The sequence below is a fragment of the Monodon monoceros genome, unplaced genomic scaffold (genome assembly GCF_005190385.1).
Source record: "Monodon monoceros isolate NGI ecotype Baffin Bay Population unplaced genomic scaffold, NGI_Narwhal_1 Super_Scaffold_9, whole genome shotgun sequence".
Classification (NCBI taxonomy): domain Eukaryota; kingdom Metazoa; phylum Chordata; class Mammalia; order Artiodactyla; family Monodontidae; genus Monodon; species Monodon monoceros.
This window is the reverse complement of record NW_021703786.1, coordinates 24,393,173-24,463,184: the sequence shown is the minus strand read 5'-3', so window position 1 is coordinate 24,463,184 and position 70,012 is coordinate 24,393,173. Positions and strand designations below refer to the sequence as shown.

General features: G+C 55.0%; 2 protein-coding genes across 7 annotated transcripts in view; one reads left to right on the top strand and one right to left on the bottom strand.

Moving 5' to 3' along the window:
- Nucleotides 1-7,086, bottom strand: part of B3GNTL1 (UDP-GlcNAc:betaGal beta-1,3-N-acetylglucosaminyltransferase like 1) — a 108,224-nt gene extending 101,138 nt beyond the window's left edge. For all 6 annotated transcript variants that reach the window (XM_029210937.1, XM_029210939.1, XM_029210938.1 and 3 more), the window contains exons 1-3: nucleotides 6,880-7,086; nucleotides 5,269-5,385; nucleotides 5,069-5,168 (exon numbers count right to left, since the gene is read on the bottom strand). In XM_029210937.1, coding sequence (XP_029066770.1) covers nucleotides 5,069-5,168; nucleotides 5,269-5,385; nucleotides 6,880-6,942 — 280 coding nt within the window. In that variant the 5' untranslated portion in view covers nucleotides 6,943-7,086. The remainder of the gene's footprint in view (nucleotides 1-5,068; nucleotides 5,169-5,268; nucleotides 5,386-6,879) is intronic.
- A 20,693-nt stretch (nucleotides 7,087-27,779) lies between these two features.
- On the top strand, nucleotides 27,780-42,367 carry METRNL (meteorin like, glial cell differentiation regulator). Its single transcript, XM_029213385.1, has 4 exons — nucleotides 27,780-28,036; nucleotides 33,094-33,479; nucleotides 40,511-40,570; nucleotides 41,564-42,367. Exons 1-4 carry the CDS (start codon nucleotides 27,876-27,878, stop codon nucleotides 41,884-41,886), a joined length of 930 nt encoding a protein of 309 aa, XP_029069218.1. The 5' UTR covers nucleotides 27,780-27,875; the 3' UTR covers nucleotides 41,887-42,367.
- Nucleotides 42,368-70,012: the final 27,645 nt, after the last annotated feature.

Genomic DNA, 70,012 nt, shown 5'->3' with positions numbered 1-70,012 from the left:
ACAGGGGGTGCAGGTTCGACCCCTGGTCAGGGAACTAAGATCCCACAAGCCGTGAGGCACAGCCAAAAAAAAAAAAAAAAAAGAAAAGAAAAGAAAAAGAAAGTGGGTTCATTACTACTAAACTTAACAGAAACCTAAACAGATTATAATTGAATATTATGAACTGTATGCCAACAAATTAGATAACCTAGACGAAATGGACAATTTCTAGAAACACACTAACTCTCAAAACTAACTCAAGAAGAAGTAAAAAATCTGAACATACCTATAACAAATACAGAGATTGAATCAGTAATCAAAATCTCCCAACAACAGCAAAAAAGCCTAGGATCAGACGGTTCCACTAATGAATTCTACCAAACATTTAGATAATTAACAACAATCCTTCTCAAACCCTTCAAAAAAAAAAAATAGAAGAAAAGGAAACACTTCTTAACTCATTCTACAAAGCCAGCATTACTCTGATACTACAGTCAGACGGAGACATCAGACGAAAGGAAAACTACCTACCAATATCCCTTATGAATATCTATGTAGAAATCCTCAACAAAATACTGGCAAACTAAATCCAGCAGCATATTAGAAAGATTATACACCATGACCAAGTGGGATGTATCCCAGTAATGCAAGGGTGGTTCAACATATGAAATCAATCAGTACAATATACCACCTTAATAGAACTGAAGGAAAAAAACCTACATGATTATCTCAGTTGATGCAGAGAAAAGATTGGACAAAATCCTCTTTCATGATAAAGAAAAACACAGTCAACAAACTAGGAATTGAAGGGAACTTCCTCAGCATGATAAAGGGTATTTATAAAAATCCACAGCTAACATTATACTCAATGGTGAAACACCATACGCTTTCCCCCTAAGATCAGGATCAAGACAAGGGTGTCTCCTTTCTCCACTCCTACTAAACACTGGAAGTTCTAGCTGAAGCAATTAGGCAAGAAAAAGAAATAAGGCATCCAGTTAAAAAGGGATAAGTAAAACTATCTCAGTTGCAGATGACATGATCTTAAATATAGGAAATCCTAAAAACTCACAAAAAAACTACTAGAGCTAATAAACAAGCTCAACAAAGTTGCAGGATACAAGATCAATACACAGGAAAATCAGTTTTCCTATACACTAACAATGAACAATCTGAGAAGGAAATTAAGAAAACAATTCCATTCACACTACCATAAAAAATAATAAAGTGCTGAGGAGTTAATTTAACCAAAGAGGCAAAAGCCTTGAACATTGAAAGTTATAAAACATTGATAAAAGAAACTGAAGAAGACCTAAGACCTAAGGAAAGATATTCTGTGTTCATGAATTGGAAGACTTAATATTATTAAAGTGACAACACAACCCAGATATACAGATTCAATGCCATCCCCATCAAAATCCCAATGGTCTTTATTGCAGAAATGAAAAAACTGATCCTAAAATTCATATGAAATTGCAAAACAATTTTGAAAAAGGAAAACGAAGTTGGAAGACTCATACTTCCCGATATCAAAACCTACCACAAAGCTATGGTAATCAAAGCAGTGTGGTACTGGCATAAGAATAGAGTCCAGAAATGAACCCATTCATTTACGGTCAACTGATTTTCACAAGGGTACCGAAACTTTCAATGGAGAAAGAATAGTCTTAAACAAATGGTGTTGGAACAACTCAATATCCACATGCAAAAGAATGAAGTTATATTCTTACTTCACACCATATACAAAAATGAACTCAAAATGGAACAAAGACCTACATAAAGAGCTCAAATTATAAAACTCTTTGAAGAAAACAAAGGAGTAAATTCATGACCTTGATTAAGCAATGATTTCTTAGATAGGACACCAAAAGCACATAAAATGACAACAAAAATCAATTGGATTTTATCAAAATTACAATTTTTGTGCATCAAAGATTATTCTCAGGAGAGTGAAAAGACAATCCAAAGTATGGGAGAAAATATTTGCAAATCATATATCTGATAAGGGTCTAGTATCCAGAATATAAAAAGAACTCTTACAGCTCAACAACAAAAACGCAAACAATCCAATTTTAAAATGGTCAAAGGACTTGGATAGACATTTCTCCAAAGAAGATATACAAATGGACAACAAGCACACAAAAAGAGGCTCAATATCATTAGTCACTAGAGAAATGCAAATGAAAACCACAATGAAGGGCTTCCCTGGTGGTGCAGTGGTTGAGAGTCCGCCTGACGATACAGGGGACATGGGTTCGTGCCCTGGTCCGGGAAGATCCCACATGCCGCGGAGCGGCTAGGCCCGTGAGCCATGGCCACTGAGCCTGTGCGTCCGGAGCCTGTGCTCAGCAACAGGAGAGGCCACAACGGTGAGAGGCCCGTGTACCACAAAAAAAAAAAAAAAAAAAAAAAAAAAACACAATGAAAAACCATTTCACACTCACTAGGATGGCTATAATTAAAAAGAACACAGAAAATAAGAAGTGTTGGTAAGGATGTAGAGAAACTGGAGTCCTCATACATGGTTGGTGGCAATGTAAAATGGTGCAACTGATGTGGAAAATAGTTTGGCAGTTCCTCAATATGCTGAACATAGAATTACAATATGACCCAGCAATTCAACTACGAGGTATATACCCAAAGGAACTGAAAACCTATGTTGAAACAAAAATTTGTACACAAATGTTTATACTAGCGCTCTTCACAACAGCCAAAAGGTAGAACAACCCAAATGTCCCTCAGCTGATGAATGGATAAACAAAATATGGTACATCTATACAATTAAATATTGGGTTGGCCAAAAAGTTCGTTTGGTTAATGAATACATTGTTCAATAAAGTTCTCGGTGCAAATGAAAAATGTCTTTCATTTTTACTTAAAACCAAATGAACTTTTTGGCCAACCCAATATTATTCTCTCGTGAAAAGGAATGAAGTACTAATATACGCCTCAACATGAACCTTAAAAACATCTTGCTACGTGAAAGAAGCCAGTCACAAAAGAACACATATTATATGACTCCATTTATACAAAATGTCTACAACAGGCAAATCTACAGACAGAAAGTAAATCAGTGGTTGCGTAGGGCTGGGGGGGGATGGGGGATGGAGGGTGATAACTAAAGGATACAGGGTTCCTTTCTGAGGTGATGAAAATGTTCTAAAATTGACTGCGGTGGTGGCTGCACACATCTGTGATCATACTACAAAACACTTGATTGTATACTTTGATGGGTGGATTGTATGGTATATAAATTGTATTTTAATAAAGCTGTTATAAAAGATATTTAATTAATCCAAAAGAAGGCAGAGGAAGAGGAAAATGGAATGAAGAATAGATGCGACTAATATAAGATAATAGCAAGAAGAGAGACTCAAACCTAACCACATCAAGAATCATATTACATGTAACTAATGTAAACATCCCAGTTAAAAGGCAGAGATTGTCAGATTGGATTTAAAAAGCACCACCATATGTTGTCTACAAGAATCTATAAGGGAGGGGGCATCCTTTAAATATAAAGACAGGAATGGGTTAAAAGACAAAATGATGGAAAAGATACACTATGCTAACACTAGTCAAAATAAAGCCAGAGCAGTTATATTAATATCAAACAATGTATATTACCAGAGGTCAGGAGGGTTATTCGTAATGATGAAGGGGTCAATTCTTCACAACAATCTCAAATATTAACAGAGTTTCAAAATACACAAAGCCAAAAATGATAGAACTACAAGGAAGAATAATAAATCTACAATTAGAGTTGGAGATTTCAATACCCTGCCTCAGTAACTGAGAACAAGTAGACCTTGTATCAGCAAGGATGCAGTAGATTTAAACAAGACTGTGCCCAACTGGACTTAATTTACATTTACAGAAAACTCCACCAACACCAGCAGATACACAACCTTCTCAAGTGCACATGGAACATTTGCCAAGATAGGCCTTATCCTGGGCTATAAAGTAAATCTTACTAAATTTAAAAGATTCAAGTCAAAAAAGTATGTTCTCTTACTTCAGAGGAATTAAATCAGAAATGAATAATAGAAAGATATCTGGGAAATCCCTCAAATATTTGGAAACTAAATACTAAATACTTCAAATAATCCATAAATCAAATAAGAAATCAATGGGGAAATTAGAAGGTATTTTGAAGCTGAATGAAAATTAAAACATAACATAGAATTCGTGGGATGTTGCTAATGCAATAGTTAGAGGGGAATTTATATCACTAAATGCCTATGCTAGAAAATGAGAAAGGTCTCAAACCAATGACTTCAGCTTTCACCTTAAGAATTACAAAAAGAGGGGCTTCCCTGGTGGCGCAGTGGTTAAGAATCTGTCTGCCAATGCAGGGGACATGGGTTTGAGCCCTAGTACAGGAAGATCCCACAGGCCACGGAGCAACTAAGCCCGTGCGCCACAACTACTGAGCCTGCGCTCTAGAGCCTGCGAGCCACAGCTACTGAGCCCGCATGCCTAGAGCCCGTGCTCCACAACAAGAGAAGCCACTGCAATGAGAAGCCCGGGCACCACAATGAAGAGTAGCCTCCACTCGCTGCAACTAGAAAAAGCCCGTGCGCAGCAACGAAGACAAAACACAGCCAAAAATAAATAAATAAATTTTAAAAATAAGAATTACAGTAAGAACCAATTAAACCCAAAGTGAGCAGAAAGAAGATAATACAATTCCGAGTCGAAATAGAAAACAGACAAAATAGGAAAAAGAAAAGCAATATAGAAAATCAATGAAACCAAAAGCTGCTTCTTTAAGAAGATTTTTTTTTAATGGACAAAAACAAATCTAATGTCACAAGAAAAGAATTTTAAAAGTTAGAGGTGACCAATAATGACCAATCACACCAGGAATGAAAACACCCAGTGGCTTTCTGTTGGGCTGAATAAGTAAAGAATGAGCAGTAGATGTACACAAATCCTTACTGAAGCATAAGAAAGCCAGGCTTACCGTGTCCTTAGTAAGTGGTATACTCAAGTATTACTCAGGATAATTTTCACCAGGATTTGAACAACAGGAAACTATTTAAGTACATAAGTCGATAAGAATAATAAACTAAACACGGTTACTGACCTCCTCGGGGAGAAGGAGAATCATGCCCTCCAATGACCACGAGGATGCCGGAACCTTCCAGCTTCTCTTTCCATTTTTCAATGATAGTCATAGACTTGTCCTGAAAGCACAAGGACGTTGGCAGGTCAGGAAACTTTCCTCCAAACAGTCAGAGGTGACTTACACTAGGGCTAAATCACCAACAGGAAGATCATAAATACCTTACTGGCATCATTAAAAATGGAAAGCTCCATGGAGCCTTCGAAGTCCTGCTGCAAAACAGACCCCAAGCACTCGTCCAGCCACGGTTCAGCATCATGGACCGGGAGGATAACAGACTGGAATTCAAAACAAAACGATTGAGAAACAAGTGTGGAAACTGAATACTCTTTCCATGGCTCTAATTTACTTCCCCATTACCATCCGCACAATGCTTATTTCCAAAGGGCAAGCACCTGACTTACAGAGTAACCCAGAATAAGGCTTCCAGGGAAAGAATATGTCCTGACAAAAAAAAAAAGGTGTCTATGCCTCCTCTCAAGATTTATTGTCTTAGATTTCCCAGAATTGGTCTTCTGGATGCTTTTGAAAAGGAAACAAAAATCTGAAAGGCATCAAAAATGTTCCCAATTCAACGGCAAATTCATGTGTTTCCCAATCAGTGGTCAGAAACATCATCGTTTTGGTTGAAACAAGCATCTGTGTATCTTGAACCCACTCATGAAATAAGTATTTTCAGTAAACCATGATGTTAGAGAAACTGCAACAAAGAAACCCTTTTAAGTACCCCCTACACTTGCTTTAACAAAGTAATGGGGGCGGGGCTGGGAAAAGGGGAGGTGACCTCCCTCCAGCTCTCTCTTCCTTTGCTCTACTCAGTTTAGGATCGTTTGGCACTGTCCTCTTCTCATAGGGCCCACATAAAACAAAAATTTATGAAGTGTACGGAGTAAAACCAGTGAATCTTGACTGCCAACAAAACAACTGATTACAGGATTTGTCTTAATTCTGTATATTACCACATTGAGCAATACAGAATACCCAAAGATAGAAGTTACAGTCGGTCTTCACCCTTGAGTTTATACCCTAACGAAGAGTGGACACATTCCCAAGTAAGACAGAAACACAGGTCATCCAGGTGTGAGCGTGTGTCTACACATGCATACACGTGCAAACATACATACATGCATATATGTACGAATTATATATCTATACAGAATACAGATATTTTAAATGCTAAATCTGAATATGGTTATGAAAAGCTCACAGATATAAGCACTGAAAATACAGCTCTGTCAAGTTCTTTACTCTGAGGATCTGATTCAACAGTGGTATCCCTTCCTGCATTTATGTTATCCACATAAATAGTTCCCTAATTTACTTACATATTTACTTTACTTTGGAATTATTTTTTAAAGGAAAGAATATTTTTACTGTTTTAAAGATCTACAATACAAAACATAATGTGAATTTCTGCCAAAGATGAGCCTTGATTAATCTCTGTTCGCACTCTTGCTGGTGCTTTAACGTTGATTTGGGCAGAGACCCTTATAGGCTGCCCAAGAGAAGAGGCGGTGGTGGTGTGGGAAATGGAGACCCAGGATGGGGAGAGGAGGGAGGGAGGGATGGAGGGGAGCGGAGCGGGGAGGAGGAGGACGGAGGAGAGAGGGACGGAGTTGAAAGGAGAGGAGAGGAGGGGACAGGAGACGACCGCAGAGTCGGGGAGACAGAGAGTCAGGGAGGGGTACTAGAGCTGAGGGGCGGGGAGGGGCGAGGAGGGACGGGGCGCCACCCCCATCCCCACCTCCCACCCCCGCCAGCCCAGCACCTACCACTTGGACGGGGGCGCGGGCCTGGCCGAGGGCGGCGACAGCCGTGTACCCGCTGGCCTGCATGGAGCGCGCTCCTCGGGCCGCCCCGCCCACTTCGGCCTACGGCGCGTGCGCGGGCGGCTCGCCGGGAGGCGGGGCCGAGGCCGGGCGCCTCCGATTGGCGCAGAGGGACGTCGATCCAGCGGGGACCTGAAGGCAGTGGAGAAGCGCGGCCTAGAGCGGCGGAAAGACAGTCCAGCCACAGCCACAGGCACAGCCCCCCCCACCCTTCACCCCGCCACAGCCACACGCACAGGCACACGCCCTCCCCCCACCCGCGCCCTGAGGGAGCTCATCTGATCTGCTTCGAGGTCCGCAGTGAAGCAAGTGTTACAGGAGTTCCTGGGTTGTGCAGAAGGTGGGGTTTGTGGGAAGACGCTGCGCTGTCCCGGTGGCTACGCCTTCCCACGTGTGTCCCTTCTCTGACCAGGAAAGGTTCTGTGTGAAGAGCAGGTGATGGTCCCCTGCACTGGCGACGGGACGCCTGAGCGGCCCCCTGTGGAGCACCGGGCCCCGGGGCCCGCGCCGCCCGGGGGCCGAGGGGACCGCCTGTCACGCGGGTGCCCCGACCCATCTGGGTCAGTGAGCACGTCATAGCCTTTACCGCCCCAAACTAATGTTAAATGCAAATCATTCTGCAAAGTAGCAATTATGATAAAGCCGAACTTCTGTTTCATGTCTTGTAAGCATCACTTCAAATGTCATTTTTCCTTAAACTGCATCAACATTTTCAAAGCCTGTTGCACAGATTGAAACGCTTAGGTCAGATGAGTAAAAATGCATCCTATCTACAAAGGATAAGGCACAAAAACAATCTGAGAATGTGTTTCCAAGGACTTGATGTGCTCCAGGGGTTGGTGTATTAGGAATAGTTTCATTTTAAGGGACTAGGTAAAAAGTCGCTTGATAGCTTCCAGAATGTGCTGTGGGCTTTGGAGCTGGACTGCCTCAGTAATCAGTGGGAGGAAGAGATAAGGGGTCCCCACGGCGTCTGGCACCTCCACAGCACATGCTATCGGAATTGGGCTTGGCTACTCCTGTCTTGCTTCCTGTACATCTCCTGCTGCCAGAAGTTTGCTTTTCACTGCCTTCCCCCTAATAAAAATTTGGCTAGAGTCTGCTTTTTGCAAACATTCAGAGTGCCAAGAGGCACTTCAGAAGTGCAGGGTTTGCTGAGATTCTTCTCTTCATGGTAGGAACATTCTCAACAGAGGGACCAGACTATGGGGCCTGACACCACCACTCCAGAGAGACACAGACATAGGGAGGATGTGGGGTAGGATGAGGAGGTGACAAAGTCATGGGCCCCTGGAGAGGAAGTGATGCAGGTCTCCCACAGCTCTTGGCTCACCCAGTGACTGACATTTTTCTTTATTTTTAAATGTTGTTTCTGCAGACTGTTGGCGTATCCTGGTTGTATTCAGAAAGCTCAGTGCCAACCGCCAGGGCCTTCAAATTTTAAAATGCCAACAGCCCTCTTACAATGTGGGTATAGGAAGCAAAGATGGGCATAGGTCTGGACTCGGCCACACTGGGCCCAAAGTCAGAATGAGTCTGCCCTGGGTGCACCCGTGAAGGGTGAGGTCAAGCTTGAATGCCAGCAGCTGGACGTTCCCCTACAGCCCACACTGCAAGACCTCCAAGCAAGTGTCCCGTCCAAGTTTCCTGAAGGGATGAACCCCAACACAGCTGCAGCTGGACCTCCACTGGGCAGTGATGCTGCTGGGAGGTCAGGAGCCACCCAGCACCATGGACGACAGTGCACTTGGACTGTCGGAGATGGGCTGCCTGTGGAGGCCGTAGTGCCCTGATAGTAAATCCATTCACGAGGGAGCAACCAGCTGTGTGACTGTGTGATGTGCACCAGTGTCCTCTTTTCTACGTTCTCATTTTTGTAAAGGCTAGTTGAGACTCACTGTGTTGAGAAGAAGCTGGAGCTGGGCTTCTTACCAGCCTTGGGAAATAATGAGGTTCCCATCACAGGAAGCATTCAGTTAACAGCTGGGCAAACATTTGGTGTGGATTTGATGGGACCATTCAAGTATCACATAGAATGTTTGTCCTGGCCTGGGTGCCGACCCCCTTAGCCCAGAAAGCAGAGACTGAGTCGGGGTCTTTGCAGTGAGGGTTTTTGTTCCCAGGAAGCTGGGGCAGGGGAGTGAGGTAGGGGAGGAGCGAGTCTGGGACCAGCATGATGCCTTGTGGGGGCCTCCATCATGGGCAATTGGAGCTGAACCCTTGGACCTTCCCAGAGCCCTGGAGAGTTGTCCACCTGAGTGTGAGGGACAGAAGCCTTACCTCCCCTGCACTTCAGGGTGGTGACTTCAGGATCCCACAGGTGGTCCCCAGCACGGGGGTGCACAGCACATTGCAGGCCAGGTGTGCAGCGGCCCTGGCTCGACTCAGAGTCAGGACCAAGAGGGTGGGAAGGGCTGATCAAAGGGCCAGAGGAGCCTGATGCGTGATCAGGAAGGCAAATGGAAACTCAAAATAGCATCACCTCCAACCACCACATTGTACAGTTAGCACACGTGGATCATTCTGAAGTGATTTAAGCAACTGCTCTTCAAATTTGGGATGACTCACAGGTGGGTGCCAGGTGCCTATGGGAGCTGCGTGCACAGCACAGGGTGTTAGCACCTGAACCCCTGTCTGTGAGTCGGACAGTGTCTGGTGAAAGGCCAGGAGAGGCCAGTCAGACATCTTCCTCCAAGATATTAACAGGAAGATGTCATCTGTGGGAGAAAGGGCTTGGATAAATTCACATCTGATAGGACTTGGAGGAGGAGTGGGGACACCAGAGGTTTTAGGGGCCACCAGCCAGTGCTGCTGGTGTCACTGTCAAAGCCGGGGCCACTGGGGCCTGGCCAGATGGTTAGTGAGGAAGCTGCCTCAGGCTGCCTTAGAAGCGGGGTGCATCGTGGGGCGGGGTCCAGCACTGGCTTTCCCCTTTTATGGGGCACAGTGAGAGTCTGGAAGATGCAAGGAGGGAAACGCCAGCCATCCCTCCCCATGAGGAGCCATCCACTCCCTCAGCCCGTGCCTGGCCTTCTGCCTCCTAGGACTGGCCCACACGGAGATGCTGCCCACTCACAGGTCACCAGGCCCAAGAGGCAGACTGGATCCTGACCCACTGATGAGGGAACAGCATCCAGCAGCCACCAAGGAATCAGTGGCCTGTATGTGAATTGGGGACAGCCATTGCCTGGCCCTCAGCACTGCCTCCCTGACCCTGAGACCTGAGGCTGGATCTCAAAGCTTCCTTAACTGGACTTTGTCGCGAGACACCCCTGCGTGGGTCTCCCATGCTCTTCCACACTCAGCTGGGCACCCTGTTACCTGGGCTGTTTTGTGAGCAGCCTTGAGGAATGAGGTCATGGTGCCCTCCAGGAGGAAGGGCGGACGTGCAGCATCTGTCTGGGCCCTGTCGTGTCACCCCCAGGGAATGGGGACTCTGGGAACCCATGCACACACGCTGATCCTGACTTCTACTGAGCTATAAACTGCTTCACTCTACCCCAGGAGCCTGTGTTTTCGGTCAGCACCTGGAGAATGTGGCCGGCCAGCCATCCTGTTAGCTTGAAATGAAGGGAAACCTCTGACCCCTTCATGGTTCTGGGCAGCGTCCTGCCCTCACAACCCCCCCTCCCCTCCAAGGACCTGGCCCTGGACCCACCAGCTTGAGGAGTCGCAGGCTATGAAAGGCAGTGAGGAAAATCAATGCATAAAGCCCCAGCATGAGGGGGCGAGTACAAACACTGACACACTTTTATCTTTTCACATTCTACTGCCTTCCCCACGGCTCACTTCCTCAGAGACCCCACTGCCCCGCTGGCCCCATCTGCACGGGATCCTCCCGCTAAGTGCTCACGGCACTGTCTCCCCCTAAGTTGTCGCCTCAGTGGGGGCAGGGACAGTCTTTTTGTCCACTGCCAACTCCCTGCGGCTGGCAGAGTCCAGAGGCCACGTGAGCCGGCTGCCGATGCAGGGCCAGGACGCGGAGGCTGAGAAGTGAGGGAGCTGGTTCCCAAGAGGGCCCAAGGGGGGCCTGAGGGAGGCCCTGGCTGGCTCTGCACACCTGCATCCAGGGCACGTCGGCCCTCAGCCCAGTGGGGAAGCAGAGTGCCCATCCCGGGCAGAGCGCACAGCCCTGCGCCCCTCTCACCAGAATCCCTGAAATCCCCGTGTTGCTTCGCTCACTCTGGGAAGGTAGGTCCGTGAAGACACTGCTCAGCTGTTCACAGGAGCCTCTGACCCAGAATAGCACAGAGGAGGGTACATGCTCAGGAAAGAAGGAAGGAAGGAAAGAATGAATGAATGCGTGCGGGACAGTCTACCAGTAATGAAATCTAGAACAGGAGACGGTGTCTACACTGGATCTAGTTAGAGTCCTAATAATGTTATCAAATAACTCAAAATTTCACATGGTCAGTGTAGAAATTGCCAAACACCAGGTGTGGTGTATTCTGTCTGGATAAACGGCAGGTTATTTTGATCAGGATGGACAGTAAAGTCAGGCGATAATTCAGGCTCTCCCGGAATTCACGTGGTGCAGTTCCAAGTCTGTGGACGTGGCTGCAAACCCCCCACCCCCACCCAGCCACATCCAGCTTCTCAGGAGTCCCACAGTGTCTGGATTCCAGCTCCTCTTAGAACTGGACTATATGACAACTCTGGGGTCATGCGGTCCCCTCCTGGGACCCACATTGGCAGCTGGGTAGGGGCTCTTCTCTCACATCCCTGCCTTGGTTCCACTGCCCAGGACAAGTGAGTGGAACATCATCAAAGCCACAGTTTGTGTGGACCCCCTCCCCGAACTGAGCCCTCTCACTGGTCACCGATGTCCGTGACTCTTTCGTCTTTCCCGAGCGGGGAGATCTCTCTGTAAGGGGACTTGGCATCGCTTTGGTACATACTGCAAAGTTTTAAAAATCTGTTAAAATGGACGAAGCCCTAAGCAAATAGGAGCGGGTTTAATTTTTTTTAAACAAACACTCAAATGCAAGAGTATTTTAGGGCAAATCTTGTCTTTTGAGGACACGTCTGGCATTTTTACACTGCCCATTGTGCTTGTTGGCATGACTGTTGAGCTTCCTGAACTAACGATACAGAAAAACAAGAAATAATAACCAGCAACACTGAGTATTGCCAGACTTGGGAGGAAAGGAGAATTGGCCCTGAAACACTGGCTCTGGCCAGTCTGTCCCAGTCTAACAATTGGTGCTCCAACCAGTGATTCAACAAATCGCAAGTTTGCAACCAGCCCACTGAGGGAGCTCCGTCTGTCCTCTGCTTGCCCACCGCAGATTGGCTGAAAGACAGTTTCTCCTGAGAAGATCCACGAATGTGCGGAGATCTGTTAAATGGGGTTAGAGGCACTGCTGATAAACTCTGTGCTGGTGGCAGGAAACCTGAGTTTCAGGTTTCCTGGCACTGGGGTCCGGCTGTAGGCTGTTGGCTGGGCTGGTGAGACTCAGTGATTTGCAGAGGGCCAAGTGAAGGAAGTTGCATGGGGTCTTTATGGAGCTGTGCAGGGCCCAAACCACAAAGCCTTGAACAGGTGAAGGGTTTTTGGCCTCACCTCTCAGCCAGTGGGCCCTTCACTCCCCCTGGAGCCGAGGGAGGCACCGGCAGCCACTGCAGTGCCTCTGAGATGCCTTTGGCTGCCCCCTGGTGAGCTGGGAGCTGCCCGGCTTCTGCGTGGCCTTCTAGGTCCTGCCTCAGACCTACCACCCTGGAGTAGCCTGGAGTAGCCTGGCTGTGGAGAAAGGCCTTCTCTGACCGCTGGGCACCCGTGTATCATCTTGCCCCAGGGCAGCGGCAGCCAGTTCCTGGCCCACATGGAGTGCTGTGGGGACACCAGGGTGTAATGCAGATCCCAGGGCATCACAGCCTCCCTTCAGCTTCATGTCCTCAACTTCAAAACAGACTAATAATGGCTGCATGCTTGAGTGGTGTGAAGACCCTGAGGGAGGGGCTGGGGTGGGGAGACTGTGAGGGAGCTGCCAGGGCAGCTGGGGAGAAAAGCTGCCTGCGTGGAGTCCACGTGGGGCCCTTGCTGGAGCCATCACAGGGAAGGGTCAGCTGGATGGAGCGGGTCTGAGCCGGGACAGACAAAGTGACAAGGGGAAAGGTCCAGATGGGATCTGGTCCACGAAGCCTCGAGGAACATTCTCACAAAGCCCAAATCTGGCTTTCAGATTTGGTGCTGACCTCGCTCTGTGCCATTGCCCAACACGTGCATTTGGAGAGCGTGTGAATCAGTACTCCTGGCTGAACTGGTTTAAACTGGCTTTGAAAACATGGGGTTGGCTGGTTGTCAGTGTCCTGGTAAGACCAATGTCAGGTGCAGCTGAGTCCAGGCCCTGCCAGTACTGTCAGTGGATGTAGCCCCTCTCTGCTCGTGGGTCCCACTGTCCCCTGGACGCCTGAGTGGCTAGGAGTGGCAGAGCTTCCTGCCAGTGTGGCACCCACGTCAGAGGCCTCCTCCCTCCAGTGTCAGCAGAACCGACCTTGACCAACTCATTCCAGTTTGCCTGCAACCTTTCTGGTTTTAGCTCTGAGAATCCCACATCCCAGAAACCCATCAGTCCCAGAAAATCAGGACTGTTGGTCACCAAGCACCAGCAAGAACCAGTGGCCGACAGGGCCTGGGCATGGCCAGGGCTCAGGGGACATGAAGCTGTTTGACGGCGTCATGGAGAGGTAGGGGCACCTAGTCCCAGGCAGACAGGACTAAGCCTGCCCAAATCCCCAGCAGGTGGGGACAAAGATGCTCTCATGCCCCAGGCTGTGGGGCCTGGTCACCCCTCCCCAGTCGGCTCACCCTGGGAGAGTTTCCTGGCCCAGAATGTTTCAGGGTGACTCTGGGACGTAACAAGGCTCGGACTCCTGACCTTCTGTGGCCATCACCCCCCCGCAGGGCCAGCCCTGCCTGTCGACGTCCCAAATGGTCTGCATTACCAGCCACACCATCAGGGACAGATGTGATGTCCACCCTGAGGGACCACAGCCTGGGCTCCGTGGGTCATGTCCAGCATGAGGAACCCCCGAGTCCAGGCTCAGGGACTCCCCCATGGCCCCTCCATCTCCACTCTGGTGAGGACACCCCGAAATGTCACCCGGTTGCCATTTCCTGTGGGATTCCTCTTCTGCATTACCTCTGTTTCTACCAGGAAAGTGCAAGAACACCTTCAACAGCAGTGGTGGTTGTTTCCCAGACTCAGCTCTGCCCTCCTCTCTGTCTGGCCACTGCCTGGCCCAGGTCCTGCCCCATGACCGTGCACACATGTCCTGGCTGTCAGGGTCCGGGCCACATGTGACCACGAGGTGAGGCCAGTGGTTGGGTCCGGAGGACCCCTTGGAGCTACCTGGGGAACCAGCTTCCCCATGACTAGCCTGTGGGATGCAGAGCCTGCTTCCTGACTGGAAAGGGAGGGGATGGTGAAGGCATAAACCCGTGGGCTGCCTGGTGAGAAGGGTGACACCGAGTTACCTGTCACCCTTACTGGATTATCCCTTGGCTTCTTGTCCGCCCTAATTTGGAGAAACGTTACTAAAAGCAGCAGAGTGCCGTGTCGGCCAGGGTAGGGTCACCATGAGGCCCCAGGCCAGGCCTCTCTCAGATTCCCCTCCTCTCCCAGTGATGGCTGTTTCACCCCGTGGACACTCCGAGCCCAGGCATTGCATCCGGTTGACCACACTGGCCACTCCTGGTCCCAGGTCTGGAGGGCATGGGGGACATGGAGAGCCCGCACTGACCAGGCCTGACCCACCCCACTCACCTCATTCCCTCTGCTCACGTATCTGAGGTCGTGTTTTGTCTTGGTGCCCTGCAGGGACTTACGGGGACCTCATTGAGACAGGCCATAGATAAAGGCCTCCGAGCCAGTGAAGAAAAGCAAATTTTAGTCTTTTTGGGAATGGGGTGGGGTTAGGTTAGATTGGCTTAGCTCAGATTTAAAATGACAAGAAATGGTAACCCAGGACCTAGGAGTGTGGGCAGCACAGATGGCGCTCTGTGGCTGAGGGCCATCTGAGGGGAGACACAGTTATTTTTGCTTTTTGAGGTTTAGTTCTTCCTGCTTGGACATTTTGGGAAGTACAGGAAACACGTGGCGTTTAACTAAGGGAAAGTGCCCCCAAAACCTTCCTCTTCTGTAGGGAGTATGCCCGGCGGGGACGAGGCACTTTACATGTGGGCGCCGGAGAGTAAGGGCCCAGATGGGACTTGGAAGGGGCATCACTGCTTTGTTAGAAAGCTCGATGATCCTTCCTCAGGAGGAAAAATCCTCGCAGTTTGCCTAAAATAGTGATTTTTCAGGAAATGATTAAAGCCGCTTATGAGACACAGAAATCACCCTTGCAAGCAGAAGAATGGAAAGAACAAAACACAACAAGACACAAGACAGCCTGGAAGTGTGTCAACAAGAACAGCTCTGCACACCAGCATGATCCTGCGGGTGCGGTTCCTGGGGTCACCCCAAGGGGCCGCCATCGTCAGTCCCATGACGTGGGCAGGGGCACAGGGTCACGGACCCCACGGTGGAGCTGGGAACCAGGGACCAGGCTCTCAGCAACAGGCCCTCAGTGCTGAGTACTGGTGATGGGGTCTGGCCCTGAGACCCTCAGACAGCCAGAGAAGGCCCTTCTGGAAGGTGCTGCCTTTCCCTCCCCCACAGCTAGTGTGGGTGCCTGCAGGAGCCTTGGGGCATCGACCATGACTTGAGGCCAGGGCCAGGGGCCGTCCCTCCTCCCACCTCACGGCCCTCGCTCACAGGCACACGAGCCATGCCAGTTAGTCCAGTGGCTTCTCGCCTCTCTTCTGAGGCAGGGAAGGAGGTATTGGAGGCTGGAGTTGGCCTCCCAAGTTGGGCTACGTGAAGGGTGTGGCTGGAGTTCATGCCCTCGGGAAGACAGTGCAGAGGACGAGGGAGATGGGCGACGCCCAGAACATGGCCCCACGTGGCCGGAGCGACGGGCTGAGTAGCAGACACCCAACGGCCATGGGATGCTGTGCAGGACACCTTTCCCCCAGGATGTGGTGGAGACTGGTCACGCCGGGCCTTTCAAGTACACATCTGCTGAGGTCAGAACCTGTCGCTGGTTCAAAGTCCTGTTGAGCACCTACTGTGTGCAGGGTTGAGCAAGACATGGTAGTCTCAGGGAGCTGGACCTGGGGGCTCTCACCTGCCCACCTGGTAGCACCGCCCTGACCACCACCCTGAGGATGGCAGTCTGGCTCCTTCCTGGGGAGGGCCCAGTCTAGACCTTCGCTGGGTGAGGGGTGGGCAGGAGGGCCTGGGCTCAGCGGGCCAGCACCCCAGGAGCCATGTTGCATCCCTGCCTATGGCTGCGGCCTCGGGGGGCCAAAGACCCTAGAAAGAGTCGGGGGGACCGCGGGGTGGGCGGGCTGGGCAGTCGCCAGGAAAGGAGACTGTGGACATTCAGAGGCTGGTCACCCAGGGAGATGGCAGCCGCTCTGCCCGCCCTCAGCCGGACTTGAAAGAAGTGAGAACAGACAGAATTCAAAGACGCCAACAAAAGGGCTTCCTGTTGACACCAACAGGCTTAAGTCTTTTCTCCTTGCACCCTAATGCCGGCACCCCGGCTGGTGCTGCGTCCCCCCGGGCGACACCACGACCACGAGAAGGAAAGTCATGCCACCAGCCCCCAGCTAGGCAATTTGTTCTCTAAAACTGGCCTTGAAATCCAGAACCTGTCCCACAGGCACCCACGCCAGCCTCATGGTCCATATAGCGCCCTGCAGATTTCCTGCTGGGGCCGAGGGTGCAATGGGGCCACCGTGGACGCACCTTACTTAGTTTACCGAATCCCTGCAGAACTCTCCACATGCGCACACATGTGCACACGCACACTCACACACACACCTGCAGCACCCAGAGGACACTGGGAAACACACTGACTGTGCTGCACGGCTGGGAGGATCAAGGAGAAATCCCTCCTTTCTCCTCTCAGTACCTCCAGAAGAATTGACCTTTTCTCAATAAGTATTTACTTTTTAAAATTAAGAAGGATGACTTTAAACATTTCAATGAGCTCTCTAGACTCAATCATAATCTTTCACCTCGTTTTCTCCATCACACGCGAGGCTGGCCGGCAGAGTCTAGGGGTGGTGGGAAGGCGCCTCCCCACCAGGAATCAGCGAGGGGCCCAGGGTACCTGGAGTCAGATGGCCCCTCCACGCTCCAGGGTAAAACCGACACCAGCGCTTTCCAGTGGCTGCCACTGCTGCTCTGGGCTAAGGGGGGTCAGTACTGGACAGTGGGGAGGACGGAGGGAGAGGAGGGTCCATGCTCCTGAATCACAAAGGAAAGCAGGGCCCTCACCCACCCTGGAGCCTAGACACGCACCACCTGGGCCCCTGCAGCCCCTGCAGGGTCCACACCGTGATTTCATCAGGTCCATTTACAGATGGGGAACGGTAAATCCAAGTGAAGATGGTTTTCCCCAAATAACATGCAGAGAATGTGTCAGCGTAGCTGCAGGGCAGCCGGACCTGCTGCAGGGCCTTCTTCTGCTCGGGGCCCCGCTCACACCAGCAGCTTTTCAGCTCACTCAGAAAATGGGCCGGAGTAACACACCCAAGTGAGGGATAGGTTGCCTCAAAACCCCAAGAGGCCCATGAGGCTTGTGCCTCTGCCGTGGCTCTGGGAGGGGCCGATGCAGCAGCTCAACCTTCACCTTAGGAAGGATGTCTCAGCATGTCCCACGCAGAGGGAGAAGGCCCCTGAATTTTACTTTATTTTTTATTTTTTGCGGTACGAGGCCTCTCACTGTTGTGGCCTCTCCCGTTGCGGAGCACAGGCTCCAGACGCGCAGGCTCAGCGGCCATGGCTCACGGGCCCAGCCGCTCCGCGGCATGTGGGACCTTCCCAGACCGGGACACGAACCCATGTCCCCTGCATCGGCAGGCAGACTCCCAACCACTGCGCCACCAGGGAAGCCTCCCCCTGAACTTTAGTTGAATGTAGTTCCCACCGTCTGACATGCGAACGTCTGACTAGTAAGTCTAGAGTAGTTGCTCCTTACTGCTCACTACTTCCCATCGGCGTGATGTCATCAAGGCAGGGGACTAACGTGCCACCTCATGGAAGGGAATGGCTCAAACTCCCCGAGAACTAAATTGTGACATAGGCCTACAGAGGGGGTGTACCCCTGAGCTAAGACAGTGAAGGTGTATCTCCGGCCTTGCCAGCTGAAGGCGAACTGCTTCTGGTGGGCGTTCTGGACTAGGATGGATTAAAAGGCATTTTCCAGATCACTAGCTGCATACCAGGTGCCGAGGGATGTGTGAATTTGCTCAGTCAACGGGACCGCGGCTGTTACAGCAGCTGCAATTGGAGTCACCGCCTGGTTAAGTTTATGATAATCCACTGTCACCCTCCAAGACCCATTCTCTTCTGCCGGATCGGACAGTTGAATGGGGTGCGGTGGGAATCGCCAGCCCAGCCATCTCCCAAGCCCCCGATGGCGGCACTAATCCCTGCCGTCCCTCCAGGAACGCAGTGTCACTTTGGTTCACTCGGTGGAGGCTATTCTAGTGGCTTCACCTGGCCTTTCCCACCAGAAGAGCCCTCACTCTGCAGGTCAGGGAAGCAATGTGGGATTCTGCCAGCTGCTGAGGGTGCCTATTCCAATCCAGACTGGAACTGGGGAAATAGACGCAGGATGGGTTCTGGGACCCACTGGACTCACTGCGAAGTGGACCTGAGCTAAGATTCCACTGACCACCTGACCTCCACGAGCCCCACTCTGACTGCAACGCCAGTGATGTTTCGGGTCTTGAAATCAGGGTCAGTCCAGAGGCAGCAGCGTGCAGTCATCCCGAAATTTCTGAGCATTTCCTTTTCCCTGAGGCACAGTTATGCTGGTGAAGGGCCGCTGGTCCCTTGGGGAAGGGGGGTGGGGGAGAAAGAGTAATAATATGAATTGCTGGCAGTGTATGGGGGTCCTTCCTTGAGGACACCTGGCCTTCCCTTCGTTTGGGGGCTTCTGGGCCTGTAAATCCGCCCTAGTTTGGGAACTGATGTCAAAGCCATGACTCTGTTTTTATGATTCGGGTTAGACTTTTGTTCACCTGACCTATAACTTCTCTGCTTACACAGATGGAGTAAGAATCCAGCAGGCTTCCCATCTGTCTCACTTCTAGGAACACCAAGGCCACAGTCTGTGCCAGGTGACCTGCTTCCTTGCTGTCCATCGTGGTGAACACACCCACCTTGATCCTGGCAGCCGAGCACCCCCATGGGGCCCGGTCACCCCAGGAGCCAATCATCTCACTGCACTTAGGGTTCCCGACCGAGCGGCCGTGCCTCCCACTCTAAGTTCTGACCCACCGAGAAGGGGATCGGAGCCCTTCAGGGGTGCCAGGGCTCCCCTCGAGGGTTTATTCCTCACTGTTGTGGGGGAAGCTGTGTCTGGATGCTCCCAGGTGGGTGAGTGGGTCTCACCTGATGCTCTGTCTCCTCAGCCTCTGAGCCCCTTCCCTCTGCAGGAAACAGAGGCAGATCCGGCATTTCCCATTCACTCGCAGGGGGGTCGTCTCTTGGACCGTGTTTCAGCCGAACAGCCAGCCAGCCAGTCAGAGCCCTTCCTGCCCCCGCATTGTGACCTCAGCTGCAGTCTCTGCTCGTGGGCCCCTGTCAACACCTTGATCTTCCCTCCACTGCACCCCACACCCTCCTCTATCCCCTCGCGTGTGCTCCTAAGTCAGAAGACCCAAGGCACTCTTCCAGAGTATAGCCCACCTCCTCATGGGTCACACCTCGTACCCACCTTCAGCAGCCTCAGGGGAGGCTGTCACCCTTTCCCCAGGAACCACAGGGTTGACCCCCTCAGACGTAGACGTCGGGGGAGAGGCTGACATCACTGCAGGGGGTGGGGAAGGCTGCTTTGGGGACATTGCCACGGGGCTGGGAGCTGGGGGGCCCAGCCCACATCCTCTCATGAACTTGACGGTTCTCATGAACCGTCGCCTGGGCCCTGCTCCCAGCTCCCACCCAGTATCTTCTTGAATAAACGTTTCCTCTGCCTTCTTTAAGGAGAGCACACGTCGCACTATGACTTCAGAGGCCAGAAGAACGAGTTTGTCATGAAGGCAGCTCATTACATTTCCCCTGGAGCCAGTAGCCAGAGTATAATACTGTGTGCCTGGTGAGTGGCACACACCAGGTGAGATGGTGAGCTCATCGGCGTCCTCTTTAGGGGGCCGCACCCGTGACCTGACCTGACACTCCTCACGCCATCGGCCCCACCTGCACATTCCCGCCCCAGGTCCCAACACCTGTCCCTCCCCCAGCCCCTGCCTGTGTCCCCTCGACACTATCGCCTGGTCTGCCCAGCCCATGTGATCACCCCCTGGACCCTCCCCAGACCCCCAGGGCCCGCACTCCACACCCATCCTGCACAGGGTTCTGGGGCCCAGGGAAGGTGAGGACCACACAGCACATGGGATCTCACACGACCGTGTCCGCACAGGCCACCAGCTCAGCGAGGGGACCCCCAGTCCTCCAAGGCTACCTTCCCTACTTCTCCTGGTTCATCTGCACTGTCCATCCAGAAGGAACCCTCGGGGCAAGTGGACGATGGCCTACGGCCGCAGTGACACCTCCGGTCTTCTCCATTAACTGGGTCATCCCCCTCCCTCCCCCCTAGCCCCACGGCAGGGCCCACAGGCCTGCCCTCAGCCCCTCCAGTGGAGGTAGCCCTGAGCTGCCCGGACTACTGTGGCCTCTCCCCAGGGCTGGGCGAGTGAGAGGGAGGCTAACTGCACGAGGGGGATGAGGCCCCACCCCACAGACTCCAGACAAGCGTGTTTTACAGCCGCCCCCGCCTGCTTCCCTGGGCTGAGTCACTGAGGTGCCGGTGACCCAGAGCTGACTCAGGGAGGGCCTGTCCCTGGGGCTCCCAGCTGGGGCCGCAAATGGGGGGAGCCCAGTCCACTCGGTCAGTTCCCAGGTGGTGACAGCACTGTGCACTATCCACTCCATCCCCCACCCTTGTCCCCAGCATGTGCCGCTTCCCCTGGGACCAAGGTGTGCCTGCAACGTGGGACCTGGGTGGGGAGAGCTCGGGTGGGCCTGGGCTCGTCCAGGGTGTGCACAGACCCTCTGCTGAAACTGCCTTCTCTTTTTCTTGGGCAGGAAGGGGATTTCATACCTGGTTTCCTTGAAGGCCAGAGTTCCCCTGGTCACTTTCTCTATGCCAGATGCCCAGACTCATGGGCCTACAGAACAGGCCACCGTGTGCAAGCGCAGGGGTGCAGGGCCACAGGGGGCTGGACAGGGTCCCCTTCACCCTGTGTCCAGCTGTCAGCAGGTGTGGCTGGGAATTCATATGTGAATGGGACTGCTGGCTTGGCACCTCCAGGGCCACCTGCCCTGGGCTGGTGGGTCCCGGGGCAGGGCTGCGGGCTGGGGGAGGGGCAGAGAGAGGCTGTGTTCCTCATACGGGAGGTTTTGGGAACAACTGAGAAAACAGGAACTCGGACCTCTCTGCAGAGGGATCTCATCTCCCTGTGAGCTCCTCACCTGCTATTGGAACCACAGTGGTGTTGGCACGATCCTGGGGGCAGGCGACTCTTCCTCAAGAATTTAAAGGTGAAGGGTCATGACTTCTGCAACTTATAAACGGCCCAGTGGAAAATGAACAAATGTGCACACACAAGACACATAAAGATGTGCCCGCGCTGACAGTGGGTGGATGGATCGGAGGGTGTGTGATGCTGGGTGCACGGTACCTGATTTGTGCAGCTTCAGACTTTTGAAAATGCACAACTGGGATATAAATTGGTAATTGCTGTGTCAGAAACTCCCCTCCTCAGGGAGGCAGCATGGTTCTGAGTCCTTCATCAGAAGCTGGTTCAACCGGCAGCCGACTAGGGAGCAGCCCATGTGAGCACCTACTGGGAGACAGAGGAGCATCTACTCCCATTCTCCCATATGGGAACATACGGGAGCTCCAGTTGAGCGGTGAGCCTGGCACACGGTGAAGATGTGGACAGTGAGACTGGCACCCATGCACAGAAGTGGGATCTCTGGGCCTGGCCCCTGGCACGCCACCCCCAGCAGGACCCTGCCCTCTCAATATCACCACCCTGGAGTCTCCAGGCCCAGGGGTGATCCCAGCCCAGCTTAGGAGCCTTGATGACAGGGCAGGTGCAACTGCATGGTTGTAGAAACGTGCACGTGCTGGGGGCACTGCCAGGCCTGGCCTGTAGCTGCCAGGGACAGTTGCTGGGATGGAGCCCAGCAGGCTTCCCAGGAGAAGTGATGCGTGAGCTGAGTGAGGAGGGCTGTTAAACCATGAGCAGCACGTACTCACCAAATATGTGGTGCAGGGTTGGGGTCCTTCTCCCCCGAGGGGCGCTGCCTCAGGGGACTCCGAGTACAGAGACATTCCTGCTGGTGTGATGGCTGTGGGGTCACCACAGCTCACCACCTGGCAGAGTGGGATGCTGCTAAGGCCAGGCTGGACAAGGTGGCTACAGCAAACAACGGCGATGAGGGCGCAGGGATAATCATACCCCCGGCACTGTCTTTCACTGCTCACCCCGTGCACACACCTGGAAGACCGGCGGGAGCCCCTCACTTCTCCCTCCCACTTTTCGCTGCCGCACAGACAGCAAACATGCCAGCAGATTAGGTTAAGTAGGTGATTGCGTGAAGGTGTTTGGGTTGGGGCCAGCCAGCACTCTCCGGGCCGTTTCACGTCATAATTACATGTTGCCGGCTGCAGTTGCTAAATGTTAAATTACAAGCATTTGCTCGTGATCCGTCATTTCACCACGATTACAATAATTATGTCCCTATGAGAAGGTCAGCAAAAATGACCTCGAAGGAGGAAACAGAGTGGCAGAAATGATGGAGGCCCGGGGGCTGAGCAGGGAAGGTGCTGGGTCCATGTGCGAACCTCCCTCAGCAGGTGGGGGTCTGGGTGTTTTCACGTGACCCACATACGTGATTTGGCAAGTACCCTAAAATATTTTTTGAATGCCAAAGAGAGAATTTCCTGGACATGTCTGGGAAAACTTTTAACGTTTTTCTGGAAGTGTCCAGTTTCTAGGGGAGGAAGTTGATTCTTCAATGAGCAGATTCAGGTGACTGGACATTTTGAATAATAGAATGACCATCAATACACATTTGAAGACCTCAAGACTGGGCAAAAAATGAAAGCATTTACAGCGACTGGGCTGTGTTAGTGTCTCAAAGAACTCATGCTCTAGGGAGAGTGGTGGGGAGGGGGCTGGGAAGAAGGTGCCCCCCACAAGGTCCCGAGTCCTGCTGAGAGTCAGATGGCACCTTGACCCCCGAATCAACATCTGTGCTGAGCCAAGGTTATCACACCCACCTGATACGAGGCTTTGCGTGATGATGTCACACACCCTACATCTCCCTGAGAATCGAGACCCCACCCACTTTGCAGGTAATGAGACTCAGAAACAGACCCTGACCCCACTGCCCGTGTGAACCAGACCAGAAAGAGGGCCATGTCAGAGCCTAGGTCCATCCATCACCCACAGGGTCTGCCACACCCCGACGTTCAGAGGCTGGGAAAGGGTGTCCAGCCCCACAGACCCCACCCCAGCGAGCCTCCTTCCTCGGGTGGTGGGTCCCTGCCACACTTAAAAGAACGACTGGATTGTCATACAGAGTGAAGTAAATCCGCAAGAGAAAAACAAATACCATATTATTAGATATGGAATCTAAAAAAAAAAAAAAAGGTTCTGATGAACCTAGGAGCAGGACAGGAGTAAAGACGACTTGAGGACACAGGGAGGGGGAAGGGTAAGCTGGGACAAAGTGAGAGAGTGGCGTGGACATATATACACTACCAAATGGAAAACAGATAACTAGTGGGAAGCAGCTGCATAGCACAGGGAGATCAGCTGATCAGCTCGGTGCTTTGTGACCACCTAGAGGGGTGGGATACGGAGGGTGGGAGGGAGACGCAAGAGGGAGGGGATATAGGGATATATGTATACATATAACTGATTTACTTTGTTATACAGCAGAAACTAACACAACATGGTAAAGCAATTATACTCCAATAAAGATGTTAAAAGAAAAAAAAAAAAAAAGAACGACTGGAGAGATGGCAGCACGGTCACCTGCTGCACGCTTGGGAGCTGCAGTTGTCCGGCCGTAACCATGGGTCATGGTCTCACTGAAGGCCAGCACTGCTGCCTCTCGGGCTGGCCCCAGTCAGGGGCTGCACCCCTGGAACGCCCCACAGAGACGTGCCCAGGAGGCCATCAGGGAAACATTTCTTGAGTGAATGAACAGATCACAAGTGAAGGTTGATACTGACCTGAGTTTGGGCCATGGACTCCCTCACTATGCACTCTGCATGGACCTATGGGGTGGGGCAGGCAGCTCTGTAGGAAGCGCCCGCATCACCGCCCCGCCATACGCAGCAGAGGCGAGACCCAGAGCGTGCACCTCAAGGGTACACTGAGCTGTGCTGTGTGGCCTCTGTCATCGCTGAGCCCCGTCCCTCTGCCACCTGTGCCCCATTCCTCTGCCTTCCTGGGGCTGTGGAAGGTACTCGGGCAGGACGGTGGGGCCGTCACCCAGGTGTGGGGACAGGCAGCTTTGCCGTCTGACCCCAGTGGGTCTGGTCCTGCACCCTGCCTTCCAGCCGGCATTCTTGTGTTGGGGGTACTGTGAATGCTGGGAGGTGCCCAGCTTCTCTCAGACACCATGACGCCCGTCTCCCTTACCACTATGGGTGGGGGCACTGCTGTGGCCCCTTCCTGGGTTTAACTGGCAGTAAGGCTCACTGGGAAGTGCCCCCCCAGCCATCCATGGACTAACACACCCCAAGGTTCTCTGACTGCCTGGGATCCTGCAGGGTTTCTCTGTCCCTGCCAGGCCCTAGGACGTGAAGCGGGGCAGGCGGTCACTGGGTGGCCTCAGACAGACACGACCCACCTCATCCTGCTGCCTCAGCCCCAAACATCATATGCCCCCCCAAGAGCTGACACCAGGAGCATCAGGAAGTGGCTTTGCACGGCCAGGAGGGCTCACCAGCCGCACCTTGCTGGGCGAAGAGGTGCCAGGAGGCCCAGAGCTGAGTGCCGACATGAGGAACCAGTTCCGCTGCTGCGGCCGCACCCTGAGGCTGGTGCTTGTCAGGAGGAGGGAAATCTGGAAATTCCTGCTTCAGGGACCCTCCAGGAATCCAGAGGCACCTGTGTCTCCAGAAGTGAGGGCCTGTCACAGAGACTTAGGTCTGATGGTCCCAAGATCCTATCAGATTCTTCCAAGAAGACTGCCAGACTTTTAATTAATAGTCTTAATTTTTAGGTTTACAGAAAACTGAGCAGGTAGTAGAGAGGGTTCCCATGTAGTCCCTCCCCTGCCCCAGATTCCTCTCTTACTGGCATCTCCAATTAGTGTGCACAGGTGCTGTAATCAATGAGCCAATACCGACATAAATTAACTGAACACTGCAGCGTTTGCTCCCGTGTCGTTGCTCTGTCAGTGCTGCATGCACCATCGTGCTGAGCTTGTTTTAGGGAAATGGACCCGGGCAGAGGTGGTTTGGCAGCCTTCTAGGTTACAGCCCTGAGCCTGGGACGGGAACGAGCTCCGTGTCGCCCCAGAGACGGCTCTCCCCTTTGGTCCAGTGGTCACTAGAGGATTCTAAAACCCTGAGCAGGTCACTCAGGCTGGTAGCACTGACTCCGCATTTGTAATATGAAAGGGCCCTAAAGCTGCCCCGCCTCTTCCTCTGTGTGTAGACCTGGACCCTGACCAGCCACAGGGTCCTTCTTGGGTGGATGTGCCCAGCCAGGCTGCTTATAAAGCATTTCTTTATCACCTGCAGTGACCGAGGTGAGAAGTGCTGCTGTGCAGACAGGCTCGGCGGGCACAGAGGTGGTTGCAGCTTCCAGATTCCAACGAGTAGACCCCTCTCCCCAGCGGCCTGGGTAGCAGTTTCACTTGGCTCACTTCTCAAAGCAGTTCTGCACCCTGGTACCTGCAGCAACAGGGGTGTGGTGTGGGGTACAGCAGGCCCCCAAGCCCAGAATGCACATGTGTAGTCCTCTAGCCTCAAAGCTGACTTTGGGTCTTGGGATGACATCACTGTTTTTGACCAGGCAGGGTCTTTGCTCTGGGCTTTGGCTGGGTGGGTTGACCTGCTCAGTTCCAGGGCCGCCCTAACAGATTCTTCAGTTGTAACCCCCTTCAAGGTGGAACGACGCCCCCACTGTTGCCCCAGCACTCCTGAGGGCGGCTGTCTCTCAGCCCATCTGTTTTGGACCTGCAGACTCAGAGGGTGATGATTCCATCCCTACAACCAAATTAGACTTCCAAACCTCTAACCAGATGAAAGGGTGCAACATGAAAATAATAGGCACAGGAAGTCACTCCCCTCCCCCGCAGGTCACTCGAAATTCCTCCTGAAATATATCTTGCCTGGAAAAGAAATGCTAAAACAAGGTCAGATTTCTCCACCATTTGATGTTGTTTCAGGCTCTGGAGCTCGCTCAGACCAACACCAGAGTCTGAGGAAGCAGAAAAACCTGCTTTTGTGATCCCAGGGGTGGCTGCCTGGAGTGCCACAGCTCCCTCCCTCCGCCTGGCAGACCCTTATCATCCTTCCAGAGGCCAGTGTCCTCTGGGTTGCCTATGTCCCCCTGTCTCCCCCACTGGATGTCAGGTACCTGGGGGCCCCAGTGACCACCTGGTGAAGGCAGCCACTCTCATCATGCTGCCCTCACCAGGCTGGGTCCCACTAGAACAGGGACCTCAGGGAAATTCGGCACCCAGGGGGCATTTGGCAGTATCTGGGGACAGTTCAGGTTGCCAAGCCTGGGGATGGGGGGACAGCCACTGCCAAAATGCTGCTAAAATCCTACAATGCACAAGAGGGTCCCCACCGCGAAGAATCAAGAGCAAAGCTGGTGAATCGGGTACTAGACTAACTCTGGAGCAGGGACGGTGGGGACCAGCAGGGAGCACAGCAGTGATGCACAGGAGCGGTGGCCTCGACAGGCAAATTCAGAGCCTTTCTGTGGAATGGGTGTTCCAGGGTCCACCGCACACTCAACAGTGAGTCAGCCACATCACCAGCCACAGTTCGTCCTCCCCTCCCCCGTGGGCCGCAGAACGGGACAGAGTCTGAACTTCCGCAAAGCACACTCAAATCCTGTGGAGGGTGGGTGCCAGGAACATCTCTGACGGCCTCAGGCTGGTCACACAGCAGTGGCACGGCCAGGTGCCCCTGCTACAGCCCAGAGGCCATTCCAGACTCAGTCTGCACGATGGGGCCACAGCACCACCACTGCTGGACGGACCTGCTGGCCAGGCGCCCGGCCTGGGTCTGCACGTACTTGGGGTCTCGGGTTTCTACCCCGCCCCCGCATCGTACAGGCTGGGGACCCGTTGCTGCCCGTCCCCCTCCCGCTCGAAACTTCACTTTCCAGCCTGGCTCTTCTCTCCCGGAACCTTCTCCCAGTCCCTCACGCGGCCCTCTCCTCTCCGCGGCGTCCTAGCTTGTCCCACCCTCGGGCCACACGCCCCCCGGCGCTTAGTGTCCCCGCCGCGCCGCTGACTCCGGTATCCGCCGCGTCCAGCCGGGCTCCCTGGGCGCGGGGCACAGGCGCACTGGGCGGAGTTCCGGCGCGCGGGGGCGGAGCGGCCGGGCGGGCGCCGCCCCCCAGCTGAGCAGCGACCGGGACCGCGGACTTGCAGACTTCAGAGGCTCAGGCGGCGGCAGCGGGCGCGGACGTCCGCGCCCGGCTCCAGCGGCTCCAGGGGCTCGGGCGGCCCCGGCTCCGGCGGGGATGGGCGGGCAGCCGCCCTGGGGGCGCGGGGGGCGCACGACCTGACCGCCTGGACTCGAAGCCCGGCCGCTTGGCAGCGCCGGGTCGAGGGTCTGCTCGGTGGGCGCGGACGCGGGGCCGGCGGCCGAGCCGGAGCCAGAGCATGCGGGGCGCGGCGCGGGCGGCCGGGGGGCGCACGGGGCAGCTGTGGCCGAGGCCCCCCGCCCCGGGCCCTGGTCCGCCGCCGCTGCTGCTGCTGCTGGCCGTGTTGCTGGGCGGCGCGGGCGCGCAGTACTCGAGCGACTTGTGCAGCTGGAAGGGGAGGTGAGTTCGCGCGGCGCGACCCCAGCCCTTGGGTCCACTCCCCTCCCCGCGGGCCGAGCGCGCGGGGGCTCGGGGACCCGCTCTCCAGGCTGAGTGCCGTCCCCGCCCTCCCCCGCCCCCGGTTTTAGAACAAAAGAGCCCGCGGCGTCCCGGTCCCCTGGCCCGGCGGACGCCCAGGGGGAGGCGCGCCTGCAGCGCGGTGGTGTCAGTCGGCTCCAGCAGCCCGCTCGCCCCGCGCCGGACCGCGCCGCTCCCCACTTGGTTCCCCGAGAGCCGCAGCCAGGACCCCGCGACCCCTCACTGGGGGCAGGCGGGGGTCGGCCTTCTGGCCCTTCCCGGGCTCTGCCCTCGGCAAGGAGTTGCGCACCCCGGGCCGGGAGGAGCCGGGCCTGCGCTCAGGGCCGAGCGGGAAGGGACGGACGGGTCCGCAGGAGGGAGCGGCGGCTCCGGTGGTCGGAGCGGGGGCCCTGGCGCTAACCGCGCACTGACCACGTCGGTGCGGGCGGAGACCCGCGGGCGGGCACCTTGCGCGGGGCGAGTTCGGGGACTGGCGGAGCCCCCCGCCCCGGCCCGTGAAGGTCAGGCCGCCCTTGGCAGCGCGCGCTGGGCTCTGCGACCCCCCTTCACGCCCTCTGCCAAGGCCGGACTTTTTTAAAAAACTGCAGCGTGACAGGCAAGTCACAAGCGTGGGCGGGGGTGGGGGTGAGGGCGCAGAGAACCTCCGTCCGCCAGGGCGCCGGCCCCGAGCCAGGCACCTCGCTGTCGGAGAAGACTGCTTGGGCTTCCGCAGTTGCTGATTCAGGAGTTCGCAGAGGGAGATACTAGCGTCTTCTTCTCCGAAAACGCTATGGGCCGGGGCTGCCCTTAGATCTGGGTGTGTCCCTGTGTCCCACCGTGCAGGGCCCCTAAGTCCCTAACTTCTGATGGGAAGACTCCCGCTGGCAGACACCTCATGCTGTGGGGTGTCACGGGGTTATTTTGAGTGAAGACAGTTTTTTCCGAGAAGGTAAGGGTTGTGCCACTGTGCTGGGTTCTGCGTCAGCAGGGCCGTTGCTGGTCCTCTTGGATACGTACAGACCCAGTTCTCTGTGGAAACTGGCAATTACCCTGCTCCCTTCTCTCCGCTTCCCAGCCTTCTAGAGTGAAGGTCCTGGGCTCCTGAGCTTGGGCTGGTGTTGCCCACCCTCCCTGCTGCAGAAGTTCTCCCAGCTCACACCACAGCAGGGGTGGTAGAGCTGAGACTGGAGCCCTGAGTGGCAGATCGGAGCTCTGGGGGAGGGTTGGCCTGGAGAATGCTGGCGCCAGCACAGAGCTGGCGGGGAGCCTCTGACTCTGACACACTCTTCTGGGGCTGCCCTCTCTCCCTCGCTGGTAATTAAACTCCCTGCTTTGCAGCCTCTGCTGGATGAATCAGTGCATCCCCAAACTGAGGCCTTGGGGTGTCCTGCTTCAGCAGATCAAAAACAGAAACCCAGTCCCACCCTATGAGCTTGAGTTTCCAGAGGAGGAGCTGACATCCTTTTCACATTCTTGGAGGACCATGTGCCTGGAAGAGGATGCCTCCCCTGGAGCCCAGAGGGAGCTGTGAGCGAGGACTGGTCAGGGGGCCAACCTGCTCCTGGACCACGCAGGTGTTTGCAGTGGGTAGAGGAATCCCTTCACCTTCCTGTTCCTGTGCATCCTGTTATCTACTGGGAGAAGAAGGGCCACTTACCTGCGGCCCCTCTCCCTCCGTCATTGCTAATGGACCCCTGGACTTGGACACCCTCCAGTGTCCTCCACTCAACCCAAAGGCAGAACCCGGCCAAGGGCGGCTGCAGTAGCTGTAGGAGCTGTGGGCGGAATCTGGAGCAGAGACAGGGCCAGGTCACATTCCTGGAGCGTAAGCCCCCCTTGCATTGTAATTGCTGCCCCCAGTTATCATTTTTTTCCCACAAATCAGCTGACAGATTCTTTCCCTTGTGTGCTGGTTTGCCTGCTGACTCTATAGCATTTACGACTTTTTATGAGCCCTTCTAAGGACAGCACAGGGTGGTGCAAACCCTGATGTGCTGGGTGGATTCTGATCCCCTGATAGGAAGGGATTTGTTTTTTATGACACTGGCCACTCACATTTGACAGGCCTAATGTGTTTCTGGGTGTTTCCAAGCAATTAAGTAGAAGGTTTTGAAATCCCTCTCCCTGTGCAGGGGCAGGACGTGCCCTATCTTTATTAGGCCCTGGTCATAAAGGTGGACCGTGAACTTTCCTACTGTGATGGGCTGGGTATTGCCGGTTATGTCACATCTGGGCTATCTCTCCTGCAAGGTGGGGAAATGAAAAGTAACTCCAGGCAGGAGAGCCTATTGGTTTTGCCCTTGATCAGAAGCTCTTCCTGACTTTAGTCAAAAAGAGACCATCACTTCCTTCTGGTGACTCAGGGTTTGAGCCAGGCTATGGTTGTGAGTGGTGTGGGCTCTGCTGCCACCACACTGACCCTGTCAGACAGTCCCCATAGCGACTTGGCATTTGCCATCTTTACCATAAAGGTGCTCCACAGGTGTGTCCTCCTCGGGGGGGGGGGGGGTGACACTTGCGGACTCTTTTTTAATGCACTAATTCAGTTTAAATAATCCAAGATCAAATCAGTCTTCTCAGTTTCCTAAGGTTGAATAGAACCACAGCTTTTTTGTGCATCCTGTAGCTCTGTCATAACATCAGAAAGCAGTTATTTCATTGTTCTTAGTTAGGATGTCACCTGCATGTCAGGTGAAGATCGTAACATACCATCATCAGTGACCATTACTGATGTGGTGTGTCTTTGCGCTTCCAGCACTTTTGCTGAGCAGATGTCTGTCTGGATGGAGCTCTTGCTCTGATGAGAGTGTGGACACTCCTGTGTTGGGCGCTTAGTGAGAGTCTTGTTGGTCCTGATGTTTTAGCAGAATGAGAGAGAAGAGGCAGAGCAGGGCCCGTGCAGGCTCCGGGGACGGGCTGGACGTGTTAGAGGGTGAAGTGTTGGGCGCTTTATTTCTCACGTGTCCACTGTCGTTTTGTTCCTAGTCCCCTTTTAGGCGAGTGACTTGTGAGTAAATGGATGCACGTGGTCATGTACGCAGGCTGGTGGATGGCAGCCCCCAGCCTCGGGTCCGCCTCCCCCTGGGCAGCATGGGCTGGCCATCTGTCCCCACGAGGGCCCGCTCTGCCCCTGCCAAGACGCGGGTGGAGGGTGGGCCTCCCCATTTCACCCTCCACTGTTGGGGTTAAGGCAACCTCGTGAGAGGTACCCACAGCCTCTGGTGTGAGGTCTCCACTCCCTAAACCCCTAGGTCCCCCTCCTCCCACCAAGAGGGAAGCGAAGCCTTGGAAGGGGTGGTTTTTGTGGGAGAGAGAGTTGAGGATTGGTGTCTGGGCATGGCGCAAGTGTCCAGCTGCCCCTCAAGGCTGGAGCCAGGAGAGGAGGGACACTGTGATAAAGTTTGTTTGGCTGCGTAAGCGCAGAGCTGATTATAGTCATCTGTGGCAACCACACACCATTTAGTCTAATTTTGTCACCCAGCACTATAATTATGCCCATCCCCTCCTATGTGTCAGATGAGCTTGTGTGAGTTTTATGTGACTGTAAGTTGTAAGTCTGTTCTGTGTGTGCAGTCCTGCTAGGCATCTGAGGCCAGGCTGCTCATGACCCAGGGCCTTGGGGGTGGGGGGTGGAGTGAGGAGGGAGTCCACCTCCTTGACACCTCCTTCTGATGTGGTCTGCAGGGTGACTGTGCATCCCTAGCCTGCAGCTGGCCGCTGCATGAAAAGTGAGGCTTTTCGGGGCCTGGAGCATGAGTCACCAACAGTAAATGCAAACCATATGTTATGTGTTTTCTCCTCTGCAGAAAAGGTTTCTGGTAACTCACTCAGGCCAGGGCTCTGAATATAGTATTGTTTATTTCACATAAAAATCCTAAGAATGTGGGTGAACCTGTCTGAGATCTGATCAGAACCAAATTTCATGTAATAAAACACTTAGTTGAAGTCACCGTTGAGTTCCCGGGCTGCTTGGTGTTTATGACGTAACCGTTACCACAAGCTGACATTTACATTACAGTTTTGAGTAGGGGAAACTTGAACGTTTTTGATGGTTTCAATTTCTCGAAAACATAATGTTATGACTTACTCAAGACCTGCCTCCCCAAGAGCATAGCACACTTCATTTTTTCCTGTTTGCGATTTATTAGGAGTGAAACCCACTGGGCTCCCCAACAGTCCCCATCGGGAAGACAGGTTATCTGCGGACCTTTTGTGTCCCCCTCCCTTTGCTTTTCCACAATTCCTTCCCGTGTCTCCCTGTGGAGGACCTTTACTTTACTTTTGTGTCTTGCTTTGATGCTATTTGTGTTTGCTTTGAAAAAAATACTACTGGCAATGCAGGGCCTTCAGGTTTGCAAATGAATGAAAAAGCAGTCAAATCATCACCTTAAGGAAAATATGAACACTGTGCCTAACGGGCATCCTGAAGACAAAACTCACCAACAACCTACACAGCCCCCCCCCCAAATTACTAACATTCCCAGTTCGTTTAAAAGCTGCTCCCTGGAGTGTATTATTTATTATATGTGCATTGCATTCCAGCGTGCCTCCTGTAACTTGAATCTGCTCCTTGGTCTTCACACTCAGTGGGAATCTACCAACATTTCCTGGTCCTCATTTGCTTATCTGGAACTTGGGTTGGTTCCAAAGTCCCACTGGTGTTTCTCTGTTTATTTTTTGGAAGAGCCGTCTTTTCCTTCGTTCTCACCTCCACTGCACCCATCACTGCCCCTGTTCAGGGGTTTCCCAAGGACACGGGCTCAGAGGCCAACAGAGTGTCCAGGTGGTGAGAGGGTCTGGGAGCCAGAAGCTCCCACACTTACCAGAGCGCTCGGAGCTGGTGCGCTGGAAGGAACTGGGCGGGGGAGGCCGTGTGGCCACCCCTCCCTGGAGATGGGCCCTGAGCTGCAGGGTGGAGACGGTGCCAGCCTGCCTGTGGGTGAGGGGTGCTTGGACGCCCGAGCAGGTGTCTCCCGGCTGACGAATCTCCCCCTCCACAGCGGACTGACGCACGAGGCCCACAGGAAGGAGGTAGAGCAGGTGTACCTGCGCTGCTCCGCGGGCACTGTCGAGTGGATGTACCCGACCGGTGCGCTCATCGTGAACCTGCGGCCCAACACCTTCTTGCCCTCCCGGCACCTGACTCTGTGCATCAAGCCCCTCAGGGGCTCGTCGGGGGCCAATATTTATTTGGAAAAGACTGGAGAACTGAAACTGCTGGTGCGGGATGGGGACCTCGGGCCCGGCCAGGCCCCGTGCTTCAGCTTCGAGCAGGGCGGCCTGTTCGTGGAGGCGACGCCCCAGCAGGACATCAGCAGGAGGACCACGGGCTTCCAGTATGAACTGACCAGCCGGCATGCGGGGCCAGACCTGCACACCCTGTCAGGTGAGTGTGGTGCCCAGGGTGGGGTGGTGGCCTCAGGGGTCCTCTCTCGTCTCCCAGACCCCCCGATCATCTCCCACCCCCACCTCAGCACAGCCCCTGAACATGCTGCTCGAGTCTGTGCTTCAGGCCTGGCAGGTCTGCCTGAGGGCGGCCGAGGGGCCCTCCCGGGAGCAGGTGCCCCGTTAGTGCTGTGGGCAGTTTGGACTTGGGACGATGGCCACAGGTCAGAGCAGAGCTGTGACACGGTCCTGGCCCATAATATGCTCTTCTCCCCTGGACCAATTTTGACTGTGATTTGAAATGGGTGCTGTTACCATCCAAACTGCCCCAGAATTTCTTCTGACACACAAGTTGGCCGAGTGTTTTTGGCGTCGGCTGCAGTCCCTGAAACATTGAGTTTTGGGTGGAAGTTGAGTCTGATTCACGTTCCAGAGCCATGCAGAGCTGGGATGTCCTGAATCGTGAACCATTCCCAGGTTCACAAGCCGTTTTATCTGTGGGTGTCGGTGAGGGCACCGGCACCATGCCATGCAGGGCAGCTGAGTGGCTCTGATGACCTGGGAACCTCAGGTGAGGTACCAGAGGGAGTCTCTGGGTGGCCGAGGGCCGGTGAGTTGGCTTTAGATTTTCCTTCCCTTTTTTTGAGGCCAGCAGACAGCTTTGTGGGGCCCTGTGTGGAAGGCAGTGTTGGTCTCTGGAAAGTTCTGTGGGCAGAGAGAAGTGTGTGTGGCCCCAAGAGCTCTCACACAGGGAAAACTCAGGGTCCTTTCTTTTAGATAAGGACAACCAGGCCAGGTGCAACCCTTGCTTCAAGGCACAGATGACCTCGTGGGGTCCGAGCGCATGGGGCGGGGGTCAGCGGGGCTCAGGTGCACCATCTGCTTCAATTCCAAAACTAGTTGGTAGGAAGATGCCTCCCCAGGGGAAGGTGTGAGCTTGGGTAATGGTGGGGGCAGGTTCCAGGAAGGCTGTTCCTGCGGTGACCAGCCAGGATGATGGTCGGGGGGGGGGGCGCTATGGCATCGAGTGTTGGAGGCGAGGCAGGGATGCTGCCCACACCCCATAGTGCATAGGGCAGCCCCACCACAGAGAATGACCTGGCCCCAGACATCAGCACAGGACACCCCAACACGAAGAGTGACTTATCCCCAAGTGTCAGCAGTGCTGAGGTGGAAACACCTGGTTTGAGGGCTAGGCCAGCCCCCACAAATAATATAATTTAGTGAACAAAATCTTCCATTGGAAAAAACCAGACCTACTAGGATTTGAAATGCAGACTTTCTCCTGAGTGGGAATCTACATTTTATTGTTCTGTGTTCTTGGCTCAGATGAGTTTTCAAAACCTTAAATCTCTCTCAAACTAAACTGGTCTGTTATAGAGCTTCAATGTATGACTGCCCAGGTAGGACCCCTCCCCCCAGGGCCTGACTGCCCAGGTAGGACCCCTCCCCCCCGCCCCTGTGCCTGCCTGGGTAGGACCCCATCAGGAATGCTGAAAGCTGCTATAAACCCCAGGACTTGAATAAAACTTTAACCACAACAGCCTTTATCTTGATCACCAGCGAGTGATCGTTGGCGGGGGTGGTGGGGGGACGCTAGAGATAAACTCGCAATAAAAACAAAATCTGGAGAAACCCGGTCACCAAATTCGATGTCTCTGGCCACGGTGAGAGTTGGCTGATGGGGCGGATATTAGGGACTTGCTAACATTCCTTTTACTGATTAAAATGTTGACGGGTTGAGGCCATTCGGCTGCTGGTCACATGCTCTGTCCCGCTGGAGCTTTGTTCCACTTTGCTGTGAGGCCCCCACCAGGTTCTTGGAGGCCACGGCATAAGGTGCTTTCCGTGCTGCCCCCTGAGTGCTCCCGTTGGCACAGACCGGCGTCTCTGGTGGAAAATCCACAGTGGGGTCACGACCCGGGGTGACTCAGAGCCTGTGGCTCAGCCCTAGGGACCTGAGACTTTGTTTCTTTCCCCCTCCCTGGGGGCAGGGTCTGTGCTCCCCCAGACCCCAGGTCTACGTTTCCAGGCTAGGGCAGTGAGTGGGTTTGGGAGAGGCCTGTGGGGTCACAGGGAGAAGGCCCCGTGTGATGGGGTGGGTCGTCTGGCCGGGGCACCACACAGGACACGTGGCTGTGGCTGGACGTTGGGCTGCTGGGGTGCCCTTGATCCCCCAGACATACGCCTGCCTGTCCCTGGGGTGCCTCTTTAAATCTGGGGCTCACGGGAATGCCGGAGACCCTGAGGATGGTGGGGTGTGATTGTCCATCTGCCCAGTGGCCGGGGCGCTGGCCTGGGGCAGCACAGATACAGTGACTGTCAGAACTTGAGATGGGGATGCAAAAGGCTCCTAGGGTGTGGGAGCTGCAGACCCAGCACTTCTCTGTCCTGAAGGAGACAAGGGCAGCAGGGATCAGGGAGGCCGGTGCATCCCTTCTCCCCAGGGATGGGCCCCTAAGCTTTTAATGCCAAAGGAATGGGTACGTAATGTGGAATGCTGGTGCCGGCCATCTGGCATCAGTGACCTCCCCCGGACCAGGCGGGCTCTCAGATGGCAGCGCTCTCCTGTCTGGCCCTGGCTGCAGCGGGGAGACACCAGTGGAGCCGAAGCCCCAGTGTGTGTGCCGTGGAGGTGAGCACATGCCCGTGACCTGACCTGCTGGGGAGGTGGATGAGCCTTCTCCCTCGCTGATGAATCCCGAGTTCCAGTTTGTGCTGATATGAAATTAAAGAGGCACCGCGGGCTGGGATCCCGAGGGAGAGGTGTGCATGAGCCTTGCTCACCTGCCGCAGCTCTGGGTGGTTCCACAGGGAGTGTTTATGGTGAGCATGTTAGCCTCGTGTCCATCGTGTTGCATAATCGGCTTCCTCGTATGGACTGGGACTCACCAACAGCCAAGAAGAGGCCAGGACGGAGAGGCAGGCAGATACAGAGGGGCAGGTGGGTGGCAGTGGGACTTCAGCCCCCCGGGTACTCGGGATTTGGCTGCCACGTGGCAGGAAGGGGAGGACCTGCTCCCCCGCCCTCCCCCTCCTCCGAGGGCCTCACCAGGCACCTGAGTAACACGGCACTCCTTCCTCTGGCGCTGGAAAAATTTGGCAGGATACAAAAGGCAGGCAAGTGGCCAGATGCAATTCACTAGTGGAAGAAGCTCCAGGCCACACCTGGACTGTGTGCTGAAGCCTCACTGTGGACCTGGCCAGGCTGTCTGGACCATCCTCCCCAGGGTCCCAGCACACTTGGGGAAACAGGCACCACCAGGACCCCCATTGCCCAGTGGGCTGGGGGACGCGTTAGGGTGGCCAAAGAGGGAGGGCGGGGGTGTTACTCGGTCTGGTTCTAGGGGACAGATGCAGACCCCGTCTCTGTGGTTCTCCTGGGGCAGCTCAAGGGGGCCCTGGATTCCAGCATGTTCTTTTACTATTTAGGGGCTGAGAAGCAGGGGCTCACAGGCTTGGCCACATCCACGCTCTGGGGTTTGGGCTCTGTGCGATGCCCACCCAGAGCAGGCCCCCGGCGTGCAGGTGAGGTGGTGGGGGGGACAGTGGTGTTTTAGACCCACAGCCGGAGGGGTGTGGGGGCAAGAGGACTTGCCCCTGTGCCGGCCGTGAAGGCCCAGAAGTGACTCCCATCGCTGCTCGTGGGCGCCGGGTGGGGTGGCCTGGGTCCCACAGTTTCTGACGTGCTTCATCTCGCCATCCCCTTTGAAACCGCTCTGTTGATGAGCCAGGGGTGAATGATCCCTTTGGGGGGCCTGGGAGGCGCAGACCCCTGCTGGGATCCCACTTGGGCACCTTAGAGTTTAGGGGCGGGCTTGATGGGCCGTGGGGCATAAACAGCAACGTTAAGAAGTGAAAACAAACTTCGTTATTTCCTGGAAACAGTATAGGAGAGAACTTAATTTTTTCCCTAAGTTTCGTTTAGATTCCTGCACCAGTGCTTTTCCAGCCCCTGTAATCACTGTAAAATTACTTTTCATCTTACCCAGCTCTGGACTCTGGGGGTGGAAGGTGTGACTCCTCTGGCTTCCTCACCAGGAAGAGGGAGGGAAGGGAGTGGGTGCGGGCGAGATAGCTGGTGAGGCTAAGCGTTCCCTGTGCCCGCACGTGGGAGATGGGGTTTCGCAGGTGGCGACTAGCCCCGGCCAGGTCCCACAGGGTCCTCTGGGGCGATGTCAGCCTGTGGCCTGGAGTTGGGGTGAGTGCAGGGTTGTCATGATGATCAGAGGAGGCTCTCTGCTCAGCGAATACCGCTCACATTCTGGCAGCGTTGCTCCCTTTCCTCCCCTCCCTGTTAAAATGCTTCATTCACTACCTGTCGCGGCTGCACTGAAGACCCCAGAGGGTGTCTCACACATCGTGTCCACCCCAGTCATCCTTCCCTGGGCAGTCTCACCCGCCAGACCAGCATCCCACCATCTACAAACTTCTCCTGGGCATCGGGCTACCCAGGGCCTGACAGAGGGGTGCCGCCCTCCCCACCTGTACCTGCCGCTCTCACCTGCATCCCTGCTGCAGCCCCCAGCTGGTCTCCCTGACCCTGTTTTTTTCTACTTCATTCAGTTCATTTTATGCATATTTCAGAGTAATCTTCCCGACGTCCACATCCCAGCCCTCCCCTTTCCAAGAACCACAGGCCAGAATTCCACCCGGCCCCTGGGCCGCCCCCTCCCCATCTTCCCCACAAGGAAACAAGATTCGATGTGTCAGAAACCAGCGCATTCCACTCGGCCTCCACGAGCCTAACTCCGATTAATAATTGTTTCCAGATTGCTCCTCTTGGCGTCCACAGCCTGGATTCTCCACAAAGGTGCCTACACTTCATAAAGCTCAGAGTCATAAGAGAGTCTTGCGGGGGGCTTTGTTAGCTCAGCTGTCAACGGCATGGGCTCGCTGAAGCTTTGGGTGGGAGGGTCAGCAGGCTGCTGACCACCTGCCCCCAGGCCCACCGGGGTCCTCGTACATCCTGCGTGGGACTGGGCGCGAGTCAGGGCAGAGAGCCCAGGACAAGCTCACGCCACCTTTCTCCCCAGTGGTCAGCTGAGGTCCCGGGGCCTACAACCCACAGAGAGCTCGAGGCTCCAGGGCTTGGTGATCATACGCACCCAGGCCTGGGTTTCGACTGCAGTTTGTGGCCTGGGCCTGTCTCAGCTTCTAAAGAGCTTGTGTGGACCTTGCCTCCCATTCACCCGCGCTTGGAGTTCGCATGGCCTGGTTCCGAGGCCCCAGGCGGGGGCCTCTGACCCGGTGGGCACTGGGGGAGCCGCCAGGACGGGAAGTCTCCCCACTGCCGCGGGCCCCTCGGCACACAGGCTGGAATAAAACACCGCCTCTTGTGGGATGTGAGGCTCCCCGATGTCTGCAGGGCTGTGCTCCCCCTTTTCTTCACTCTGGGGTCTCTGTCAGGCCCAGCGTGGGCAGCAGGCCCCCAGCGGGTTAGAGGTGGGGGACTCCCAGTTGGCCACCCTCTTTTTTACGAAAGGCCTTGAGGCTGGGGGTCCACACTCATGACAAAAAGCCACAGGTGGGCAGAAGGCTCCGGATTTGGAGCTGGGGAGGGAGGTGCTCCGTGCTCTCAGATGCTCCAGAGGCATCCGACAGGCTGTTCTTGTTCTGCGGCTTCTCCTTTTTCCTGATAACTTAACAGAAGTGCCCGTGAGTCATGCACTCGCTGGACTAGACTGGGACATGTACATCTACCCCCGCCTGGGGGCAGGACGGGAGAGCTGGTGCTCCGGATGCTCATGTCCATCCCCGAGGGGTCCCAGGACACCAGAGACTCCAGGGTCTCTTTGTCCCCACACATATTCCAGGTCCCGGAGGCCCCTCCTGTTCCCTGTGCATCTCCCTGTCTCCTCGAGGGCCCCCGAGTCACTGCAGCCCCTGGGCAGGTGACAACTCAGCCCGGTTCAGGGGCTTCGAGGGCAGCTGGCCAGGTGTGCTGACAGTTGTAGGTTCATCCAGGCCCAGTGAGTGCCAATCCTGGGGACTTTGCGGGGCCTTCAGAACATGAAAAGGCAGAGGGCAACTTGTCCTAGTGAGAGTTCACGCCTAACATTTCTGTTGTTAGGGGATTTGGGCCCAACCCTAGAAACTAGAAATAGGTGAGGAAACGTGCAACATCAGAGCCAAATAATAAACTTGTGTCTCCCCAAATCCACCGCTGAGTTAGGAGTGCCACAGTCCTGGGGAGTCCCCAGAGCCTCGAGGTTTCTGTCTCCCCCCAGCCCTTCTGGAGGCCTTACGCCAGTCTGAGGCAGTAGGTGAAGGGTGGGGTGAGAGCTGTACCGGGGGGCAGAGGTCCACCAAGAAGGACTGGTTTGTCTGGAGTAATCAGCCCCCACCCAGGTCTGGGGAGTCTCAGAGGGGATCCTGTGAACTGGGCTTGCTGTGAAAGGTGTCTGGAGGTGTTTGGAGGTGACCACCTGGTCCTGTTGGTTAGACGAGGACCCCACAGCTGAAGCAGGTGGACGTGCCCCTCATGCCCACCAGTGCCTTTAGCAGGGTCACCTGGTCCTTCTGGGCAGTGCCTTGACCCCTGTGGAATCCTGGTGGCAGATGGGACCGTGGGGGCAGGCAGTGGGAGTGGGAGGCCCTGGCATTTGGGGGCCTGGCCACAGAGGCTGAGTGAGGCTCTCGGACAGGCTGGTGTCAGGGACGTGGCCTCAGATCAGCCCGGGTTGGTTTTGGCGCCGAAGAGCCATTTACACATGAGCCCAGGGGTTGTTTGCCCGGCACGACTACAGTAATGAGCTAAGTGTGATCGAACGCAAAACCGCACTTTCCCTCCGTTTTCACGCCATTGCAGGTGGCCCAGGTGAGCCTGGGGCCCCTGGAGACGTTTCCCCATCCGTGCAGCCGAGGTCGAGGCCCCGCCTGCTCTTGGCACCCTGGTTTCAGAGGTGCGGGGCCTGGACAGTTGCTCCCGACGTCAGAGGACTTATAAGATGTCATGTGGTCTATATGCCGTGGGCGGGAGGGTCCCATGTTCATGCACTGGCCCCGCCTGACCCTATTCTCTCCCCACAGCCCCGTGCCGCCCTTGCAGCCACACTGAGGTGCTCTTGGCTGTCTGTACCAGTGACTTTGGTGAGTGTGTTGGCGGTTCCCGCCACGTGGGGGAACTAAACCCTCTGGGGGGAGGAGACTCTCCTGAAGATCCTGGGCTTGGCCCCTCTTCCATCACTGATTGCAGTCACAGGAAAAGGCCTTCCTTTCTGCTCCTTAGAGTGACCCCAGCCCGAGAAGGGACCTGTTTGCAGGGCGGGGAGAGAGCTGGGAATTCCTATTTAAGGTGGGAATTCCTATTCGAGGTGATACTGAGCATTTTCCTACTTGGCGTGTGAGTCTAAGTCCTGGCTCTAGCCTCTCCTCAGTGCCCTGCCTGCCTCCAGGTCCCCTGTAGGCACCACAGCAGGCGTTGGAGGCCCTGGTGGGGCCAGGGTCGGGATCAGGGACTCAGCCGCCTGCTTGTGATGTTGGCACAAACGCTCTCGAGTTAAGGGTGGCAGCATTCAGGGTGAGTTCGATGGAGCCGGCCCAGAGGGACCTGGCTCTGAGCGCCCCCAGGCTCCCAGGGCAGTTGGGTGGTGGAAGTACAACCCTTTCTTCTCGCTGGCCCTGCACAGAGGGGATCTGGGGCCGGGCGGTGTCCCTGAACTTGTGCCTGCTCTGCCCTTCTCCACCCTTCTCCTTCCCATCACCTTCCTCCCCTGTAAGCTTCACCGTTTCTGTCTGATCTTGATACAGAACCGTGGCAGATCTTGAGTATTAACTGCAGTGACTTTTCTTGTTTTAACTTGAAAACTTGGTGCACAACGTGATTCATATCTTCTGTTTTTCTCCACTTCTGTGGCTGGCCCTTGGTAGAAAAGCATCTCTGCCCAAGACAGTGTGAGTGACGGGGACGACCCCTAGGCAACATCTTGTGTGTGGATTGTGGTTTTTAGTGAAAATTTCTGGAAGGCAGAGTTCAGGGTCAGCTCCTGGTTCTGCTGCTGGGGGTGGGAGGTTGGTGCGTGCTGTCTGCTTGGTGAGCACCCCGCTGACCACTGACCCTCCCCCCGTCTCCTTCCTCTGCAGTCGTCCGAGGCTCCATCCAGGATGTCACCCATGAGCCGGCGCAGCAAGAATCAGCCATCCACCTGAACGTGAGCCGGCTCTACCGGCAGAAGAGCAGGGTCTTCCAGCCGGCCCCAGAGGGCGAGGGTGGCGGCTGGCGGGGGCGCGTCTCCACGCTGCTGGAGTGCGGCGTCCGGCCTGGGCGCGGTGAGTTTCTCTTCACCGGCCACATGCACTTTGGGGAGGCCTGGCTCGGCTGCGCCCCGCGCTTCAAGGATTTCCAAAGGATGTACAGGGACGCTGAGGAGAGGGGGCTGAACCCCTGCGAGATAGGCACAGAGTGACTTCTGGGTGACCGCTGCCGCAGCGATGGATATGCACACTGGGGTGGGTGCCTGGCGCTCCAGCTGGGGAGGTACACGCTGGTTCTGGACAAGGACTCCCTGATGGATTGACTGGAGATGCTGTAACATGCCAACTAAGTTATTATATTTTTTTTAAAAAAGAAATGTTCATAGGAAGCAAACTCCTGTGTCGTAAAATGCCTTCGTGTGCCGTTTCGTACTGTTTTCTGAGCATCTGCAGTCACTGCATTTGGCTGGTGTGTTGGGCGAAGTGTGAGGGCCGTGGCCCACAGCCGATACCCGACACCAGGCTTGGGTACCACTCAAAGTTGTTTCTTATGATGGAAATTTATGGGGCCAAATACCTATGGTTTTTTCATTTTGTTTTTGCTTTTTAAAGAATGAACTTTGCCAGCCATGGTCATTTTGGGGCTGCAGGCTGTTTCCATTCCAGGGAATAAAGACCAGCCTCTGACGGATCAATGGCGCGTCTGTCTTCGGCCCTGGTCAGTGGTGTGTGGCTCTTACCTAGGGGCCCACGTCAGGGCTTCTCCAAGGGAGCCCCACGGCCCTGGCGTTAGGGACCTTTCACACTGGGCCCAACTATAAGTGAGGCTGTTACCCCCATGCTCGGCCTCTACCAGAGGTACCCCCCGCGTTCCTGGTGGACCACCCCCATCCCCTTCAGCATCTACCCTCCTCCTTCCTGTTAACCTAGATCTTGCCCTTCGACCTCAGCTTCCCCCAAATGCCCGAGCCCAGGGCAAGTGTCTAGATACCCAGGGCCTGATCTGGGCCCCATATCCTCAAGGATGAGTCAGTGTCCTGCAGCTGCTGGAACAAATGACCACAACCCAGGAGCTTAAACAACAGACACTTATTCTCTCATGGTTCTGGAGACCAGAAGTCCAAAATCAAGGGCCGTGCTCCCTCCAAAAGCTCCAGGTGGAGACCCTTCCTTGTCTCTTCCAGGTTCTGGTGTTGCCAACAGTCCTTGGTCCTCGGCCTGTGGACACATCACAGTCCCTGCCGTCCTTTGGCTTTCTTCTCCCTGAGTGTCTGTCCACATTTCCCTCCTCTCTCTCACATCCACCAATCACTGGATCGAGGCCCACCGTGATCCAGTAAGACCTCATCTTAATCACGCCTGCGAAGACCCCGTTTCCAAATAAGTTCACATTCACAGGTCCTGGATAGATAGGAATTTTGGGAGACACTGTTCATCCCAGTACAGGTGTTGCTGGGGTGCCATGTAATCAGACCCGAGCCTGCGATTCCTCCCAGGCAGCTGCTGAGATGAACAGACCTGGGAGAGGCTGACACCGGTCAGTGAACACCAAGCCAACTGCACCGAAAAGTCAGGTACACCATGGGGAGGGACTGTATGTTGGCTCAGGTGTGAGCTGACATAGACGTGCCCTGGCTCAGGCATATACCAGCTCAGGTGTGCACCAACTCTGGCATGCCCTGCCTCAGGTGTGCGCTGGCTCAGGTCTGTGGGCTCCTGCAGGTCACGACAAGAAGCAGGTGCTCAGTACCTGCACAACGAGAAGCAGGGTGATGACCTGAAGCAACAGGGTTGGTGACAGGCACAGGTCCTACTGTGGCTAATGATCGTGATGCTTTATGCCAAAAGGATGCCCGTGACAGCAGCCGACGTGCCAGGCCCACGGTGGGGGAGGAGCTGACCCGCTCCTGGGTTTGTGCTTTGGGTTTTCTGGGCTGGTTGGGCACGCGGGTGCTGCAGAACCAGATTGTCGGGCTTCGGGGCTGGTGTCCCTCCTCATGTCGGTACAGGGATGCGGGGATTTGCCCCAGGAGGATCCGGGACCTTGACCCCACGTGCTGATGTCCGGTGGACAGCAGCGTTCCCTCCATGTGAGGCTGAAGCTTTGTAGGAAGCGCCTGGGGGTGGAGGTCTCTTGGTGAGAGTCTGGAGGAAGAGCAGGGCTTGTCGGACACGGTGAGGAGAGGGTGGCGTCTGGCGCTGAGAGTCTGGCGCTGCAGGTGGGGGCCTGGTGCCGGCACGGGGAGCTCCCTCTCCTTGGCCGAGCAGAACTCCGGCAGCAGCCCAGGGCCACTGGGTGTTGGGGAGGAGCTGGAAAGGTCACCATTTCTGAGGGGGCACAGAGCCGCTACCTCCCTCTGACCGTGCCTTCATGCTGCCTAGAGCCCCCTTTGGGGTCTGAGGCCCCTATGCCCCCGCCCACTCTCTGACACACCGTGGAGCCCTGAGGGGCCACGCCAGGAGCTCAGAGGGTCTCCGGAGGCTCCTTCGGACTGACTGGCAGCTCTGCCGTGCAGTCTCGGCCCAGTGCCTCTGTCTTGGCTCCGGGCAGCCCTGGCCACTCTGTGGATGGAGCTGCCAGCCCTCCTCTGTGGCTCCATCCAGAGGTCGAAGGGGAGGCGTGTAGGAGCCCTGAGTCCCGGCCAGTGTGCCCGGGTCCCACCTTCTTCCTGCTAAGCTGTGCCCCACACCCACACCCTCTGTGCCCACTCCCTCCCATCCTGAGCAACCTGCACAGGTTGGCCAAGGCCCTGGAACCGCCCAGAAACACCTCCTCCTGGCAAGCCCTAAGGGGTGTCCTTATTCTCTCGGCCTCTGCAGCATTGGACATGCTCGTTCAGGCCCATCCAACGACATCAAGATCAGGAAACACTTCATGAGCCATTCGGCTGTCATGGCATCTGTGGGCAGCTCTTCTGCCTCCTGACGACTGCCCTGTGCCGAGGGTGCTTTCTTCTCCTCTCTATCCCGTGCTGTCCCAGAGACATACGTGGGACCCCGGCCCTGGCCCCCTCCTCCTGCTCGTCTGGGCTCCCTGAGGGCTCAGGCCCCTGCACCCCCATGCAAGGGGGCCACTCACCTCTCCCCCGACCTGACTGCCTGGGGCTGACCCTGCCGCCTCCAGCTGGGGGCTGCTCATCGTGCCCCAGACCTCATTTCCAGCACCACGGTACCTGTCCGGAGGAGCTGGGGTAGGATGGACCACAGGTGTAGGAGCCATGTGCCACCAGGGGCTGGCCATGACCCACACCCGCTCGTGTGACCCGCTGGGACCCAAGGGAACCTCAAGACTGCTGCATGTAGGTGTCCCTGTCCCGGCCTCTGGTGGCCAGCTGGCCCCAGGCGAGGGCCCTGGTGGATGTCCCAGGCCAGACTGGCTGGCCTGACACACGCCCCGTCTCTGTGAGCCTCCTCTTTGCTGGGCAAGAAAGGGGCCTTGAGTCAGATGTACCTGCAGGGCTTTCCCTCCAGCTCCAGCACCAGGACCCTGCCCTGGGAGGAGCTGGGCGACTGTCAGTATGTAAACACACAGATGCTGAATCACACTGAGGTGGCGACTAGTCCAGAGGGAAAAGAAGGGCAGAGACGGGTCTGGGGTGCAGAATGTGGGCAGGTGGGGGAGGCTGAACTGCAGTTTTAACCATGGTGTTCGAGGTGGGGTTTGAGCCAGCCCTTGAGGAAGTCAGGAGCTGGTATGTGGGAGGAGAAAACAGGCTGTGCAAAGGCCCTGGGGTGGAGGGGTGGGGGGACAGGGACAGGGATGGTGCACCAAGTGACCTTTCCCCTTGCTTTCTGCCTCCTGTCAGCACTGAGAAAACAACTCAAGTGTTGGAGGAACAATTGGCATTCAACTCCCTGATGTCTGGGCCATGTTTCCATGTATGTGGTCCATATCCTGTCTGTCATCTTCACCCACTGTGGACGGCAGACTAATGGCTCCCAAAGATGTCCTCATTCGAATCCCTGGAGGCTGTGAATATGTTACCTACATGGCAAAGGGGAGTTAAAGCCACAGATGGAACTAAGATTGCTAATGAGACGGGGAGATTATTCTGGTGGGCCTAATGTCATCACAGGGGTCCTTAAAAGAACCCTTGTAAGGAAGACAAGGCAGAAGAGAGAGAACCAGAGAGATGCAGTGTGGGGACTCGACAGTCGGTGCTGGCCGTGGAGGTAGAGGAAGGGCCTCCAGAGGGAACCAGCCCCGCCGACACTCGAGAACCAGGCGATGATAAACTTGTGTTGTTTTTAAGCCACAGTAAGTTTGTGGGAATTTGTTACAACATCTACAGGAGACAAACAACCCAGGTACCTTCTTACCTGGGGTCAAGGGGACTTGGTAGGGTGCCTGGGCAGCCTGGGTGCTTGTGAATTCCCCCTAAAGTTGTGTGTAGAATGCTGTGTTATGCATCTACCTGCAGTTTTAGAAAACTGGTTCATAACTTTCATCTGAATCTCAGAGTTAAGTGATTCTGCACAGGTGGAGACCACAGGGCAGTTGTGGTTTTTCTCACTGATGTATGAGGGATCATGCTCTCTCCCCACCCCCACCCCCTCTGTCCCTCCCTCTGTCTCTGTCTCTCTCTCTCTCTCTCTGCTCGCCACCCCTGTCTCAGGTGTTTTCCCTCTTCTCTCTGCCACCTGACACTACACTGTAACCTGCTGCCTTTGAGCTCACTGCCAGGAGAGTCCGGTGTGGTTCCAGCACTGCCGGGACGCACCGCCCACACCTGGGCTCACGTGTCCTGAGTCACCCTGACATCGAGGCTGGGGTCCTCTGGCGTTCACCAATCGGGATGGGCCCCCCTGGCCCCAGGGACCTCCTACAAGGCCTGCCTGTGGCCCCCTGTCTGCCCAGCACCCTGGGACCCTCTTCCTTGTGGGTGGCCCCTCGTGGGTCCTGCCCGTGCTGAAGTGCTGGGCCTTTTCCCCGTTGCTCCTGTCTGCCGGACACACCCCAGGTCTGTGGACCCCCCACCTTCCCCAGCTTCTCTTCTTTTGTGGCTGGAATTCGGTACCTCACCCGTCACCCCCAAGATGCTCCACCTGCCCTGTGTTTGGGCTCCACTCACCTGCACAGCTGAGACAGACATGGCATGACAGGGTGGGCTCAGAGGGGCTGGGACTGCCACACTGGGGCAGCTGTGGTGGGAGCCGGGCCTGGACTCACCGGGTCCTCGCTGGCCCACGGGGGCCCTGTCGTGGCCTCAACTGGCTTTGCCCCTGGAGTGGCCCCTCACCGAGATGGGGACTCCGGAGCTTGGGGTCAGTAATGTCCTGAAAGCTCTAGTAGGATCCTATGGTAGGGAGCCTGGCCTGGGGCTTTCCCCACCAAACACTGCATCCTGCCCCCGAAATGGATGCACGGCCTTTTCTCACTCTCCAAGGTGACCCCCCAATGTGCTGCAAGTGCTGCCAAGGCACCTCCCGGCGGCCCCTCGGCCCTTTGCCGTCCCCACAGCATTATGGGAAGAAGGGCAGGGTGGGAAGGCACCTCCCGGCAGCCCCTCGGTCCTTTGCCCTCCCCACAGCATTACGGGAAGAAGGTGGGAAGGCACCTCCCTGCCCTGAAAGGGCCCCCTTGCTCCTCTGTCCAGCATGCTCGCAACCCAGGAGGCTGGGCGAGGACTCTCACTGCAGGGTCTGCCCCCAGCTCCCGGAGGCCGAGGCAGCCTGCACCCTGGCCCCCATGGCCCTCAGTGCTTTTGAGCATGACGTGGGTATGTCAGCGCCGGACCCCCAGTTGGGACCACCAGTTCAGACCAGACAAGACCTCGGTGGATGAAGGGCAGTGTGTGGAGGCGGGCGGTCCTGGGGCCGTCGGGGTGTGGAGTCCATAGCCAGCACGTGTGAGCTTGGGCTCCCGTGTCCTTCTGTGGGAGCCTTGCCGTGGAGAGTGGAGACCGTCCTGCATGTTAAAGCCATCTCCTTTGCCACCCGGGGCCTGGTGGCCGTGGACCATGGTGTGGGCGAGGGTCTCCCTGCCGGGTGGGCACACAGCCCTGACACCCCGCTTGTGGGCCCCCATGGCAGGCTTCCATCCCAGGGCATGTCGGCACCCCGAGAAGAGAAGAGATTTACACCAGCGACACGTGGCCCCTTGTCTTTTTAGGAAGGAAGTCAGAGGACATCAGGCTGGGCCGAGGTTTGCTTTATTTCCTGCTGGCCTTTCCCGCTCACTGAAGCCAGGCGTTGAAACATCCAGCCCCGCTCCCCATTGTAAATACATGAGCAACTTTCTAATTGTCACGAGGGGGTGGGCAGCTCTATCTCCAAACAGCTGGGAGAAGTCCAGTCCGATTGTCAGAAGGACACACGCAGCTGGTGTGTCAGTGCCCAGAGCCACTCATGCTGTGGACGCCAGGGAGGGAGTGGGAAGCAGAGACAGACGTGCCACACACACACACGCACACGTGCCCACACACGTGCCCTCGCACTGACCCTGACCCTGGGCCTTGACCTGGACAGATCAGGGGGAGGCTCCAGGCCTGAGTCTCTGCAGGGTGGTGCTGTGCTTGGTCCCGTGCTGACACTCTGGGAAGGGAACTGCAAGAAGATTGCAGCCTGGGGGCCTGTGCGTGCGGTTGCATGTGTGTCTACACGTGTGTCTGTGCGTCTCTCTGTGGTGTGCACGTGTTCAAGGCTGAGGAATGCTGGGGAGGGAGGGAGGGAGTGCTGGCTACCCACCCGTTGTCCCTGTGACCTCAGTCCCACTGGGCCACGTCCAGGGTCCCCAGGAGTTTTGTGTCCTCATCCACAAATGGAGATGGTTGCATAAGCCCCTCCACCCACCCACCCCCCGCCCCCGGCCCTTCCTGTCTCTGCCACTTGGGTTCTGGAAGGAAAGCTGGCTGCAGGGAGGGCCTGGCCCTGTGTGGCCGAGTGTCCAGCTGGTGCTGCAGGGCCGGTTCCCAGACCCGCTCCTGGGGCTGCACCCGCCTGAGGAGGACAAGGGCTGAGTCCGGCCCTGTTGAGGGGCCCAGGGAGAAGGCCAGTGCGTCCCACGGGTGGGGGCGGGGAGCCCCTCATTAGAGCTGCAGCTGACACAGAGGCGTCCATCTCACTAATTGATTAAACTGTTTAATTCAGGCCGGCGTGGTGGGAACTGGCCTGGCCAGGCTGTCAGCATTCCCTTCTGCAGAGTAAGATTTGGGGCAGCTTTCTGCATAAGCAGTGGCTCTGGGCGTCATGTGACAGGGAATCAGTGGGATCGGTCACGCAGGTCTGGGTGCTGTCCCCTCCCCCAGGGCCGCCCTTCTGTGAGGCTGCTTTGTGTGGTCATAACTGGTGGGGCCCCAGGGGAGCTGGTGAGACCCCAGAAGTGTGAGCTGACATTCATTCCGCCAAGTGCTGAGTAGGGCCTACTGTGTGCAGACACAATCCAGGGGCCCTGCCTGCTTGGAGATTCCACCCCAGATGGCAGGTGGTTAAGTGCTGTGACAACCAGTAAATGGGAGGGGGGAGTGTCTGTGGGGCTGGCTGCTGGGGCAGAGGCCAAGGGAAGCAGCCCTGAGGGGCCCTGGAGGGTCCTCTGGGGCAGGGACACGCAGCCAAAGCCCTGGGCACCTCGAACATCTACCTCCTCCACCTCTCCTCCCCCAGACCCATCAGGAGATGCAGCGTGCAGGTCTGGTCTCCCAGGGAGGCTTGGAGCCCTGGGAGGAGGGCAGGGCCTCGGTTCCCAGTGCCGCGCATGGGGCCTGGCACACAGGGGGTCCTGAGGAGCCTGCTGGCCCGTGGCCCGGGGTGCAGCCTGTCCTTCCACAGTCAGTCACAGGTGAACGTCCACCCAAGGGCAGATTGGGCTCCGGGGTTGGGGACAGACGCAGAGCCACACAGGGGACGCACCCCAAGCAGCGGCACGTGGGGTGGAGGCCTCGGGAACATGAGGAATCCGGTGTCAACACTGGCCATTGTGTGCTGCCCCCAGGCGGGCGGCGATTTACGAAAAGCAGCATGATTCGGGGCGTATCCGTGCAGGGAGGTCATGGCTGCTGAGGGCTTTGGAATTTCGTTTTCACAAGAATTTTGCTTACCAAGCCGCATACTTTCCTAGTCATCAATTTGATTGGGGTAAGAAGAAAAAAGTGCTTAAAAAAAAAAAAAAAAAGGCCCTGTGGGTTCTGTGTGAGGGTTTGGGAGGGAGGGGAAGGCAGAAAGCTAAGATCTCTGTGCCAGAAAGGCAGGGGGACGTCTGTGTGTCTGTGTGTGTGTGCGGTGTCGTCCCCACACCTGAACCCACAGGGGCCTCCAGGTTCCCAGCCAGACCCCTGCAGTGTCAGGGCTGGGGACCCCACGGCCCCTCTGCAGCTCCCCTGCCTGAGTCCTCGGTGGTCCTGTGGACCAGGGCTGGGGGGCGGTGCAGAAAAGCTTTCTCGTGGCCCCCATGCCACCACCCTACCCTGGCAAGGAGCACAGGGGCCTCCACCCCTCTTTCCCTTTTAGCTCTAATGAGCTGGACCAAGGGTCCAAAAGGAGCCCTACCAGAAGAGGAGGAAAATGAAGAAAATATAGATGGCATAAAAATAGTCCAGGGCACATTCTTGATCGTAGATAACTGGTGTCAGGCAGGCCCACCCACCTCTCTCCGACCATATCTTTTCCATTTCCACCTGGGCCTCTGCCTGGTCCACCTCAGTGTAACTTGGACGCAGACAGAAGCAGACATAGTCCCAGGCCAGGTGTCCTTGATGTGACCATGCCATCCATAACAAAAACCGTGGGACTTCTGATGCTGCTCCCTCCCCGGCGCCAGCCCTGCCACCAAACACCCACCTACACCAGCATTTGACACCGAATCAAAGCAAAAAGTCAGGACACACGCTGACCACACATGTGCAAGTCGTTACCATCCCAGGGTTATGAGCTTATAAATCCCACTCAGCAAGAGGAGAGCTCCTGAGGCTGAAGGAAGGTCAGCCAAGCCCACGCGGCTTCTCCACCCCAAGTCCCCAGGTGGAAGCACTTTCCTTCCAGGGCCCCAGCTCCTGCGAGAGGCCTTTCTGCCTCTACCATGTAGAAGAGGCTGAACCCGGGCTGGCCCGCGTTTCCTGATGAGATAGCGGGCACGTTCCGGTGAGATGTGAGTGAGCCAGTCCAGCCGTCAGACTCACTGCTTCTTGTCCTATGTGAACTAGCCTGGCCTTTTGGGGGAGGTTGTGGGTGGAGAGCTGGGGATGTAAACCCCACCGTCTTGTTTTTCTTGGCAGCCGGGTGCTGGCAGCTACCCTCCACCCTCCAGAGGGGCCTCCACATGCGCTGGCTGCAGATACCGGGGCGTATCGCTGGTCCAGGTGGGGCAGACCCTGAAGGTCCAGTCGTGGCGGGATCATAGGAGATGGGGACATCCCCCAGATGCCCCAGGCCCGCTGGTCAGAGAGAAGTGCGGCCTCCTCCATGTGCCTCGTCTGAGTGGTGACACCTGAGCCCAGCACGAGGCACTTTGGGGACCTGGCAAACTGTCATGCATGGGGTGGGGGCGGGGCCCATGCCGGGGAAATGTTGGCCAAAATGCAAGGACTGAAGGATGACCCTTAGCCCAGAAAGTCTGCAGCTCAGGGAGCCAGGAGGGGGCTCAGTGGCCACAACCTCTCTCCCCGCATCCTTGCTGCTCCCAGGGTCCTCTGCCTTCTCCCACTCCATCTCATGGACTCACAAGTGTAGTTATTAGTGGGCTTGAGGCTGGAGCCCCCTCTCTCTGCCCACCCCACCTGGACAGCAGTCCAGCTCCCTGGCCCATCCCGGGACAATGAGGCTGCCTGGCCTGAGAAGCGAGTATGGACAGACGGAAACAGGTGGAACTGAGTTCATGGTTACTCCTTACCTTCCCTCCCGGCTCTGGGACACGTGGGCATCTCCTCTCAGGAACGCCTTTCCTGGCAAATGGAATTGGCTCAGGTGGACAAAGCGGAGGCAGTGTGCAAACTGCCTCTGTCCTGGCTCGCTGGGCCCCTTCCCTGGGATCACTTCCAGGTCCTCAAAAACCGAAGGTGCGTATGTACTAGCAGTTCAGCTCATAGCAGGTTGCGTCTCTGAGTGGTCAGCTCTGGCTCATGGATTCGGCCGTGAGATGAGGCCAAGCATGACACACCCGTGAGGATGCCCCCCAGGCCCCCCATCCACACTCCTGCCCAATACCCTTGCTCCCTGGCTCCAGGAACAGAGGATGACCTGAACCTGACAATGAGAGTCTCTCACCAGGATTCAAACCCAGCTTTGTTGAGTGCCGTGCGGTGGACAACACCTCTGCCTGCGGGGGGCCAGACCGGTCCTGGGTGGAGACCCTCAGCCCACAGGACGCCCCCGTCAGGCCCTGTCTCCGTTTGCTCTTGGCGATTGTTGGGATGACAGACGTTGGAGTGCTTTTAAGATCTGGATTTTAAGGGCCTCGTGAAGAAAGTGAACATCGGAACAATTGAAACAGACTTCCTGGGTCCTTTGGGGAGACACTTGCTGGACGAGGGCCGCTGTGGGCGGTCCTGGCTGTCGTGACCCTGGCCTCACCAGGCCAGAACTGTTGGTCCAGGACATGGGTGGAAGCAGGAGGGAATTTGGCCATTGGGCTGAGCGAATCAGCAACTCCAGGGGATCTGGGGGCAGGGGAGAAAGATGAAGATGGTCTGTGTGGGGTGGATGCGGGGAACAGGGGAGCCTGTGCAAAATGCGCCTCTGGAGAACCTGGAGCAGACTCGGGGGCCGTTTTGTTGAACCGAATCCCTTCACCGCAGTTTTGTGGAGCGTGAACGGAAGCCCAGACTCCCCACTCGTCAGGACGGAGAGGGTCAGGGAGGGGAGGTCACGGCGGGCTGGGGACGGGTGTGGACGGCTGCTGAGGCTGCCGAGGCAGAGGAGATCTAAGGAGATGGGTCGGACACTGCACACTCCATGTCCCTGGGCTGGTCAGCCTGGTACAGTTCAGGGGTCCATAGGGGGCAGACAGTGGGCCCCCACCTCCTATCCCCCAGCATGGTGCCTGGGAGCTCCAGGCAGCTCAGAGCCCGAAGGCAGCACCCCTAGACTCCAGAACAACTCTGAGAGGCCAAGGTCACCCCAGAAACTGTGCACAGGGCATGATGAAGGGGCCACCTCTGCGATTCTGCCAGACCTAGGATCAAAGCCAAGGGTGCCTTGAGTCCTCTGGCTGGGGACCCCAGAACCTCACTGGGTGTGTGGCCACCCGGGGGCTCTGGGGACACTGTGGGAGCACAAGGAGGTGGGAGACCGCCTGCTGGGAGCAGGGGGTCCTCTGTCTCCATCTCCCCTCACAGGGGGCACATGGGCTGGTGTGAGGCTGCTTGGGACACAGACCTGCTCCTCAGACAGCCCCTCTCCCCACTCCTTCTACCCAGCCAGAGGGCTTCTTCCCAGTTCTCTTCCTGGGGCTCCTCTCAGGTGCAGGGCCCAGGAGACTCAAGTGCCATGACCAGTGATGGATGTCCATGCCACAAAGGAGGGGAGGCGTGAGAATAGATGAACTTTCTCACAGGTCCAGTTTCCCTCTTTTGCCATCACCTGTTGCCCCTTCCAGGGGGCCCTGTGGAAAATGAGGACCGTCCAGGTGGGCTCAGCTGTGTGGGAGAAGCCCCCAGATGGAGGGTGAGAGGTGGACGGGGGCACGTCAGGCACTAAGTTGGAAGGCAGGCGGCAGGCAGCCCGGGCAGAGGTGGGGACGGCTCAAGCATGGGGGCAGGCCTGCGTCAGGTTGACCGGAGCAGAGAAGATGTGCTAAGGAGAGGGACGGTGCTGAGGATTTAAAAATAGGGCTTTGTAATCTCAAACAACACATGAAAAACATGCTATGAAAGAAAAAAGGAAAAGTCAGAAAAGTCAAAATAAGAAGAAAGAGAAACGAGCCATCATCCAGTCACCCATCACACTGACGACGTTAAATTGCACCCAGTTAAACGATGGCTCCGGGCACCCTAGTCCCCGTGGCCCATGTGCTTTCCGGTTAAGAGCTCTGAACAGGGGATTTAGTGAAAAGGCTGGGGTTTTGGAAGGAGGATAAGGCCAATGTGGGAGCTGGTGGCAGATGTGGGCCTGGGCTGCATGTCTGGGAAGCAGGGGGGTCAGGAGGCTGTGAGGTTCCCGGTCGAGGTGGGCAACACCCCCTTCCCCAACTGGACGGACCAGACCCGTCAATCTCCCGAGCTTCATTTGAGCAGTAGAAACGCTGAGTGCTGGGCGCACACCGGGACCCACATTCTGTTTGTGGCGCAACTGCCTGATGAGATATGCACTATCACCAACTTCATTTATGAGGATGTGGAGAAACCACAGCACAGAGAGGGTGAGCCACTAGTCCAAGGCCACACAGCTGAGGGAGCAACTCAGAATTCTCGTCCAGCATTTGGATCAAGTACACATAATGGGTGTGATGGATCCTGAGCAACTCTAATAACTGAGGTCCATGTTGCCCTCAGTGAGTTTGAGGTGAGGGGTCTGAGGTGAGGGGATGATCTCGGCCTGCCAGGTCCTGGGGCTGGGCTGTTCCAGGTGGCTCCTGGGGTGATCTCTGAGTGGGTGGGGGTTGTCCTGGCCTGTGGGTCCCCCCCTCCATGTGCTTGTTGGGTCAAGTTGTCCCTTCCAAGCTGGCCCACCAGCCTCTCAACCCAGAGGTCCTGGTCCACCCTGCTGGAGCAGAATTAAGGGTGCTTTGATCCTCTGGCTTCATTTTACAGCGTCCCTGGCTGGCCGCTCACAGCAGAGCTCAGGGCCAGGAGGAAGGGTCCTCCCCAGTCCTGCTGACCGCCCTTGGACCTCAGACCTAGTGGGCTCTCTCTTCTGCAGAACAGGAAACAGGGCAGTCACCCCAGGACTCAGGACAATGACCACCAGGGGTCCAGGTCCTGCAGCAGGCAGGAAGTGTCAAGGCCGGGATCGGGGGACTCCTGACTGGCGGTGGTCTTGGGCAGCCCCCTCACCCCAGCGGCCGCCATGCCCGCCTGCAGCGTCCATCTGCCCCAAGCCGGGCCGGCGTGGCGGACTGCTCCGCACACATCTGGCCAAGCACAGCAGGCCGTGGCGTGGTGGTGTCATGGCCCAGGAATGCAGGAAGGCAGTCTGGGGTTCTGGCACAGAGGCATGGCAATGCACCAAGAATGTGCCTTGTAGAAAGATAATTATGCGTTTGGGGAATATGCGTAATAAACCCGGTAGATGCCACCGATTCTGTTTATTTTACTGAGCCGAGGCGACGGCAAAGTGGTGCAGCTGGAAAAGCGTCTCTCTCTTCAGGAGATGAAAGATGCTGGCTGGTACCCAGCACTGCCTTGATGTGGGTCACTGTCCTCCAGGGGCTGTGTGTGGGCAGCCCAGGCCTGGGGATGTGTGGGAAGGAGGTGGGCGTCACACGGGGCCCTGTCGCAGCCCCAGAGGAGGCAGGAGAGAGGCCGAGGGGTTGCAGGCGGCACTCAGCGTCAGGCTGATTTATGGCCGAGTGCGCGGGCAGTGGGCAGAGCGGCTGAATGACCCATTGTGTGGAGGCTGAAAGGCCAGCAGAGCGGGCTCAGTTGGGGAAAGATGTGCATTTTATAACTTCTATTCCATTGTGCAAATGCTGCTGCCCCTTTTAGAGAACTTGGAAATCACAGCAAAGATCAGGCAGAGAAAGAAACATTATCTCACCACCAGAGCTGACAACCGTCAGCCTTGTGGTGCATTTCTTTCAGAATTGCTTAAGCCATATGTCTGTGTGTGTGTTTATGCATACGTGTGTGTGTTCCCATGACAGGGGTCATGTATATATTTGAACATTTATTTTATTGTGGTAAAATACACACAACCTAAAATTTATCATTTTAACCATTTTTAAGTGTACGTTTCAGTGACATTAAGTACATTCACATTGCAGCGCAGCCATCACCACCATCCATCTCCAGAACTTTCTCATCTTCCCAAACTGAAACTCTGTCTCCATTAAACACCAGCTCCCCTTCCCTCCCCCATCCTATTTTCTCTCTCTATGAATTCGTCTACTCTAGGGACCTCATGGGAGTGGAATCATACAGAATTTGTCTTTCACTGAGCTTCCTTCTCTGAGCTCAGTGCCCTCAAGTTTCATCCATGCTGTGGCCTGTGCCAGAATTTCCTTCCTTTCTAAGGCTGAATAATATTTCATTGTCCACATTTTGTTTATCCATCGATGGACACTTGGGCTGTTTCTACATTTTGGCTACTGTGAATTATGCTATGAACATGGGTGTGCAAATACAGTATGTTTTGTTCAAAACCAAACACACATTTCCTCTCTTCCAAAATGTACTCGTTTCCTGTTGCATCCCACAGACTCAGGAGTTGGCAGACCCGAGTTGTCCTGGGTCCTTAGGGTTTCACCTTTGGAGGGTCAGCATCTCTCCAGCCTCGCTGTCCTGAGTCCGTTTCTTTGTTTCTTTTCCTGACAACAAACTCGTGTGCCAGTCAACGCTCTCTCAGCGCAGATGGCTGGGATTGCAAACCCCACTCCTTGGTGGGAGACGCCACTTCTGTCCTCAGGCGCCACCGGACAGAGTGCAGGGTGCCAGGGTTCCCTTCTTCATCCAACATTTTCTCTGTTGTCTAAGAGAGAGAGGGGTGAAGGGCAAGGACTCCATGTTCTTCCGGGACCCTTGGCGGAAGAGGGGTGCAGGATTCCCAAGCATGACTTGCAGGGAAGGGGCCTCAATGGGTCAGTCAGGGCTGGGGCTGCCCAGTCCCAGAGTCTGGCCAGTCCAGGGCCTGGAGCCTGCAGCGTGGCTGGTCCCTGTGCCATTTTTGTTTCTCCAGTGTCCAGAGAAATCTATCCTCATGAAGAACTTGTGGGGCAGCGAGTTCTTCATGAGGATAGATTGTGTGTTGAGGGATTGATTTCCTTTTTTCTCCGTATTGAAAGGAGTGTGGTCAGGCAGAACGTTGAAATAGAAGTAGACAGACAGTAGCAGAAGTTTCCCAAAGTCTAACCAACAGGAAAACTTCCAAGATGTGCTGCAAAGATGGACAGGAGAAGGTTTGCAAAAGGGCTTGGTGAGAGGCCCAAGGTGTCTGCACGGAGGGTGGGGCTTGGCGAGGGTGGGGTGCGGAATCCTGCGCATCCCTGGGAGCCGCCAGAGCCAGAGGCGCCCTGAAGGAACCTGTGTGGACCCTCAGAGGGGGTCCTCTTCCCTCCCCCAGGCTTCAGCCTCCTAGGAGATGCTGAACCCTGGCTCTGGCGTGAGTGCATGGGCTGGCACAAACGTGCACGCAGGTGGGCGTGTGCGAATCTCCAGCAACGACTGATGCTGTGTCTCCAGATGTGGCTTGGCCTTCCCTGGGTCGGGGGATATGGGACACTTCCTTCAACACTTTTGAGAACAGATTTTCAGGGGCTTGTTTCTTAAAAATCACAAAATGACTATTGTTCTCCTCCTTTCAAAATAAGTGAGAAGTATCCATTGGTCATGGCCCAGGATCATCTATTGTAATCTTTGGTGTAGATCCTTTTCTCCACTTGTAAACACACATTGGTATGTTTTCAGGCTTTTCAAAATTAGGATCACATTATACGACTGTTTTCTGGCTTGATTTTTAAAATTTAATGTCTTGCAGACAGATTTCCATGACCATAAATGAAAGCTAACGGTTGCATCAGATTTTATTTTGCGAATACAATTGACAGACACTTAGGGTTTAAATCTCCTTTCCCCCCTCCAACGATAAGCAGCACCATGGTGACCGTCTTTGCTCTTCTCTCGTTCCATCTTTCACACAAACTTACAGAAGTGTCAGCCCGGGGTGTAGAGAGGCAGCCTGGTGCCTGAGTGAGAGGGAACTGGGCCCCCCTCCTGGGCCCCAGCCGCTGGCTCACAGGGCAGGGGGCTACTGGGGCCCTCCCGCTCCAGGCACCCTAGGGTAACAGGCTGGCATTGGGGGCAGGGAGTTCGTTGCTGTGGTAGCTTCTACTGGACTCTTAGCTACATTTCTAAGATACCAAGCCCTTTCCTGGTGCAGAGAAGGATCTAGAGAGGGAGAGGAGGGGAGGCATCACCTCACAGTAGGCCTCCCAGTAGGCCAGGCCCTGGTCTCCCCAACCCCGCTCTCTCCTGCAAAGTCTCCTCCCCTCCCTGAGCACAGCCTGTGTCTGAATGTGGACACCAGCCTATCCCCAAGCACCCCCAAGGAGGCTAGGATCAGAGAGTGTACACACTGGCCAGCCTGAGAGGCCATGCTGGCTGATCTTTGTGACCTCGGGGCTGAGGGCTGAGGTGGGAGTACAGTGTGCAGGGCCCCGGGAACGCAGGGGTGAGGACAGTGGTCGTAGCCAGGCTGATGGCATCACACTGGCCACCACCATCCGTACAGACCCTGAGGCCTGCTCCATGTTGTGGGGACTTCCTCCCTGTCCTGGCCACTCAGTCCTGCACATCCTAGTCCCAAGACTTCTCAGGCCCCATCAGGCCCTCCTTGGAGGCCAATCCACCCACCGTTTCATGTCGGCTGCTCACTTTGAAACCCAAGAAGTCCGATGATAATATCACCAGGGACAGAGCCGGGTCTGCTGCTAATTACCATTTGACATTCCGGCTGAGTCCAGCGTGGGGGGACCATGAAAAGCTTATTCATCTGGCTCAGGACAACTTCAAATGCAGCTCCCCTCCGTGGGCAGCGCGTCCCCCCAAGAAGACCGCCTGCTGGGTGTCCGAGGCTGGCTGGGAGGGAGAGGCTGGTTAGAGGTGAAACTGATGGAGATTCATTCTCTGTGAGAAGGAGCCGCCTGTGTCCCTGAGAGGGGGCTGGTCTGGCCCGGCATTCGCTGCTTTCAGACCCAGAAACCTCACAGGGCTTTCAGCGAGTGGGTGAAGGCCCCAGAGCTGAGGTGTGTGGTTCTCGCAAGGGGCTCCTGGGGCAGGTAGCCGGGAAGCGTGTGCAGGTCCGGTGTGCGTGGTCACCGCCAGGGCGGCAAGCACCTTTTCCAGCCTCCTCCTCCCATGCAGCTGGAGACACACCAACAGGCGTGGGACACAGGAATCCCACTTAGAGACCACTGACTGGTCTAGAACGGCCTCCAAAGTGGTTTTCTCTTGAAGGTGTTAGTGGTCATGGGTGTATTTTAGGAAGGTTTTGCTCTGATGTTTTTCCTGCATAGACAAACTAAATGTACAATTAAAAATAATAATAAATTTATTTATTTTTGGCTGAGTTGGGTCTTTGCTGCTGAGCGCGGGCTTTCTCTAGTTTCGGTGAGTGGGGGCTACTCTTCGTTGCGGTGCGTGGGCTTCTCACTGCGGTGCCTTCTTTTGTTGCAGAGCACGGGCTCTAGGCGCGCGGGCCTCAGTAGTTGTGGCACACGGGCTCTAGAGTGCAGGCTCAGTAGTTATGGCCCACTGGCTTAGTTGCTCCACGGCATGTGGGATCTTCCCAGACCAGGGCTTAAACCCGTGTCCCCTGCATTGGCAGGCGGATTCTTAACCGCTGCACCACCAGGGAAGTCCCATAAACGTACAATTTTTGCCCTTTATTCACCCACAGGCCATGGGCAGAGCTGAGCAAGGACAGATTCTGGTCCTTTCTCCTGCCTAGTGCTGGTCCCTCCCATAACATCAGTCCTGAGAACTGGACACCAGCTCTCCTTTCTCCAGATGGATCACGTTCCTCCGGAATGGTCAGTGGCCACACAGGAAAACGATTAAACGTCCAATGCCCTGACGCTGATGGTCAGACACTCCCTGCCTGCCCAGCTCCCACAGGCCCCCTCTGGACACTCTTTAATTGGGACAGTCCACCGGCCTCTGGGCCGGAAGCTCAGGAAGGGCCAAGTGGGTGGGCCGTGCCCACACCCCAGGGTGAAAACGGCTGCTCCCATAAACAAAACATGGTGCTTCTGTACGACAGAACAGTGCTCAGCACTGAGAAGGAAGGATGCACCAGCACGAGGAACCTGGGAAACATGCTGCTGACACCTGGCCACGTGTTGTATGTTGTATGATCCCGTGGATGCCAAGTGTCCAGAGCAGGCAGACTTACAGACAGAAAGCGGATTGGTGGCTGCGTGGGGCTGGGGACGGAGGCTGGGGAATGACTGCTGGTGGGCACAGGATGTCCTTTTGGGATGATGACAATATTCTGGAACTAGATGGAGGTGATGAACACTGTGAATGGACTAAATGCCAGTGAATTGTACACTCTGAAATGGTTAAAACAGTTAATTTTCTATGTGGATTTTACCTCAATTGAAAAAAAAGCTGTTTGAGAATTCCTTAAGGCCAGAGGCCCAAAGCCCTCCAGGGCTGCACACCTTCCCTTTTGTTTATTGGAAACTAGAGAGAACCTCAGGTTTAGGGTGTAACGTTGGAATGTGCCCCTTCCCCTCTAGCACTGACCCTCCCAGTGGTGCTTGGGTGCTTGGGTGCTTGGAAGCTTGGGAGGAGGTGGGGCCAGGATGGGAGAAGGAGGAGCCAGGATGGGAGGAAGTGGAGCCAAAAGAGGTGGAGGTGGGGCCAGGATGGGAGGAGGTGGGGCCAGGATGGGAGGAGGAGGAGCCAAGACAGTGTAAAAGGTATAGAACTGGGATTAGGTGTCTCCTTGTAAAATATTCTAGATTTAAAATGATCAATCTTATTTCTTAAAGTTTACACTATATTGTTTTCATAAATAACTATATTTAAGAATAACTAAAGTCATGTTCATTCATCTGCATTCATTTTCTGAGCTCCTACCGTGCCAGTGCCGTGTCTCATGCACGGCCCTCACACTTAGAGCTGACTGGTTGTGAGAGGCACATGCAGAGTTAAAAGTTCTAGGAGTCAAATGGCAGTCCAGGGAAATCATTCAGAATGCATCCCCTGATGGGACATGATTAAGTCTCGAGGGTGTGGAGTGGCATTCATGGGAGAGCCAGGTGGACCAGAGCTGCAGCCAAGGTCTTCAGAAGAGATGGGGATGTAGTCAGTCTTGGAAAGGGGAGGGGATCCTGTGGGTAAGGGCAGGGGGGGTGGGCCTGAGTCACTTCCAAAGCCCAGGGTCAGCCTAGGGCGTGACAGCCCCCTGTTGCCCAACATCCCAAAGGGAGGAGTTCTCCTTTGGGAGACTGGACAAGGCTTGATTCCCTTTTAGGGGATGGGTCACCACACGCCCCTACCTTTGGTAGCCCTGGCTGTTTGAACTCAAAAGCCAGGCTCTACAGCCCCAACCACCTGATGGCCCCCTGTCCTGTTGCAGGCCAGGAACACAGGAGGAATCAGGACTTTTGCTCTGAGCTTGCAAAGTACAGCCAGAACCATTTCACTGCCCTATAATTAGCTGTGACATGACAAGAACCTGCACACGACCTGAAAGATAAGCTCAGGGTGATAATCAGCGCCTATCTGGTCTGTATGGAGCCTTCTGCAGAGTTCTAGAAGAGTCTGGGAGTCCCAGTCATGTCCAATGGCGTGAAAAATACTGCAACTTGAGGACCAGATGTCCCTCCAGCTCCCCCTTCTCCTCAGGGCTGCACAGCCCTCCCTGAGAACGGGGTTTCACTTCTGAAACGGGCAGCAGGGTGCAGCTTAACCAAACTGAAAGCCGGTCAGTTGACACACCATTGCGGTGGTGTCCTGTGGCCACTGACCCGAGCCGGAGCAGGTTGGGCACGTGTCCTGGCTAAGCTGGAGGCTGGAGACTTGGGGTCCAAACGCCACTGGTCTTTAACACCCGGCAGACTACTTTTTAGACATTTAACAACCAATCAACTGTATTATTTACAGGACAAGACTCACAAAACCCTCATAGTTCTTGTAAAGAACGCACCCCTCTATGCACAGCAACACCAGTGATCCCATCTGGGTTTTGCGGCCCGACACTCCACGCAGTCCCTGGGGCTGAGGACCTGGTGGCTCTGAGAGGACACGGGACTTTTCTCTTCCTCATCCTCTCCAGACGTTGCTCATGAGGAGGCCAGGGGTCTCCGTGACGTCATGGGAAGAGAGTCCCTTCCATCTGGAAAGGAGAAGGTGGTGAGGGTCAGGGAGAGTGGCATCACACTCCTGCAGTGTTGAGTGACAAGTGTTGATGACGTGAGCTGTGAAGGGCTCCCAGCAGCAACCAGCGCCCCTGTCCCGAGCGCCAGGCTGTGCCTTCAGCCCACTGTTGCCCCAGAACTGCACACACTGGCCAAGGGTTGGCTTTGGCAGGAAGCTTCGAAAGGGCCTTGTAGGCGATCCTGCATGCTCTTGTGAATTCTGTTCTTCTGAAAAATCCCATTCCTTTTGTATCGTGATTCACAAAGGAGACTAGGGGAAGGAAGAGACAGCAAAAGAGATCTCCCTCAAATCAATGCCTACCGCAAAACCAAAAGCCTCACAGGAATTCTCTCTAGATATTTCCACTGTTTTCTCCCAAAGAAATCTGAGATGGGCAGGAAGGGAGGAGAGGGCTGTGCTCACCAAGAAACAGCCTCTTATTGAGAGGATGGGCGGCATTAGTCTGTCCTCCTATCAATCTTCCTCAAGCCCTTTCATGTTGGGAGCTTGAGGCAAAGCTGGCTTTCCAGGGCCTGGAGCCAGGTTAGTTGCCGTTTGAATCTGAACAGCCTAGGTTTGAGTACAGGAAGGAGCCTGGATTGTTTAGGCAAACTCAAGGGTGTGTATTTTCTGAGTTTTTCCAAGTCTTGTTCAGGGCTGAGTGGTCCTGGACCTGAGTCCCTGTCCGGTATTTGCACGGTGACGTTAAACATCACAAAGTGTGTGAAAGTGGTGGAGAAAGTCTTTTCAGCTTTGGAAGTTCCGTTCTACCACGGGGTCACGAACTGTGTTATGAACTTGCTGGAAGTTCAAGGGTGAGCAGGCCTGGCATGCCTCCCACGCTCCACCCGCAACAGCAAACCCTGGACACAGCTCCACTGGGTCATAGAAGGACCCTGGAAGCTTTGCACCCAAACCCTGCCATCCGGTGGGGTGCCCCCTGAGATGCAGCTCTCTGATTCTCAACGCATCTTGGCTGGGTGGGGCCGTCTCCAATCCTTAGCAGAGCTGAGCCACTGCACCGTGGAGGCTGCTGGCGCCTGTCCTGGTGCACCTCGGGGAATTGGCCTCGCCTCACGTATAGGTGGGGCGGCAAGGACAGCTGGCAGGTGCCCGTGCTCTAGTGGGTGGCTGCCCTCTATTTCGTCCTTTTAAGGCGAGTGTCTGGCCTCCTTAAACGCTCTCCTTGGGGAGAGTGAGTCGGAAGGCTGGTTCTCAGCTCACATCAGGGCTGCCACTCAGGGCTGTTCAACTTTGGGCAAGTTGCTTGACCTCTCTGGGCTCCTCAGGGAGCCAAGAAGGTGGGCACAGAGTGGGCTGTCATCACACAGCTCCCTTTGCTGTGCAGCAACCTTTGCATCCTTGTTTCCACTCATTCCTGTGTGAAGGTGTCTTTGCTGGGGGTAGGGTGCTGAGGGGCCTTGAGGTGGACAGAGGGGTGCCCTCCTCGGGGGCACTGTGGCCCGGGTCTGGGAGCAGCCAAGTTGGCGAGGGGTGGCCACGGGGCTCTCTGTGGAGGTGTCTGAGGAAAGGTGTGCTGGGGACAGGGGATGTGGTGTGGGGTGATAGGACTCAGCAGGTTCCTGTCCCAGCCCTCGGGACACCACCCTGCTGTCCAGGGTCCATGCTGCCGTGAGCCCTTCCCTTCCCGAAGCTCCACGGGTCCTCCTGAGCTCAGGGCACGTCCATGGGGTGGACAGGAGCTGGGAGGCACCTGCCCTGGAGGCGTTCTGGCTGCGGAGCCGGGAAAGGGGCTCAGTCCAGAACTTCTGTGTGAGGCTGTTGAGGTACAACGCAGAGGTAGAGCATTTGACTGCAGAATTTCTGTGCGAGCAAAGACGGTTTAGCGAGCAGGATATTTCCAGATGACTCCCTCGGCCGACCCAGGGCTCTGCCTGGCGCCGTGGTAACTGGGTGACCGCAGGCTGTCTCCACGGCAGCGGCCCCTCCCGATGCCACTCCAGAGCTCTCATTAGCTCGGGGACCCGTGTGGGGTTGCCGTGGAGCTGGACCTGCAGGGCGGCTGGGGCCGGAGACTTCAGGGCCCCCGGTGTCAGAAGTAAATTAAAGGCAGGTGAAGAATGTGTGCGGGGGCAGCCGGGGCCCCGTGACCACTGTGGCCTCACAGGGCCAGGTGGCTTTGTGGGCCCTCTTATAGCTGACAGGCAGCCCTGGTGGGCAAACACTGAGAAAATTGTGATGGGAGCGGAGGACCGTTGACCAAATATGAAGAAGGAGGCTAAGCATGAGAAAAGGCCAAGAAAGGCAAACACAGCGAACACTGTCCCCAGCTCTCGCTGGGCCCCGTGCTGACTGGGGGCCAGGGAGCAGCATCCACTCATCCTCTGGCGTGGGCGCTGTCTTCCGTGTAGGCTGGGGGCCCCAACCCCAGTCCCAGATGTCCTTCCTCAGAGACCTGTGTTCCCTTTCCCCAGCCTCCAATCCCACCATTCACATACCTCAGGTAGGACAGCATCGAGTGGGCACACTCTCTGGGGGCCACAGCTTATTCTGGGGTGTCCCCCTGGGCAGAATTGAAGGCTTAGGCCAGCAGGGATGGAGGTAGGCTGGGAGAATGTCAATGCAGATGAATAATAAAGGCACTGACAAGGCCTGCACAGACATGGAGTGCTGTCTGGAAAAAAGCAGGGTCTGATGAGGAATGGGTCTTCTGGAAGGATGGCTTAGACTTGGAAGATTGAACCCAAAGCATTTGAAGGTCACAAGGTGATGCTGGCAGAGTGGCAAAGAGAAACTTAGGACGCACAGACCGGAAATGAGCTCACCGTGCAGAGAGGCCAGCAAGGTTGGCTGCCCCTCAGCAAGGTGGTGTCAGAACCAAGCTTCCGCACATTTTTTCGTAGTGCACAAGGTCTAGGGGGTGGTTTAAAATAGCAGATCTGATGTGGTACTTATATACAATGGAATATTACTCAGCCAAAGAAAAGAATGAAATAGTGCCATTTGCAGCGACATGGATGGACCCAGAGATTGTCATACTGAGTGAAGTAAGTCAGACAGAGAAAGACAAGTATCATATGACATCACTTATATGTGGAATCTTAAAAAATGACACAAATGAACTTATTTACAAAACAGAAATTGAGTCACAGGTGTAGAAAACAAACTTATGGTCACCAAGGGGGTAAGGGGGATGGGGAGGGATAAATTGGGAGATTGGGATTAACATATACACACTACTATATATAAAATAGATAACTAATAAGAACCTACTGTATAGCACAGGGAACTCTACTCAATACTCTGTAATGGCCTATATGGGAAAAGAATCTAAAAAAGAGTGGATATATGTATATGTATAACTGATTCACTTTGCTGTACAGCAGAAACTAACACAACAATATAAATCAACTATACTCCAGTAAAAATCAATTTAAAAAATAATAAATAAATAAATATAAAAATAGCAGATCTGATTCTGTAAGCTGCACAGATGAATTGTTTTACAGCCTCGACCTGAAGGTGGAAGCGTCCTTCAGCGAACCTGGACCACAAAGGACACCAACAGCAGAGAAAAGGAGTCGGGAGGCCTGTGCGTGGGTGTTCCCTGCCTTCATGGAAGCTACGTGTAATATCTGGCTCAGAGTTTACTCCACAGAATGTGACTTGGTGTAAGGGAGGCCTGGAAATCTCTGTCACACGGACACTTCCCATCTTAGAATTTGATCTGGGTGTTTGAGCATCTTGTCAAGATACCGTTTACTCGATCAACATTGGTGGAGAGCCTCTTCGTGTGCAGCATGGGCTCTGCCCGCCAAGAGCTTGCCTTTGCTCTGCTCCCTCAATCACTGGTCACCAAATGCTGGCCTTCGACATGTTGCTATACATCTTCTCTGTGCTCATCAACTTGGAATTGAACAAAATCAAACAGGTTTCCTACCTGCAGGACTTGTCAGAACTTTTAACTTGCATTTCTTGTGAATCTCCTTAAGCAGTGAGACAGGCTGTGGGGCCTTGGATGCTGGCATGATGGTCGTGGAAACATCTGCAGATTCTTTGATGTCACTCTGTCCAGAAGGTGGGGCCCTGGTCCTCTTCCCTGGGTGTGGGCTAGACTTAGTGCTCTGATACCAGTCAGTGGAAGGTGGAGGATGGGCTGCTGTGTGCTCTCTGGGGCTGGGCCAGAGGAAGGGCCGCTCCCCCTAGGAACACTTACTCTGGGGGAAGCCATTGTCAGAGGACGTTCTAGCAGCCTGGGAGAGGCTTATCCTGGGGGAACGGGTCTCCAACAACAGCCAGCACCAGCCTCCAGCTGCGTGAAGGGCCGCCCTAGCAGAGGAGCCACCGGTCCCACTCAAGCCTTCAGGTGAGACGTGCTGAGACCCCCACCCAGCACAGCTATGTGGCTTCCAAATTCCTGACCTATAGAATCTATGAGGCTAGTAAACGCTCCTTATTAAGTCACAAATTCTTGTTCTGTAGCAACAGCTGGCGAACAGGCCTGGCACGGAGGTTGGGGTTTTGTCCTGGTGGAAATGGGGAGGTGTGGGAGGTGCAGGGAATGGACAAGACGAAGAACCAGGAAAGAGTGGGAGAAGCCGTCGGGACAGCAAGGGTGTGAGGGCAGGATGGGGAGAATGTTCTGGATCCAGGGCAATCCTTCCCAAGCCCATCCTCACTCCCAACTGTGCTGGGAGACGGGGTTTGTGAAGCTCGGGATTCAGAGGGGCGCTAAGCTGTCCCCCCCGTAAACTGTTCACGTCTCTGCCCACCTGCGTTGCGAGGTGTCATGCCGTACCCACGGTGAAACACTAACTTTTGTCCGCACTTGGGCATTTGTAATGACAAATGTCATTACAGTGCATTTGACATAAAAGCATGTTCTTAATATTCACGCTTAATTATTTTAACAAAGAAATGCGGAAAAGTTTGTTGTGTGGGTGTGAGGCCACAGGACAGGCAGCAGGAAGGAGCATCCTGAGGTCCCAGTGGAAGCAGAGGGGCAGGTCAGGGGGGAGTCAGAGAGGCAAGGAGGCTCCAGGCTCCCTGAGGTGGAGGCCCAGGCTCGGGAGGCTGAGCACAGCTGGGCAGCGTGGAGGGAGCCGCTGAGAGCCAAGAGGGGTGGCCGCGGGTCCTCAGCAGTCTGCCAGCTACAACCAAAGACAGACGTAACAAGTGCTGACGAGGGAGGAGCTGGGGAAATGGGAGCCCTGATCACTGTCATGGGAGAAAGTCTGGCAACTCCTCAAGGTGTTCGACAGAGTGACCATAGGACCAGCAATTCCACTCCCAGGTGTAAACCTGAGAGGCAAAAACATACGTCCACACAAATCCTTGGACATGGCATGATTCATAATAACCCCAAAGTGTTATTATGAATAATAACATAATCCAAATGTCCATAATCGACAAACAGGTAAACAAAACGTGGTCCGTCCACACAGTGGAAAATTATTCAGCCACACAAAGGAATAAAGTGCTGACCAGGCTGCAATATGCTTGACCCCTGACAACATGATGCTCAGTGAAAAAAAGCCACAATTCCATTTATGGGAAATGTCCAGAAAAGGCAAATCCACAGAAAGAAATAGATTAGTGGCTGCCAGGGGCTGGGGGACAGGACTGGGAGTGACCACTGCTGGTGTGGGGTCTCCTTTCGAGTGATGAAAATGTGCTGAGATTAGGTGGTGGTGATGGTTGCACAACCCTGTGAATGTGCTAAAGACCATTGAATTGTACACTTCAGACGGTGGATTTTACGGTGTGTGAGTTCTCTCTCAATGAAGCTGTTTGACAAAGAAGAGAGAGAGAGAGGCAGATGTCGGGGGAAGGAAAAGGGAAAGAGGAACGTGCAGAGCCAGAGTCCAGGCAGACCTGCAGCTGCCAACAGGAAGGTGGGATCTAAAGGGCACGAAAGCCACACTGAGGACCGAGTGGGGCCTGTGCTGCAGGTGGATGCCCTCACCTGAGTGGTGCTCATGTCTGCAGGTAAATGACCTCACCTGCAGGCCGAGTGGGGCCGGTGTCTGTAGGTGAATGGCCTCACCTGACACAGCCTCACTTTGGGGGAGGGGAGAGCCTGCTTCTGCACAAAGGACAGTGTGGGGCTTTTCTCACCAGTCAGCAGGTAAGAGAGCACGCATGTGTGTGCATGTGTGTTGGAGCATTTTGTTTAACCAAAATGATGAGGGTGCTAGAAAACTATACAGTATAGCTCAGATCTTAGATTATTTTGGATTTAAAAGAGGCAGAAAGTTCTGCTTTCTGAATGTGTACATCCTTCCCACAAATGAAATGGGGGAAACTGCTTGAGGTGGCAGTGTGCTCTCCTGTCAAAGGTGGCGTTGGCAGGCGATGCAAATTATTTTTGCTTTATTTGGGGAGAGGGGACAGGAGTGAGACTGAGGGACCAGAATTCTGAGAACTGATGGAGTGAAGAGCATTGCTTGGGGGCTTCCCTGGTGGCGCAGTGGTTAGGAATCTGCCTGTCAATGCAGGGGACACGGGTTCAAGCCCTGGTCCAGGAAGATCCCACATGCCGTGGAGCAACTAAGCCTGTGCACCACAACTACAGAGCCTGTGCTCTAGAGCCCGTGAGCCACAACTCCTGAGCCCACGTGCCACAACTACTGAAGCCCGTGAGCGTAGAGCCTGTGCTCCACAACAAGAGAAGCCACCGCAGTGAAAAGGCCACGTACCACAACAAAGAGTAGCCCCTGCTCACTGCAACTAGAGAAAGCCCACGCGTAGCAATGAAAACCCAACGCAGTCAAAAAATAAATAATTAATTAATTTTAAAAAAACACATTGCTTGGATCATGCGATTGTGGTGACAGTGGTGACCAAGGCAACTTCCAAACCGGGAAAACACAGTGGAGGAGTTGATGGAGGAGGATGCATAGACAGGAGGCAAGGGGTCCTCCAAGACACATGACCAACACACCTGTGGGCGAGGGTCCCAGGGAAAGAACTCAGAGGCTGACAGTGTGACGGGAAGCTTGCAGGGGAATGAGGTGGAGGAGGGCAGGAGCCCCCCGTTGCCGCCGAAGCTTTGGCACCTGTAGGACGAATGAACATCATGGAATTAACGCGTCACAATGGCATCAAGGGAGCAGCACCAGTGCCGTTGTCTGGTTTGGTTTGGTTTTTAGAAACATTTTAGAAGCTCAGAAGCACTGAGCGTGGAGCATGCGGCCTGGGACAGGCGTCAGGGCTGGCGTGGGTGCCTCTGCATCCAGGTTTGGAAGCCATGAAGCCCTCGGAGCCGAAAACCCTGTAACAATCAGGAAAACAGGGCAGGAGCTGTCAGTGCAGGTTGAAAAGGGAGAGAGGAGGTATTGAGGGGCTAAGAACACGTATTATTACATCCAGAAGAAAGAGTGTTGCAGGAGTCCCATGGAAGCTCACGGAGAAGCACGGGAGCAGGGCATTGACTGGAGACGTTCCCGTTGTGTGTGCTCGTCCCCTCGGGGCCACGGCACAAGCTCGCCTTGGCTCTGCCTCGGGGCCTGGGCTGCCAGGGCTGGGCACCCGTGTGAGCCTGGACCGTCCTGACACCTCCAAGGTCCTGGTCATCCAAGGACATGCAGCCGATGGGAAAGGGCCCCACTGGTCACAGACAGGACAGCAGAGCATCCGGAAGAATAATGACTGAAATGGGTTGAAACGTGTTAAATAAATTACAATTCATGAGTCCATGACTATCCAGAAAACAAAGCAAAAGCAAAAAAAAAAAAAAAAAAGAAAAAGGAGGTAGGGGGCTCTCAGTCACCTTTGACAGATGCTGGAAACCAACTTGTTTCTCTGAAAATGGATAGAGGAAAGAAGCAGGCATTTATCCTGCTTTTCCTGAATGAATAGTAACCACACAGTCGACAAGAAGATTCTTAGAGAAACACCCAGCTGACAGATGCAGGGCGGTGGGGAAGGTAAAATCAGCCTTGGGCAGCCCTGGGCCCTCGGTCAGGGGCAACATCCTTGAGGGAGCCCCTGGGGGACATGCCGGGAAGCCCACAACCCAGCGAGGACATATGCTCCTGCTGAAAAGCAAACCTGACTCAGGCCAAACTTCTGCGTCCATCACGGGCTTGCAGGTAATACAGGCGCAGAGGGACAGTCAAGCCACCCCGGGGACGCAGCCCGCTGGGGCCAGTATGTGGAACATTCTACGGGGCAACAACTCAGTTCCTTCAACAAGAAATTAAAAGGGAGGAGAGTGTGATTCATATAGCTTGGGGCATATTAACAAATTGCCTTTTTTAGACCTTGTTTGGATTCTGATTTAAAAAACAAAACAAAACAGCTGTATGAAATGAGACAGTTGGGCAAATCTGGACATGGGCTGTTTATTTGGTTTTAAGGCTACTAAATGTTTAGGTGATAATGTTAGTGTGGTTAAATTCTTTAAAAGTTCTTGTATTTTGGC

Coding starts and splice junctions, on each gene's coding strand:
- METRNL (XM_029213385.1), top strand. CDS start 27,876: ATGCGGGGCGCGGCGCGGGCGGCCGGGGGGCGCACGGGGCAGCTGTGG. Junction 33,480..40,510: donor AGACCTGCACACCCTGTCAG/GTGAGTGTGGTG, acceptor CTCTCCCCACAG/CCCCGTGCCGCCCTTGCAGC. Junction 40,571..41,563: donor TGTCTGTACCAGTGACTTTG/GTGAGTGTGTTG, acceptor CTTCCTCTGCAG/TCGTCCGAGGCTCCATCCAG.